Source organism: Serinus canaria, chromosome 4A, assembly GCF_022539315.1.
Source record: "Serinus canaria isolate serCan28SL12 chromosome 4A, serCan2020, whole genome shotgun sequence".
In the NCBI taxonomy this organism is placed as follows: Eukaryota; Metazoa; Chordata; class Aves; order Passeriformes; family Fringillidae; genus Serinus; species Serinus canaria.
This window is the reverse complement of record NC_066318.1, coordinates 7,452,118-7,523,423: the sequence shown is the minus strand read 5'-3', so window position 1 is coordinate 7,523,423 and position 71,306 is coordinate 7,452,118. Positions and strand designations below refer to the sequence as shown.

Genomic DNA, 71,306 nt, shown 5'->3' with positions numbered 1-71,306 from the left:
AAATGTCTGACTGTACACTTTTCAATGCTTATTGAAAGATCATTGCTTCCCACAGCTCAACATTTTTTCCATGCAGCTCATAAGCCCTCCGGTGCCATGCAGCTGCCCCGAGGTGCTCTGCCCCTCTGCAGCCTGGGGCAGGGCCCTGGGGCAGCTCCCGGGGATGGGGGAATGGGGGCATCTCTGCGAGATGCATCCTGTTCAGATCTGATCAGCTCAGAGGGAAAAAATCAGGTGCTAATGGCCCTGAACTCAGTGATAACTTTATCAGGACTGGGTGTGAGGGAGCTGCTTCCAGCTGGGAAATTGCCGTGGGGTCAATTGAAGGAAATAGCAGAGCAGAGGTGGTGTCTTGGAACGCGGTGTCCTTGCAGCAGAGCTGGCACAGAGTGGCTGAGACAGGCTTACCCTGTCACAGCTTGCCCTCACCGTGGGACATCAGCTCCACAGCCCTGGATGTGCTGCCCTGGCTCTCTGGTTCCTGGGGCAAAGCAAGGAGCACAGCAGCCTCACCCTCAGGCTTAGCTTGGGGAGTGGCTCAGGCCAGCAGCTTCTCCTGAAATGTGAATTTGGAGCAAGTTTTCACGCTCTCAGAGGTGTTTCCTTCCTTGGGCTCTCTCAAAGGCAAAGAGAGATAACTTGCAGGCATGGAGGCAATATGTGGCTGTCCTGCCACAGCTTTCTTCCTTAGCCTTAAATGCTGAATGCTCTCTTCTTTGCTGTCACCCTCAGAGGTCCTTTAATTTTAATGGCTACAGAGAAAGCAGAGGCCAAGCAGGGAGCATGCTGGGCACGTAAATCCTGACTGAGAACAAGTGCACACCATAATAAGGTTTGAAATCTTACTCTGGCAGATCACCTTGACCCCCATCTGTCTGCAAGGAGCTCCAGCAGTGCAGAGGGGCTGCTGGGGAAATGGGATGCCAGGGGTGGAGGGAGCTGAGCAGCCCAGTGCTGTGGGCTGGGTCCCATGTCCTGTACAGCAAGGTCAGGGGTGACCCACATGGGGCTGATGAGAAGCACAAGCCAGGAGCTGCTCCCCTGTCCTGGAGGCAGTTGAACTGACAGCCTCGTGTAGCACACAGGGTCGATGTCCCTTTCCTTGCCTCTGACTGCAATTCCGTTTCAAAAGTGGTTTTTTATTTCTGATTCTCACAGGAGCAACCTGTATTCAGTCATCAAGTGAGCTGGCCTCCTTTTGTTGCTCTTAAGTGCTTTCAATCTGTGTGCCTTGCTAGGAAAACCACTGTCTCCCGTAAGAAAGAAACACAGACGGTAAATTCAGAAGCATTTTAGGTGTCCCAGCAGTGCACTAAGACTTTTAAGATGCATTTGAGGAAAGCTGCCCTTTGCTGAACTGTTTCATCACGCTCTGTTTAATGCAATTGCTGTCTCCTTGCCTTGAATAATGTATGTAATAGCCAGGGTTAGCTGTGGTCTCTGGTGTGTGAATAACAAACAGCAGCCATGGTCAGACACTGGCTCTGGTGAGGAGGCACAGTGCTTCCACTCTCATCTCCTCCAAAGAGGAAGTCAGCAAACACTGGCAGCTCTTATAAAATAAAGAATTAATGCACCCTGATGTGCACAGAGTGAATATTGGGCAGACATATTGCATCCTTTGTCAGTAGTCACTATTAGCACCCAGCTGAAGTCACAGCAGGATATGCTGATGTGCACCAGGAGCTGCAGCCCTGGGGAGTGGGGCACTAAGAGCACAGCAAAGGATTGCTGCCCTGGGGAAGGCTCCTACCATTGCCAGGTATCAGGATGAGAACTGCAGGAGATGAGGTTTTTTCCCAAGCCATCTTTTGTTCTGGTGGCCCCAGGAGCAAGGATTATCCAGGAAAAATGATCCCTATGGTTAGGTGAGCCATGGATTGTGCAGGTAACAGTGAACTGTGGTGGTGGCTACAGAAGGAGACTGGAACAGGAGGGACAGAGTATTAAAGCAAGGACACAGGGCTGCAGCAGAGCAGCCAAGAGAAGAAAAAGTTATTAATAAACATTTATTTTCCCACTATGTTGGCAAAACAAGCACTGAAAACAGTCTGTGAAAACTGGAGGAATTTGAAATGTTTTAGTAACAACCTCTCGTCTTATCAGGGGGATTTCCCCAGTGCGTCTCAAACACTTTACCAATGAGTTTAATACCCCTTATGCTCAAAAAACAGATAAGAAGACTGAGGCTCAGCTGGGCAAAAACATCCAGCTATCAGCCACAGAGAGCTCCTGTCCCACACCAAGTTCTGCCCCCACAGTGCAGAGCTGTGTGTAGCAAAATTCTCCTTCTCAACACCCATAACCCAAAGAGTGATGGAAATGGCAACATTCCTCAGGTACATATTCCTAATGGTCCCAAAATCTGGCTGCCACCACCCCTGGCATCGTGAGCCATGTCACCAGGAAGGTGACGTGCAGCACATTGAATACACAGAGGGTATTCTTTGCAGCTTTTGAGACTGGGATGTACCATGCACCCAGAAATGTCTTTCATGACTTATCTGAAACACCCCCTGAGTCATGTGATCATCCTAAATACTACAGCTCAAGTGAAAGGTGAAGAGGGAAAAAAAAACCTGGAATCTTTTCTGTAAAACTGTTGGCTCTTCACACTGTTTCCTTCACAGGCCAGGCATGCTGTCCTGCAGGTGCTCAGCCAGTTTTGCTAACATTTCATTTCCAAATGGAAGCAACATCTTGACCAGCAGGGGGTCAAAAACCTGCAGCATCCCTGATGGCCAGTTCAGCTGGTGGGCAGCGTGCTGCATCCAGCTGATCATGTCACACAGAGCAGTCAGAAACCTATTGTGATAATTCCATCCTCTTAATCATCAGCTGCTCCTAAATTTCTCTGTGGCTTGAAGGTTTGAAATTAGCTACTGTTTGCACAGCCCTGCTGCTTGACAGCTGCAGAGAGGACAGATCTCACCAGCTGCTCCTGGGCACAGCTGTCGTGGTCACTGGTCACCCTCAGCCCCCTGGCCTTGGGGAGAAATGCTGCTCAGCCCCTCACGTGGCAGGAGCCAGCCCCACTGGAGCCTTTGGGCAGCATCTCAGTGGAAATGTGCAAACAGAAATGATGTGTTTGTGCACACTCCAGAAGCCCAAGGAAGGAACCCTGTGACACAGTGCCCTCTCTTTTATTTCTGGAGCTTCCTGCTGGAGTGCAAAGCTCTTAGGCTTTCAAAGGGTCTAAACTTCCTTGAGTACTAATGCAGGGGAGAGAGGGAAGGCAGCAAAGTGCCCTACTTCTTGCTTTCATTTTCATCCTGGCTCGACAACACATTGCTGCCCCTAGCACATCTCCTTTCCCCTTCTCTTTTATTAGCAAATGCACTTTGACTGGTTGAATGATTCATGCAAATAATTTACCAGGCCACATAAAGGAAGCTTTTCTCTTCCTGTGTTATCCTCAAATGAACAGGTACATTTTATGGATGTATTTGCTGCCTGTAGCTGCCCAGTGAAAAGGCTGTGAGTGCTTGAGATGGAGAGTTGTTTGTGAGCTGCTGTGTGGTTGGGCTGAGCTGTCTCTGGGTAAGAGAAGGGAGCAGACAGGCATGGAGCAGTCTGACCCCATTTACACTGGAAGCTGTGGAGTAACCATGGTCCCTTCTGTCTCACAAGTGCCCTGATTTGTCAGAGCAGCAGCCAGTGTGAATATGATCACAGGCAAAGCCCTGCACCCACCAATGTTTGCACAAATGGGACAAGAAAAGGTGACACATAGTTGAACATATCATCTCAAGTGAACATTTTGCAGCACTAGGTCAGGTCAATTGCTCATCCACCCTCCATTTATTCTGTAGGAGAGATTTCAGTCAAATGAAAATCCCAGATTCATTGTACAATATTCACAGTCTTTCTGTAAAGGCAGAACTAAGACCTTCCACGAGTTTGAACAGTCCTTACCAAATCATCTATATTTTCTCCAAGAGTCACATTTTTCTAGCAGTTTACCCATCTAGTGTGGCATTTTTTATTTTGAACATGAGTTTCAGGCTGGTTTGGCAAAATTTAACCACATCATTGGGTCTGGAGGCTCTTGGTATTATAGAAGTCCAAGCAATTCTGTATTTGTCCATTGTAAAAGAACTTTGCTTGAAGCAGTGAAGCAGCACCAGTTTACACCAGGGAAACATTTCCAGTATATATCACAACATCATCCATCTTCTTTTATGTTTCTTTTATGGACACATCATAAGTCTTGGTTGCTGGAATATGGTCTACTGTAAAGAGCATTTCCCATCAAGGAGGTTGTTGTGCTCCAGGAGATAAAGAAAATACAGCTTGTGGTGGCTGCCAGATCCACCTGTATCACTGGAAACAACCAGAAACCACCAAGGGTGCTTCTGTGACCTGTGTCATGCTGCTGAATAAAAAAAAAAAACAAAAGGTGCATTATAAGAAGTGCTATTTGCAATACAAACTTTCTGTCTTGGTTTAGCTTGCTGTCATGAATGTGTTCCAGTTCTTCCTATTCTTACCAGAGTTTTGGAATCACACAGTTTTTAACCTTGCAGAAGTCTTTGTACACTTTTGTCTTCACATAGAAAAAAATTTAAGGCAGAGAGAGAAGGAGGTACAAGGTTCCATTGCCTACACTTCAGACTTTGAAACCTTCCTAATTCTGCTCTGCTGCTGTAAATTCAGCCAGATATTAAGGTGGTTTTTTTTTTCCACAAATCCAGCTTGTATCCCGAAATTAATTCAATTTCTGCAAGTGGGGGGAAAAAAATCATTGTTGTGCAGCAAGATGAATGTGAGCTTTGAATTTACAGTCACTCACAGCTCTGCCCATCACTGCACACTCAGTTTCCTGCCCACACAAAGACTTTCTCTGAAGAAAAATCTCCTCATTTACTCCATGAACAGGTCTGACAAGGGTTGAAATTAGACTGCTGAATTCCTGAAGTTTCCTCTCTGTAGTGCAAAGGAAGAAATGCTATCATACTGGAATTCATCCTATAACCAAAATGAAGTATCCTCAAAAATGGAGATTACTGTGAAAAGACTATAGGAAAGTAATACCACTGCAAGTAATTTTCATGTATTTTTGATTAAAAGTAAAATGAAATGAGATTTAAAAGTAATGGAAGATCAGTATTAACTAATCCTGCAGATGCCAGTGCAGTCATCTTCTCACTAATAAGATGGAAAGCTTTAAAATATGTTATCAAGTAGCTACTTTTTTTTTTTTTAATTGTCTAACTGGAGCTCCTTTTCTGAAAACTGATCAACCTCTTGTCTAGTTTCACTCTCCCTCAAAAACACAGACTGTTGGAAACACCCAGAACTGTCTGTAGTTTACCCTCTACATCTGCCTGTCCTGGGCAGCAATGCAAAGAAGCAGTCCAAGGAGACTAACCAACTACTCCATCAGCATTTCTAGCTCCTGAAATTCGGGAATGTCATAACAAAGGGCATGGAGTCATCAGCCCCGTGCAGCTTGGGGCAATTTCCCTCTGTTCCTGGCCACCAGGAGGGCTGAGACTGGAGCAGCTGAGCTCCCCCCATCCCTGACCATCCATCACATACATGGCTGAGAACAGATTATTAGTACAGCAGGAAAATGACAGAGGAGCTGACAAATTATGCTCAAGGTGGGTGATTTGTTAGACCTGGGTAATTTTCACTGTTGCAAAACTTTTTCTTGGATAATGGGACCAAAAAAAAAAAAAAAAAACCCACCAAAAAAGAAGAAAAAACCAATCAAAACCCAGTCACATTGTTGGCTGCTGGTGAGTTGCTCTGGTTTGAGGGCACTGGTACTTCCCAGCCACCCTTGCAAGATGTGGTGGCCACTGTCTAGACTAATGCAAACTCAGACCTTGTGCTGGCACAGCTTGAAACCTCACTGTCAGCCTCAGGTCCTGCTTTACAATGCTCTTCCCCTTTTTCAGTGGAAACTCCCTAGAAAACAAAATGGTTCCCTGCTAGGCATACAAGTGACAGGCAGCTTTTCTCACACAAATAATTCATGGTAACTTGAACCTGAGATCCATGCAGGACTGGTACTTCTGCATATGAAGCAGAAGTTGGCTCTACTGGCCAAGGGAGTGGAAGAGGGAAAAACAGGCAAACAAAACTCAGCACCTTCCATTCTGATGTAAATATATTCCAGGATGCTCAATGCCTCAAAGAAACTCAAGAGAGAGCCACAAAAATTGTTTGCAATCCAGAAACATGCCTGCAGCATGAGAGCATGGAGCTGAGCAGTCTGTTCATCCAGGAGGAGAAAGGAGGGTGGCTCCATCACAGTCTGCCTACATGAGGATGCATTTTTAACAATAAGCACTTTTAAAATGGTAATATTGAAATTAAGGTGCAAATAGCTAGTAATGAAGCTAAGTAATTACTAAGAGAGAAAGAAGGTAAATTTTTCCATCACAGTAACAGCAACAGAAAGAGTGGCTCTTCACCTTGTACAAAATATGCTGCAGTACAATCAGCAGTGATAGGCTGAATGCAGGAGATGCTCAATGAGAATGTAAAGCCCACGTGTCTGTCTTCCAACAGATGTCATCCCATATCTTTTATTTTTGCCTGGAATATGGCCACATGTAGAATTCCCAGATGTGAGTGATGCCATCTATTTGGCTTTAAATAGCAGTAAGTCTTGAATAATTTATTACTATTAACATTAATGAGAATTTTGTTCATATGCCTCAAAGAGCAAGGAAGATCTCCTGTGCTTGTCTGAAATCTGCAGCACTGATGACAGATTTTTCTCTAAAGGACTTCTTAGGAGCCAGGTCATCACAGGGAGGTTGGTAGTGATAGTCTACTAGAGAGAGAGTATTTATTCCAGCAATCTTTCCAAGATGGTTGTCAGCTGAATTTTTCTTCGTGTTCAGAGTTCCAAGTGCCTGGTGACCAAAACCTGTGTGATAGTAACACAGCAATTCTGTGATGAAATTATACAAGCAGGAGAAAAAAAGCTCATGTCCCCTGGCAAAATGATGCAGCACCTCTGTCAATGTTGCCCTGTGCTCTTGCCATGCAGCCCTGAGCTGCTTCTCCACCCCACACTATCTGAAAAATCTCTCTATTAAAACATATTTGTTTGTGGTGACACTCTTGGCAGGATCTGCTCTGTCTTGGCAAAGATAGAGCACCTGTCAGGAATTGGTGACTATCTCAGATTTTGCTAATGTGATTCTTCTTTATTGAATCCAGCTTCTTCAAACAGGGTTTTCTGAAGCAGCACGTGGGATGGATGACGGTGCCCCAAAGAACACAAGGCAGCACTCTGCTGTCTGGCTGGCCTTGGAGCCAGCTCAGGCCTCACAGAGGCATTTGTGGGACCAGGAGAAGGTAGCCAGGGTTTAGGTCAATCTTTAGCCCAGCACCCAGAGGAGCCCGTGGAGCACCAGGGCTGGGCTGTGGCACAGGGAGCTCTTGGTGGGATTCCTTGTGGGCATTCCTCACCCTCACTGTGGATCTCCACAGCAACACTGCCAGGTCAGTGCCAGGCAGGCTCAGCCCTGATCCCCCGGGCTCCTCTAGCTGAAGTGCTCTGCACATGGCTCAAGGTGTGTCTCACAGCCATGGCCATCCCTGAGAGCCACCACCCTGAGCTTCAGGCTCAGCATCACCCTCCTGGCACTGCTCTTCCTCCACAGCACAGCTTTTCCTCTCAGACTTGCCACTGCTGATGTGGCAGTTCAGGCTCCAAACTCCAAGTGCCAGTCCAAAGGCACTGGCTTCTCTGCCAGCCAGCTTGTTTCCACTCACTGATCCCTGAGATACCTTCCCAGAAGGGAAAGGTTCCCAGAGGGACCAGTGCTGAAAAAATGCAGAAGTGTTTTAATATTTTCAGTCTTGGTATGTGCAATAGCCAGGGCACAAAGAGCATATTAATGTTATGCATTACAGAGACTTAAATTAACCAAATTATAGCAGTTAACACAAAACCAGTAGGACACAGTGTCTCCACCATAAAAAAGTTTAGATATAAAAATATTTTTTTAGTTTTAAAATAGGAAAAAAAGTTCTTAGTTTGCAGTTTGTTGCCACATGAAAAGGCTTTTTTCTGCTCTTTTTAAAAAGAAAAAAAGAGTCTAAGATGCAAATAACATTTCCTGATATGGAAAGCAGAAAACACTCCTCATGCATTTTCCAAGGTCAGCTCAGAAAAGGAAGCTGCTTCCAGACTCTAGCTACAAAAATTAGCAAGCCAAAAGTTAGAATTCTCTTCTATAGTTAGTCTGTTCATAATAAAAGACTGAGCACCTTGGTTCTCTCCTCACCCCAGAAACATCCTGCCTTGCATCATTGGGACATTCTGGGTATTGGGTACTCCCAGAACTTGAGGAAATATCCAAATACAGACTCAGGAGCCTACATTTGAATCTGCTTGAAAGGCAGGTCAATTTTAAAAGTGCTTGTTGTTAAAAATGCATCCTCACTCACATAAAAAAAAAACCCCAAAGTCTCTCATTTCAAGCAGAGAGACAGCAGAATAGTAATCTATAGTTTCCATGTCTTCACCACGTCTAAACCCATTCTCTCTCTTCTTTGTTTACTGTGCAAACTGCTTCCCCACAAAAGGAAATGATCTCCCCAATCCAAATCTCACTTTATGTAGAGCAGTGGGCAAGGAGTCTGCCCTGGGAGGTGGGAGCTCACAGCAGGGCTCACTGCCCTCCCCTGCTCAGGCTCCTGAACAAACAGAACCCAAAGTGCTGATGGTGGCAGTGCAGCCATGGAAGGGCTCAGTAGCACTCTGTGTATCTTCAAACCAGCAGCCAAGCAAAGCACCACCATGAGCTTTAACTTGCATTTGCTGAGGGCTGCACACAGTTACTTGCTGTAACTCCGCAGATGTGCAGAATCTCAAGAAGTTACAGATGTGTCCAAGCATTTTCATCTGGATAAATAAAGGGCACATGCCCATAAACATTTCAGCTCCCCTAACAGGAGCTCAGCTCAGTCAGGATGGTCAAACCCACTGGTTATTTTCCCTTGGTGCTTAGGGTAGCTCTAGGGACAGGCTCCAAACAAGATCAGCTGCTCTTTTACCATCCTTGTCAGCAGAGATGCACCCAGCAGCTGCTCTGGAGGAAGAAGGGACAGGTGTCTGTCTGTGGCTGGGCCAGGCAAAAGCAACAATCTTTCTCCAGGCAAAAGCTCTGGGAGTCTCTGTGGATCTTCCACTCAGAGCAAGGGAGGCACTAAGGGGCAGCACAACATATCAGGCAAGGATGCATTAAAAATAACAACCAAAAAAAAAAAAAAAATAGAAAAGTGTGACTTCTTTGTGTCTCTTTGTTCTGTGATCATCCTGAAATAGCATGTGTGATTCAGAAGCAAGCCTAAAGCCACAGCCACTGCCACCTCCCTCCAACCTGCTGACAGCAGCCACAAGACCCCACTGCCCAGAGGCTGCTGTGCTTCTGCCCTGGCTCCCAGTTTAAACAATCCTGGGCTGTGCTTGCTGTAATGAGTATGATCAAGACGAAGCACATGGGACATAAATAATCCAAATGCAAGATGTACTCACAGCCTAATCCAGTTACAGCTCTAATTTGCACATTTCCTCTTTGAAAGCAGTTCTTTCATCTTCTATATAGAGCTGAACCTCTCCCAGATGCCATTTGCAAGCCAGGAGAGGTGCTTTGCATCAGAGCCAAGGCAGCACAGAGACCTGCAGGACATTTCTGACCCACCCACAGTGTGAGGTGCAGGACAGAGTCCTTCAGCCACCTCTTCTCATCAGCCTCCCCAGCTTTGCAGGGAGCTCTGGGTCCAGATGGGAGAACTCCAGAGCTCAAGAGCAGCCCTTAGCTGAGCTCCCCACTCTGTCCCTCATTGCAGGCAGAGATGGCAAAAGCAGGAGGAGCCACAAAGAGCTGGCTGTCACTGAAGCAGTACCTGCAGCTCTCAGTTCTAGAACCTGCTCCTCGTTTGCATCCCCAGACACTTCATTATAAAGCAGAACAGGCTAGTATTGACTTTCTTTTTCTTGTTCCTCCCTCAATTCTCTGCTCCTTTCCAGGCTGTTGATGTTTGCGTTATTCTCCTGAATTTATTCATCCTTATTCATCCTATTCATCCTAGCAGGCACAGGCACCCAGCCCTGCTGCTGGGGCTGGGACAGCCCAGGCACTTGCTCCTCAGATTTTGCCTTTGCTTGCAGATCTTTGGCTGCACCTGTCAAACAACAAACACAGAGGCTGTTAAGAGACCTTGTAGGGGAGGGGTGTAGTCAATGACAGAGGGAGAGCACAACACACAGCCAGTTTTTATGAAAATAGTTATTGTTTACCATTCCAGCATTTCCTGCACTTTTGGGACATTATGGCTCAGAGGTTTCATTAACAACTCTTTGATGAGACTATTCTCTAAGAAAACTCATGTGTACAAAAACAAAAAATCATAAGGAATATCTGCTGGAGGCCTGGCTTGGCCTTGGAAACATCTAAACCCAGTTCCAGAGCAGAGCTGTGTTTGTAAATCTTAACCAGATAAACTGCTCTGGGAGCCCAGGTGCCAGCTGAGCTCTGTCCTTGCAGCTGCTGCCCAGGCAGCAGAGGAGCTGGGGCTGCCCCATCCCTGAAGGGCCCAAGGCCTCCCAGAACTTGGAGCAACCTGGGACAGTGGAAGTTCTCCCCACCCATGGAAGGGGCACTGCAACTAGAGGAGCTTTAAGGTCTCCTCCAACATAAACCATTTTATGATTCTATCTTTCCTGATGGCAGAATTGGAAAATACTGTTACACACAGAAAAGACATTTTTACCAGCTAAGGAAAATCTTGTATTTTCTGGTGCAGATAAGTGGAAGAATTTCATTTTCACTAGTGGAAAAAAAGCAAAACAAACACCTAGAAGTGACAATTTTGTTCAAGAATAGTAAGCCTGGCTTGGCTAGAAAGTTCAGCAACAATTTGAATATCAAACTCCTATACTGAGATTGTGTTTAAAAAGTATATTGTTTAGAACAGTCACTTTAGCTTCTTTTTGAAAACAAATGCCGGCCAAGTCTGGGCAAAAAGATTTTGTAAGAAGAGTAACAGGATAATTCAGTCATCGCCTCCCAAAAAACACTTCTTTTTTTGTTTGTTCAAATAATGTTCTGGATCAATATTTGGACTTTGTCCAATTATTCACTGTTTAGCCAAGAAAGTGACTAATCCACTAAGAATTATTATTTATTTGGAAATTGGTAGTGTATATTATAAACCAGCTTCAACTGTCCCTGATACAGCACAACATACAGCCTCTGTGATTTTTTATTTATTACCCTGAACTCCTTAAACTCATTCAGTTCCAGCAATTTGCTCCCAAGGCCTGACCCAGTGTACCTTTCTCCACCAGGTGAGTGTTGCTGGGTGGCAGATGCAGGTCTTGGAGGAGCAGGGGGTCAGTAAGCTTGGGGCACTAATGGTGGTAGATCTGTTGCTATGAGACACTTTGATTTCCCTGAGGAGAATATTCTGAGCAACTCAGTTCTGATCATTAAAGTCCCTCAAAATATTATTTTAGGTAATTCTCGAGGATGCTGGCATGACTCTCTGATTAGAAGTAATTGCCACAGGAAATTTACCCTTTCCTGTTTGGCTTCTGCAGCACATGGCAGCTAAAATTTATTCTGTAGTTTGCTGCAGCAGAAAAATGATAAGTGGATCTAAACACATACATTCAATAGAGACACACATGGCACAGCCCAAACCTTCAAGATGCTGACAGAGATGGAGCTGCTTCCCTAGGGGAGCTGCTGGTCTAGAGTTTAAGCAGTGGTCTTTGGTCTTGCCCAGAAGCCCCTGTCTGATCCCAAGTGATTGGATGCCTGGGTTTAATGGGAAGCCATCCTTAATAAGCTTGAGCCACGGACTTCAGCAAGAACACAGTGTCTGGAGCACTACACTGAGCCTGCTTTATTCTGTGTTGATCACAAGGCAGAGCAGAAAGCCCAAATTGCTCTGCCCCCTGCAACCTCCAACACTGATCCACGTGTTGGGCAAACAAAGCTTGGCGTGCTCACACAGAGATAACAGCAGAGTCAGAAAGGTTACAGTTTCTCTCCCACAGGAATTGGCTCTTCAGCCTTCCCAGTCTTCCTGTTTAGAGGAAGACTTGCTGGCTTTAAGCAGTTTCCACACTAATGATGCAGTTAATACTGTGCATCTCCACTCAGGCAGAGCTTCCTTGCTGTTCATGCCACCCCAGGTCCTTCCAAGGCTCTCTGAGCTCCGGCTGCAGCCCGTGGGCTCTGAGGGTGACTCTGCAGCTCCACCTGAACATCACCTTCCTGTGGCAAGGCACCCAGCCCTGCCTGGCACATCCCATGCCATGAGCTGTAGCTCCATGGATCCCAAATGCCTTTGGCAAGCCAGAAGAAATGCTCTGTACACAGGGACCTGCAGCTTGGGCATTATTTTCTGTCCCGGCTGCTACAGGGGCAGTGAAACACCTCGGGGCAGACCTGGCTGCTGCCCAACTGCTTCCCATGGATTTGATGAAACAAATAAACCCAAGCAACTGCTGTAAAGAGGTATCTGAAGGCAAACAGGGCTGCCAAGCAATTAGTGTCCAAACAATGCCTAATTAGTCCCTTGGGTGCCTCATGTAACAGAGCAGAGCAGAAGATGTCTGTCTGGGTGCTACATTGTGGGATTCTGATCTGACTGGGGCTGGTGCAGGGCAGCAGGAGCAGGGCTGCTGGGTGGTCATTCCCAGGACACACCTGGGAGAGACCTTTTCTAGCTCTCACAGCTCTGGACACAGCTCTGTCAGGGAGGTTTGTGCTGGCAGGGGAGGGCAGGAGAAGAGCTCTCAGTCTGCAATCAGTGCAATACTGAGAGCTGCAGGTTTTATTCTGAATTAGCTGTAGTAGATCAAATGTAGATATAAAGGCAGTTTTGTGTAGCCTTTAGAGATACATTGTAGAACTTAAGGCTTTGATACACAGTAAATTATACAATGTGAGTATTGTACAACTTGTTGGTTTGGGGGGGTACCCACGAGAAATGTAACTTCTAACTGACAACATAAGAAATTTCTTAGCTAAAATCAGGCATTCAAAGCTGACCAAATGTTACCGTGAAATTCTAGTGCCAAAAATAGAATTTAAATGGGGACTGAGATCCTGCTCAGTAACTGTTTGTAAATCCCAGCAAATCACACTTCTGTGTCAAAAGGAAAACACAGGCACGAATTGGTTGGCTTTGGCAGAGAAAAAACAAATTTGCCTTCCCAAATCTGCTGACATGTTTATCAGGATATCATGAATGAATGCATTGCATTTGCCAATACAGCACACAGTGGCAGCTGAAGGTAGAAAATTATTTGAAAAGGAATTACAAATTATTTGGCTGCACACAGGGGGCTTTATTTGCCCTGCCTGGACAGTGAATTGCACTCCTGAGCAAGATGAGACTGAGCAGTAAATCTGACTGTGGCTCTGGGGAAAGAGTGGTAGGGGCAGTCTGGGGGGAAACAGGTCACTCAAGCACCCAGTGAACCCCTCCTGCTGTCTCCAATGTCCTGGACCTCTGCAGAAGCTAAGAGGTCTCTGCCCTTAATGGGTATTTCTGTTTTAAAAGCCTGAACAAATATTTTCAACCCATTTGCTTTAATTCTTCTGTGGAGTCTTCACTCTGAACTGCCTGGAACAGAGAACATGCAACACAAAGGACAGGAGCTAATGATGAAAAATACCCTTTGCTTTCAGCTTTTTGTGTTTGCTGGAAAATAACAGATTTTCTTGGCAAATATCAAGTGGATATTTGTGACTGAGCTTGCTCTAATGAACATGAGCTGCGCTGTGCACTTTCAGATGATTTCACCACTTTACAATCCAGCTCTTATGATAACATTTAGCACACACTTGTTGAACCATTCAGTGCTAAGGCAGCACAAAGCCCAGCAAAGGGCAGCACTGGGCACAATCAGTTTCGAGGTGGAGTCCATCTTGCAGAAAAAACTCAAGTGAACAACACAAAGGCTGAGGTGTTGTAACTTTTTAGGGCAGGGAGTAGAATTCATTGACAGTGCTAATGTGATTCGAGCAAATTGAGCAAAATAACACGTGGAACTGTCTTTTAGTGCTCTTGTATTGTGTGGGTTTTACTTTGTCAGTTGTTTTAAAAAGCAACCAGCAATTTCTGGGAATGCTGAGTTTAAAAAAAATGGAGGGGGAAAGGAGACAGAAAAAACTTATCAGGCATTTCTATAGCTTAGTAAAGATGATTAATCTGACTCAGCAAGATTGAACCAAAGAGCTTTCATTGACCAGTTGATATCCAGAAACGTCTTTGTTTAAAAATGGTTTAAAATGACACGAAAATTAGATCTATTCCTGAAACCCTGACACATGCAAAGTTCTTGTTGTCTGTACATCTGGGCTTATGGTCAGATCTATTTTAATGTCTTTAAAAAAAACACTGGTGCTAGTAGGCAACCAGAGAGTCATCACAGCTTTTGCAGAGCTTAAAGGAATGCAGAGCAAGAACCAGTCTGAAATTAAAGTCTCTGGCCCAAAATCTGTTCTGCAGGTGCCCTTTTGTCTGCTCATCTGTGTAATGGCACAGTCCTTGGCAGATCTGCTGCTGGTAGGATGAAGGATGGACTCCCCTCAGGTGTCACTTCGCCTGCCACGAGAGACAGGAGCTGAATGTGCTCCTCATCCATCAGCATCAGGTACAAGTGACCCTGAGGAGCAGCAGGCACAGGGACAGGGGGCTGTGCTGCAGTAAATGAGATGTGTCACTCACTTTCTACCTAAAGTGGTGCCCCCCAGTCCTTCCCCTGCTCCAGGGGAGCCCCTCACTGCAGTGTGGCAGTGCAGCAGCTCAGCCCTAGTGCAGTCACCACTCAGCAATGCAGGTTTGGGGCTGGAGTGTGGAAAGGGCAACGCTCACATGGCTGTGGGCAGAAACAGCAGGCATGTTTGGGCTTCTCAAATGTTCACCCAAGTCTGGGCAGGATGAAATTTGTTGCTGCTGCAAAATGATGCAGCACCTCTGAGCAGGGCCTCTCTCAGCCCATCTGACCCTGACAAACAGGTCACATTAACTGCTATAATTTGTTGACTATTATTTGAAAACCTTTTAAAGATTTTCTTTCACTGTGTCTAGAGTTACAGCTTACAGTTCTCAGTAGCTGTTGGGAAGGAGAGGACAGATGGATGCAGACAATAGCAGCTCTTGGGAGAGAGAACATGTTATAATGGCACCTGCAGAGACTGATAGGATGTGGAAAGGAACCCATAAATTGTGGAATGATTCTGGGACTTGATTTAATGTATACAAAAGAATCTGAAAAAACGCTAAATATCCTCTATCTTGCCAGAACACTTGTTTGCAATAAATAATCCCTATGGAAATTTTTATTTCCTTTATTCCCAGCAGTGAGAGCTTCTTGACAGAACACATCATTTTCATTAAAACATTTCTGGTTCTCCTCAAAAGCAAGGGGAAGGTTCACCTTAACAGCTGAAAATGTTTGTGATCAAAACGGAATGAAATTCAGAATTCCCATTCCTGGTTCAAGCTGTCTTCTGTAAGATTTTATTCACAGGTGATGGCTGCTATCCAGAGAACCAAATGAGGGCACTGAAGGAAAAGCAGTGTTTTGTTGGCAGTTTATTGTGAGCTATCAAGTGGTGTAGTCTGGAATGAAATAACCTCTCACAGCCCTTCCACCACCTGCCTCTGATGGAAACCTCTTTGGGAATCATGAATAACTGTGAATGGTTTTTAGCAGTTCCAGGCTCTTTCTTGGCTCCACCTCCCTCCAGATTTCCATGGCTGGAAATTGCCAGGGTGTGTGGCTGAGCAGAGCAGGACACCCACAGCTGAGACAACAGAGGATCTGCCCCTGGCCCTGAGCTAGCCAAAATCCTCAGTAGCCCAGATGAGCAGGAAATTATCCAGCTATAAATCAGCAACCAGGCAAATATACCAGACACCTGGTGAGATGGAGCAAATGCTGACCTGGAGACTTATGCAAGAGTTTTCTGCACATGGATCCAGGATGGAGCTGGGCTCTGCTGGCTCCAGCACAGCAAACCCCTCTGTGGCAGCAGTCACACTGGTGGGACATGGTCCTGACAAGCCCAGGTGGGCAGAAGCCATGAGCCATTGTTCTAGGAGCTGGATTCTGCCTTTGCCAGCAGATAAAGAGGGGAAGGTCCTCACAGCAGACACAAGGATGGATCAAGAGCAAAGGAGCAGGTGGGGAGCTCGCCAAAGGAGGTGAGTTGTGGCCAGCAGCTGTGGTCTGTGTGCACACCACAGCCTGTGCAGAGCTCACTTCTAACACAGACTAGCAGGACAGCTCAGAAAGAGGAAAAACTCTGTCTTGGCTCTTCCTGGGCTTTGTGCCTGGTGAAATCCTGCCCTATCCCACCAATATATCAGTCAGACTTCAATTCATTACGTTTTGAGTACTTTTTCCTGGCTGGTCCTAGTAAGGGAGCAGCTCAGCAAGGAATCAGCTTTTAATTACAAATATAAAAATGCAGTTTTCTAAATACCATACCACCTAGCCTATTTTCAAGCAAAGACAGCCATACATAGGAATATGTGACTGGGGCCTCTAATTAGAAGATAGAACCTTGCATTAAAGCTAGGTGCTGGGTGGAAATTGCTACATTTTCATTCTGTTTGTGGCTGCATTCTGCTATCATCCTGTTTTCAACCTTCTGCAATAAGTGTCTATTTTAATGAAGACTGCTGGGGCTGATCTAAATACCAGAACACCTTGTATGCAGCACAGGAGTCCCTTTTCCCTTCAGAAGTGCTGTAGTGTTCATCTGCATCACAGATCCATGACCAGGCACACAAACAGGATGGATCAAAGAGTTTCTAAATGCAGTGTTAGATTCATTACAAAATCCAGGACATCTCCAGAAGCAGCCCAGGTGTAGCTGTACCTGGGCCTGTTGGTTTCTGGATTGCTGTAGAAACACAACCCAAAATGCTCCTTTTTTCCCCCACTGGGGTTGCCTAGCAGGGCTTGCAGGCACAAGCTGCAGCAAGCAGGGTCATCCAAGCACCTGGGCAGGGCTGGGGATCCCCTGCCTGAGGAGACCCTGGGAACAAGGGTGCCTTTGGTGCTTGCTAACACTCAGATGCACCCTCCAGCATTTCATGGCCATGGAAGGGTGCCAAGTGCCTCTGTCTCACCAGCTTCCTTTCTGCTGCCAGGGTTTCCTAGCCTGGGAGGAGGTGATCAGGGAGCACAGATACAAAACACAGGCAAGCTTTGTGCCTTGAGCAAAAAAAAAAAAAACAAACAAAAAAACCCCTCTGCAGCTCCAACGGGGCTTTGTCTCTTTTTCCCTTCCTCTTGCAGTCTCTCCACCTTCCCCAGCCCTTGCCAGCTGTTTGATGCCAATATCCAAGCAGGGCACATTCCCAATGATCCTTCCCCTTTTCATCACTATCAGCAAAATAAAAAAAATGCGTGTTTTTTCCTGTGGTGTAGAGCTGGTGAACTCTTAAAAGCCTGTTTTCTTCTCTAAGAACTGAGATCCCTGAGGAATCTGCCTCCCTTGCGTCTTTCTTGTGTTGAGGTGGAATTAGTCACATTTTTTGCAAATGGCAGCAGTTTCTCAGAAAAAAAAAGAGCAAGTTCTGGACAATTTATAGGCTTGTGCAAAAAAAAAAAAAAAAAAAAAAAAAAGTAAATCAGTAATCAGTCTCTAGCTGTTTGGACTGTGCTCTCTTTTCATTGCACACAAGCAACTTCTATCACCACTAATGTGCAAATAAAGATATTTGGCCTCAATCTTTCCTACAGGGAGAAAACCCTCAGCAATGCCACATGTCCTACAGCCAAGGCTCATCTCATGTCAGACCATATTTTCTTCCCTAGCCTCAGTCCATGCAGGCTAAGAAACCCACAGGATCCCACATATCCATAGACCAGACCTCTAAAGATGTTTCAGCTCAGTCCTGCCTCAGGTGAGGTTTTTCACAAGTTATTTTTCATATCACAGAAGTGTTGTAACTACACAACTGTAGCGATGGAAACTGAGCCTCAGCTGGTGAGAGCTGTTTAGTCTGTTGGTAATATACAGCAGGCAGCCCACAGACACCGAAAATGCAGCTTAGATCCCTGTCCTTACCCAGGCATTTTCTGCATACCAAAATTAACTGTGGTCAACAAAGAAACCTTGGATTGGTCGGCACTGAAATACTTTCAGCAAATGCACAGATGAATCATTGTGCCAGGTCTAGGGAAGGGGGGAAATCTGTATTTAGGATGCATGCTCTCTGCAGGCCCAGAGGACTTGTGAAATCCATGAGCTCCTGCAGATTCCCCTTTGGCAAGGCTGACTTGGGGAGGTGCAGAAGGGGCTGGTATTAAATATTGCTGCCTTGACTGGTGGCACTATGTGCTCGTGATCCCAGCAGAGCACTCTCCTTGTAGCTCAGCCTATCCCTGCTCCAGAGGGAAGGAGCTGCAGTGCCTGAGATGCTGTTTGGGTCTCAGATTTCTGTTTAATACATGCCTGTGGTTTGTGGCTGTCTGAATGCCTCCAAGGACCCCTAAAAACTAACAACTCCTGCTGCTGCCAGCAGGCTCCACTGTCACTTTGCACCTTCAAGCTGGGCCATGAGTTCCTGCCCTGCCTGACTCTGCTTTGCAGCCAACCTGACAGTCATCAGCACCAGGAGCCCCCTTCAATGTGGGACAGAATGCCAGCCCCTCGGAGGGATTCCCTGGCCCCTGCTTTGGTTCCAGGCTGGAGCTGACTGAAGGGTCTGCTCCAAAGCATACCTGTTATTCTTGAGGCCCCTCCTGCCACCCTGCTCCTCCAAGGGCACAATTTTGGGACCCTGCCCTGTGTTATTCTGGCAATGCAAGTGCCCCAGAATTCTGGGGAGTAACCTGATGCACTTCTTCTGCTGGTTATATGACACTAAAATCATCCAGAACCGACAAAGAGAGAAAATTGGAGGGAGCACTGGCATTCTCTCCCATCTGTGAAGCTCATTAAAGGTGGCTTTTAGCATCAAACAAGACATCCATGAAAAGCAAAGAAAATACCAAATGTCATCTTAGCTGGGGAAGCAGACCCTTGGGCACATCCTCTTGCAGCCAGACTTTCTAGGAGTCCTCTCTCCCACCAATACATTTTCCTGCAGAAAATGTTCCCTGGAAACTTGTTGCATGAAACCAGTAGAAATGTGCCTTTCCATTTCCTACTCCAGGCAGCTATTCTGGGTTAAAAAGCAACTGGAATTGGAATGTTAGGAATTGTTAGGAGAGGAACAGAAAACAAAGCAGAGCCTCCCTATAAATCTGTCTCAATTATCGTGTCTGCTCCAGCCCTGCTGTCTCAGGCAGAGCTACAGAGGTGACGAGAGGGCTGGATCAGCTTCCAGGCAGTGGACAGGGAGATAACAGAGGCTCTTCCAGAACAGAGGTGAGCAAGGGATAACACAGCACGTGTCTGTAAATTGTCAGGGGCTTAAAGGAAAGAACATTCACTGGTAGCACTGCGTTTTGGAGGCAGAGAGAGTCAGAAGCTGCCTCGGTCCGCAGCTGGTGGGTGACAGGGGTTCCCTGGGAGGCTGATGGCTGGGTCATCGGCGATTTGTGTTGGCTGAGCCCTGCCTGAGGGCACTGCCGGGCACAGCCTCTGTGACAGGGACAGACTGACACGGGCACCATTTCTAGTCAGGGCTGCCTTTTGCACCCGTCCCTCGCCTTGCCCTGGTGGAAGGGCCAGAAGAGGGAGCTGGGCTCAGCCTCTCGCTGCAGAGGAGCTGCCCTCCCCAGGGCCAGGAGAGCTGCGCTGCAGAGCTTGGTGACCTACCAGAGACTGCTCTGGCAAGCGAGCAAGAGACAGGAGCAGGCCCAGGGCGCTGGCTGAAGGGAACAAGTCAGGGGAAAAGCAACTGAAGGGGACAGAAGCAGGAATAAAAAACAAAGGGCCATTAAACACAGTGAGACCATAAAAAGAAACAGTTTGCCAAACTCAGTGTTTGTCAAGAGAGGAACGTCTGCACAACTGCACTTCTGCAGCGAAGGGACATGGTTTGCAAAGAAAATACCTGCTGGCCCCACAGAGCCTGTGAGCTGCATTGCATTTCTGGGCATTATCCCAGGCAGCACTTCCAGTTGTAAAGAGTGAAGCACCCCCAAGGTGCTGCTTGGGAGCTGCTTCCTGCATGCCCTGGTGCCCTCTTCAGTATAGGCAGTGAGTAAGGATATTGCAAACTAAAAATGAATAAATAAATAAATAAATAAATAAATAAATAAATAAATAAATAAATAAATATTATGGTCCAGTCTTTACTTGGCAAGTGCTAGAAAGTGGGCACTTAGAGTTGTTCCAGGTTGCTCTGGGGTTGGCTTACAGATGTTTGAGTCATTTGCGTGTCTGTATCAAAAGGCTTCTCCCATTTCACAGTTAATTCACAACAATGTAAACTCAGATTGACAGGCTTCCCTATTGGAGTATTCCTGCCTTTGTAAAGAATCAGATTGGTGGAAGGATTTTCCCTTCTATATTATATCAAATCAAATAATGTGTTTGTCAATCTTACACAGAATAAGAACGTTAGCAAGACATTGGAAAGATAAATCATTTAGTATTATGAAAAAACAATTTCCTTTTTGGGAAAAAACCAATGTGATTCTTGTATCACTATGTATATAAATATTCTTATATTAAGTTAATCTTGTAATTAATTTGCAACACTGTAATCATAAATCAAGTTTTGAAGAATGCTAAAATAGGGGTTTATTTTTGTAGGACATAACTGTTTTAATGAGGGTTTGGAAAACATCAATAAATTTGGAGACAATTCAGGAATACTGTTCCTGTAAGAGAAGAGGAAGAGCAGCTGCCACATTTGGTGGAGTAAGCCCTTTCAATCGCCAGGTATCAGTTCAAGAGGTGAAGGCATAAGGAAAGTACAGCTGTTCCCAAATGTCATAGAGAATTCTGCTGAATTTTATGATCTTGGATCACCTCAAAGAACCATCTACATAAAAAATTCACAGACACCATCCTTTATATGCCTGTACACAGGATTTGTATGCACAGGTGAGTACAGGCACACATACATATGGAATAGCATTTTCCCAGTTGCTTTTATACGCTTCAGATTTGGCATAATTTTACTGAATTGGGTCCTGTGGGGTTTCACAAAAAATAATCTTTACAAAATGTGTTCCTAAAAGATTTTAAACTATTTCCTTAAAAATAAATTCCATGTCATCTCACCTTACTATTACCATTTAGAGGAGGCATGTTAAAATTCACCACTATTTGTCCTTCACCCAGAGCATTTTCCAAGGTTCAGTGAAGTCAAAAAAGAGACTGTTGGTGACTTGTCAGGGGGCTGTGGTTCAGAGACACACTCTTCAGTAGCAAGTGGGTACCCCACACCAGAGACACCAATTCCCAGTACTGTGAGAGCCATGTGGCAGATTGTTCTTGCTCTTTAGTGTAAAATGCCTTTTTTTTTCCATTCATGGCTTTCCCTTTTTCAAGTTCAAATGCTTCGGTCTTGTCTCTGCTCAGTAACACGTTAAAAATAAAAGTTTGAAATATTTTCCTTTGAAAATAACTTTTTGAGTTATGTTTAAGACTTGAGAGATGGGAAGGGATGTATGTGTTCACCATTAAAGTAATTCTTAGGGCTTTGCTCCAAGTGTTGCTAATATTAGACTGGCTTGGTGTAGAAGGTGGAAATCCAGCGGGTAGAGGGGCCTCTGGGAGAGGTGGTTATTATTTTCTGCACTGATGAAAATCTATTCAATTAGCAGGTCATGTGTGCTCTGTAAGCTTTAAAAAACCCCATCAAAGTGGTGAGCATGATGGCACATTTAGTGGCTCTGTCCTGAAGGCATAAATAAGAGAGCCCTAAACTGACCACGCATGTGCATGGAGTGTGGTTATTCCTGAAAATAAAGACTGGCATGACTCAGGTGTTGAGTGTGGCTGGGTATTAAGAGAGTAATAAGCAGTTGCTGGGAGGCATAATTCTACAGTAGCTTCCACTTAATAAAGCAAGGGGTTGAACATGGGAGCACAGATCAGTTAGTGGGTAGGAAGTGATGGTGGCTGTCCCAGAGAAACAAACAGGCTGGAGCCTGCAGCACCTTGTGCAGGGAACTGCAGGAGGACAGACTGCTGAGGGCTGCTCTGATGTGCTTCCTGCTTCAGGGCTTGGACCAGCAAAAAGAAACCTGAGCAAATCTATAATATCAAGTTTTTTCCTTCCTGGAACTGACACTTTCATGCCCAGGGATCGAGGCACACACACGGATTGCTAACAGCAGTGTAAGCTAAGCCAAGTGCTGGGACTACAGCAGGATTGCTCGGTGGAAACATCCCAGCTGTAGATAAATAAGTCCATGGAAGGGAAATGGTAAAACTGAAGGTTTGTCACCACCAGCAGGTTGCAGAAAAAATGTCTCAGTAGTGACCCCTCTCAGAGCTCCTTTGGAGAACCACTGCAGCACCTGCTTTCCAGTGCCCAACTCAACCAGCTGGAAACCACGTCCTGACTGATGGGAAGCAACAGCAACAATAAAAAATCCACTATTTTTAAACAGTTTTCCTCATTTCTTACATTAAATAAATGAAGACTAATAACTTACCACCTGACAGCATATGGAGATTATTTCTTCTTATGCTTAATTCTCTAAATTACTGCAATTTTTCTATTTGCTGGGAAGAACATGAAGTTCACTGCAACTAATATCATAATAAATACATAATTAATAAAGGAACCAAACATCTTAAATTAAACAAAGGAAAACTGTTATCAAAACTACTATAAAGCATACAATTAAATAAAGAAATCCCATCCTTGTGGGGTGTTTCAAAAAAAAAAAAAGTTGTACCATGACAAATCTCACTAAACTCAGTTCAATAAGTTAAATCATGATGAAAGACTGGTTCAGAGACTAAAACTATACCTAGGAACCAGGAATTCCTGTTTTAGGTCCCACATCAGTTAAAATTTTTTTGTGCTACTGCTGGCAAATGACTTGCCAGCAATCAGCTTCTTTTCTAAAAATTATTCCTCCTTAAAAAAACACTGAACCAGTCCATACAGGTAAAAGTTTATTGGGAGTAGCAGCAGGCTCACCAACTTCTTGGGTTCGAGCACTAGAGGGTGACAAAGCCGCACCAAACAAACATAGACTACAGCAATTTCTGGCACTAACATAACATTTATTTAGATAGTCCAGACTGATTCAACATCCACGTGGATAAAGACCATTCCTAACCTTTTTTTATTCTAATTTGATAAGATTGACCTCAAAGGTTAGTGTATCTATTGCAGGTTCTTCTCTGTCCATATGACTGAAGTTAAGCTGGGATTCCCTTCCTGAAAACATCTTTCTAGCACATGGCTTCAATGTCAACTTCCTTTTTAAATGTATATATATAGTATTACTTATGCTCTAAACAGGCATATCACATAGGAATGAAACCCTCTCTAGAATGTCCTTAATCTGTGTCATCAGGCATGCATTCTAGGTTTGACAGCTCTGAAAAAGAAGCCAAAATTACTACAATTGCAATCCTCAAAGACGTTCACTTCCTGTAAACAAGTTGCAGTGATCCCACCTTGAAATGTCATGACACTCAAGTGAGCATAGAGAATTTCTCACTAAATAGTAAAGACATTAGAAAACACTCACAGACATTCAGAATATTTCACACTACTTGTAAATTAAAAGAGAATGTTGATTTATAGTTCAGAAATTAGGTAACGTGGAAAGAATTTTCAGGGCATACACAACTACTGTGGAAATGGGATAATGATGCCTTGCATTGACCACAGAAATCATGAATGCTGTAAAAAAACCAAAAATCCCTGGTCCAAGTGCCAGGTCAGTGAATAACTGTACATAGCGATTTGTATTTACCCCCCATTTTTGAAACTCTACAATACATGACTCCTGTAATTTCAGCTGAAACACTAAGAAGAAAAAACTCGTGTTTGCAATCCCCCTGCCGTGGGCAGCGACACCTTCCACTAGACCAGACTGCTCAAAGGCACATCCAACCTGCCCTTGAACCATTCCAGGGATGGAGCTTGCCCCGCTTCTCCGGGGTTCCTGGGGCAGTGCCCATCGCCCTGAGCCCGTGCCCGGAGCTTGCCCCGCTTCTCCGGGGTTCCTGTGGCGGTGCCCCAACGCCCTGAGCCCGTGCCCGGAGCTTGCCCCGCTTCTCCGGGGTTCCTGGGGCAGTGCCCATCGCCCTGAGCCCGTGCCCGGAGCTTGCCCCGCTTCTCCGGAGTTCCTGTGGCGGTGCCCCAACGCCCTGAGCCCGTGCCCGGAGCTTGCCCCGCTTCTCCGGGGTTCCTGTGGCAGTGCCCATCGCCCTGAGCCCGTGCCCGGAGCTTGCCCCGCTTCTCCGGGGTTCCTGTGGCGGTGCCCCAACGCCCTGAGCCCGTGCCCGGAGCTTGCCCCGCTTCTCCGGGGTTCCTGTGGCGGTGCCCCAACGCCCTGAGCCCGTGCCCGGAGCTTGCCCCGCTTCTCCGGGGTTCCTGTGGCAGTGCCCCATCGCCCGGAGCCCCGTGCCCGGAGCGGAGCGGCCGCTGCTGCCCCAGGGCCGCGCGGGGGCGAACGAGCAAACGGACAGACAGAAAAAGGGATGTCAGCAAAATGAATCCACAAACGCCAAAGCTTTATGTCTGAAAAGGAGACAGAGGTGTCCTGCCATTTTATTCGAATAAAGGGAGCGAGTCTAGTGGGACACACGCCCACGAAGTTTTCTCTCTCGACTTCGGAGGGCGCAGCCTCCTTTTACCCCGAGCTCCGGCCGCTCGCTGCCCCGTTCCTTTCCCCATTGGCCGAGGTACCAGGAAGGCCCAGCCTTCCCGAACCGCCTACCGCGTACTCCCCTCTTGAACCTGCTCAGAAACTCGGGCTCGTACAGACCCGTGGCTGTCGCAGGAGCCAGACTGTCTGGGCTCTGCGACAAACCTGCTGCTCAAAGTCAGTAGAGACATTAAGAGCCATTTCAAAGCTGTTAATATCCATACCTTCACCCATCGAATTGTTTGTAAAGACATCAGCACGCATCCTCCCTTCCTCTCGGGGACAAAGGGACAAACGGCGGCAGCAGCAGCGACTTTACCGACCCGTTACCTCTTCTGCTCGTTCTCCTCCTCTCCCGTTCCCGGTCTCTCTCGCCCTCCTGTGCCCGCTCTGTCCCCACTCCTCCCGGAGCCGCTTCCCCCCCCGCTCAGGGCGGCCACCGCGGTCTCGCCCCCGCCCGGCTCTCGCCGTACCGGCTGTGGCTCCGCCTGGCGCGCCCCGGCCGCTGCCGCCACCTCCTCTGCGGGTTCCCCGATCCGAGCTCCAGATGGGGAAGCCGACTGGGGAAGGTACCGGGTGTGGCCGCTTCTGGGGACTTGACCAAGACAGCCGAAAGTGGCCGGAATGTCCAGAAGTTACTCTGGAGCGGAGGGGACGCGCTCGGCCCTCTGCGCCTCCATCAAACCAGCTTTGCACGAGGGGAAATGCCACACTGGAGTGCAGAATGACCGAAGACCTGAGTGCGACCGGACAGGCCAGGGGGTGACACTGTCATCAGCCCTGAGACAGCACGGCCAGCGTGGGGGGACAGAGCTGGTGTCATCCGCGGGGACCTTGGTCATGGTCCTGCACGCCTTCGGGACGCTTCTATGACCGTGGGTTTGTTCGGGTTTTGGAAGAAGAGTGTGTCTTGGGCACTTGTTTGATTTTCTGGCGTTTTTCTAAGGGGTGGGAGTGCTGATTTGGGTTTGCTTTTGTTGAACTGATGTTTCGAAAGCTGCCGAGCCCCCGCTAGCCCCGGGCGGAGGAGCCCCGGAGAGCGGTGCTGGCTGGAGCCGACACTGGGTGGCAGGAGGCTCCCGCTAACGGCTTCTGTCCGGCTCGTTCGTCCTTCCCAGCCCTCCAGCACAGGCTGCTCTGTGCACCCCTTGGGCTTTTCCAGAACCCCCTCGTGCCCTCCTGGCCACCCCTGCACAGTGTGCCCGGCCCCCCAAGTGCACACTTAGCCTCCCACCCCACTGACGCCCGGGCACCCAGCCAGGGCTGGGTGTGCGATGTGCTCACGGGCGTGCAAGACTGCTGGGGGGCTGCAGGTGTGCTCCGAGCAGTGCATGCACATCCCAAGGTCACTCGGACCAGTGCTCGGGCCTGGTTTAGCCGATGAGCAGAGGAAGCACATCCCTCCCGCTGTTTGTATAAACTGGGGGATGTCTGCCCATGGGGGGTTAACTGCTCAAAGAACTCTCAGAGTACAGGGACCTTCCATGTGAGAATGTCCCTGAAATGCAGCCTCCCACCAACCTCCTGCTGTTGTGTGAGAGTCCTCCTGCTCTTCCGAACTTCTCCACTGTGGATGCACAACCCTTGACCCAAACAGCGAGGAGCACCTGGAGGGACCAGAAGGGGCTTTGGTCGAGGTATCAAATGCAGCCCAAGGGCGGGAAGGGAGCAGTTTGGGCTCTAGTGATGTGAACCTACCAGGAGCTGCCTACACATCCACATCCTGAATTTTTTTTTTTTTAAAAAGCAAATTGAGTGGGTGAGGGCTGCCCATGGCTGTATTGCCTAATAGTTACCCAGTGTCAGCAGCAAATCTCATGTTCCCTTTTGCAGAGAGGGCACTTGCAGTCACCTTTGACCCCTACTCCCTGGGAACAGGCGCTCTCTGATACTTCCACAAAATCTGATTATTTTGCTTTAACTGACTCTGTGTTTTCTAGGAAGGAGGAGCAAGCAGCCTGTGACCTGTGACCAGCCACTCTGGGATGTTTGACAATGTGCCACACTCTGCTTTAGGGCTCCCAGTAGCAGCAGATGGGTGCTGTGGTCATGCAGCAGGTGGCTGCTACACATCTCTAGGGTCAGCAGGTTACCTCTGCACCACTGCCTTCCCATGGCATTGTGGACATCCAGTGCTGGTGCCTGGAGGACCATTTGTCAGCACAATACAAACATGCTTTATGCTCTTGCCAGATCAAGAGGAACAAATAAATGTTCAACGGGACAACTAAATAGGAAAGGACTCGGGGCTGCTCTACCAGGATAGCCTGAAGTAGCAAAGCACATGAGAAGAGTCCCCCAGGGCAGAGGCCAGAGTGGGGTGCCCAGGCCCTGCTTGAAAGCCTCAGATGACTGGGGAAGGGTGACATTCTATTAGTAAACCACTAATGACCACCTCTTTGGCATTTCCTGAAAACTACCATAGGTTGGCTGGTTCCTGGAGGAGCGCTGTGATGTCAGCAGCCAGAAATCTTGTGGAACCGGCCCGACTGGCAAATGCATGAAAGTCAGCTAATCTGCTGCTTTATCACTCCTCCTCTGCCCCAAATCCCCATCCACTTCAGGCATCAGAGGGAAGCTAATTGACTTGAGCTTCCTTTTTGTGCTCAAGCACCTTGGCTGCCTTGGTTATTTTCTCTCAGTTTTGTTTCATACAAACAGATCAGCTTCAAAGGCACTGCTGGCCCAGGTGTTATGTGATACATATCTACCAAATAACTGGGGAGAGGCCTTGCTTCACCAGGTGCTCTCTGCCTCTGAGTGATCTGGTCACAGTTTTGCTGCCTCTCCCCTATGACTGGGAGAGGCAACAAAACTGTGACCAGGGTGAGAGTTGCTGCGGGGAAAGGACATCAGTTGTTGCTCACTTTCCCTCTTTTTCTTTATCCCCCAAAGCAGAGGAAAGTGGAGACTTTTGGGCAGCAAGGGCCAATGTGGAGTGGCCTTCCAGGGAACGGGATCTTAGCAGGGACATGGCACCATTCCTCAGAGTGGCTTTTGTAGTGAGAAGGGCAGGTGTTGGTGGAGATGGCTTCCTGGATGGGGGCTGACCCAGAGGCTGAGGCTCCCATCTTCACCTTACCTGACCCAGTAAGTTTGACTCTGATCCTCACCCTCCTCCACCCTGCAGATTGCGGATGGGCATGCTGCCAGGCTGTATTTTCCCTTACCACCTTGGAGACACAGTATAAACTTGGAGGCAGGTGGGAGGTGCTGAGCTCTTGTCTTGGCAGCAACTGAGACAACCCACCTCCTCATCCCTGCCATCTTACTGGTGTGAGAAAATAGGAGCAGGTTGAATAGAGCTCCTCACAAGGGCCCCCACTCAGGGAGTTTCAGGGATCCATGCAGGGAAGAAGCTATAGCCCTCCCCACTGGATGTGCCAGGGGCATGCACTGAGCCGAGGACCAGCTGGGTGTCACCTCTGTCCCTGGCAGGGAGATGTGTGTCAAGGTCTGCACCAGACAGCCATGGAGGCAGCTCTCAAAAATTATTCCAGGGCAAAGGGTCACCTGTGTTGGACTCCAGAGAAACCACATGGGGTCTTTGCTGTGCTGTGGCCTGCTCTTCAGGTCCCTCCTGTGGAAAAATTCCAGGCTGGGGAAGTAACTGAGACAAAACCAAAAGGCTGAGGAAGCTGTGCTGTAGGACACAACAGGGTGTTTATCATGGTAGTGTAAAGAAGGGTCTGCAGGCATGCACACAAATATTTGTATATGTGTGTGAGAGCATCATTGTTTCATTTTGATGTAGAACCACAGCAATGATATCCAGCTGGAATAAATTGCTCCAAAATTCAGGTACTTGCATGCCACAGGAGTACCAGCATGGGCAGGTAGAGAGAGACAAGTTGCTAGACCAGAGAGCAAAAGCATGTGGGTTAAATGAGATCTATTTATACAGGCACCTCTGGAGCACAGCAAAGCACCGACAGAAACCACCTGCAGAAACCCCTGGGGTAATCCAGGGAAAGCAGTGTTGCTGCAGGTGAGACTCTGCACAGACCCTGCTGCCACGTGCCAGCACAGCATGGTCAGGGCTGTGGAGAGCCATGATGGGAACCGGGAGGTGGGTGGGAAGCAGGATGCACTGCCAGGGCCTTAGCTGCCCACCAAAACATGCTGTGCCAGATGGGGAGGCACCAGGAGAGGCTTCAATCTACCCCAGCTGTAATTAGCCAGGAGGTGAATGCAGCCATACAAACAAGGCTGCAGGAGCTCCATGTAACCTGGATGTGATGAGGTCCTGGTGACACTGCCTGTGCCAGGAACAGACGGGGTGGGAGGGATATGGGCACAGGGGCCACTGGGACTTGGCATGAGGGAGCCCAGTGCTCTGGCAAGTGCAAACCCTGCAGTTCCTGCAGGACAGTGTCATGGTGGGCATCTCTGCCAGGGGCCATCCACTGCTGCTGGCTGTGTCCCTGCTCCCTCCACAGCCATACATCACAGTAAAGCAGGTTCCCACTGCCTTTGCCCATCACATCAGGGAGAAGTGGAAGGAAAGCATTACAGCTGAAAACATAGCCATGGTGGTTGTCCATCCCTGTGGCAGTATGACTTGCCAGCAGCAGGAAGTTCAAAATCTGCTCATTGGGCTGGGACAAGCCAGCCAGCAGCCAGCAATACATCCCTCTGAGCAGCCATAAATCACCAAACTGCATCACTGGAAGACATGCCAGAGAAGGCATGTAGGATAATAAACTTAGGTGGGACCTACCTAATCCATAAGGGCATGAGGCCAAGTATCTGGTGGCTGGGCCTGTTTCTCAGGGCTTGGTGCTGCCTCTGAGCAGCTCATGGACTCTGGGAATCAGCTGAAGCACAAACCTCTGCAGACTGGCACTACCTTGGGCCAGTCTGGGTGTGTTAGTTGCCCTTCTGACCTTACATTTGCAGATTTGTGACCCATCTTGCCTCAGGAGCTTGCAGAGGAGGAAGAGCACTTTGCAGGGTTTTCTCTCCTTGGTGGCTGCATGCGGGGCAGAGGGGACATTTGAGGATGCTGCCTCACCCTGCCAGGCAGCACCCCCTTGTCAGATGCACAGGGGCAGGCAGCATGGGCACACAGCAGTGACACAGCTGAGACACCACTTGCACCTTGCTCCACTCTCAGGACCCTCTGGCCCAGGTTAGTACCTCCTGGCACTGCAATATTTCTCCTCTTATGTAGCCTGTTTGTGCAAAGTCACTTCACTTGTTTGTTAGCTTTTGCAAACACGTGCCTATGTGGCCCAGCCAAACAGTTCATCCTTTTGGCTTGTGCAAGCCCTTTCAGGAGGCTGGCTTATTCCTCTTATCTGTGAGTTGATGTTTAACCAAGTCAAGCATTATTTTGTTACAATCTTTCTGCATTGGCACTGTTGCCCTTGAGCCTTCTCCTCCTGATGTTTTTGAAAAGTCTGTCAGCATCCTCCTGAGCCTTCCCTGCCATGAGCACAGGCATTTTATGGTGATGCTATGCTTTGTGTCCATCCTGTTTGACTTGCACAAACTTCCAGATCACCTCTGGTCTTCTGTCCATGTTGCAGTATGGTTTGAAAGTGGAAAGTTCTGTTAGAGAACACTCCTGTGCATTCCCTACTTTTTACATATGATCCATAAGTTGTCACTGAAGCTGTAGAAACACAAAGTATTGCTTTTCTTTGAGTGCAAAGAGGAGAGGACAGGCACAGGAGAGAGGAAAGAGAGATGTCTCCTGCACTGGAGCAATCAGACCAGCATAGTGCAAAACTACAGCATGTCAAAATTTGCTCTCTCTGATTTGCAAAAAGAACAGCTCTTTTTGCAAGAATTCACAGCTTTGCTGCGGTTTTTTCCCTCCCTAGGGTTACAAAATCTGCTCCCGGGCCTCCAGGCAACAGTCTCTGCTGCAAAGGCAAAGCCTTGCTCTGGTGGGATGCTCTCACGGCAGGAGACCTTTCAGAATGCCGCAACCTTCCAAAGGAAGGGTGATCCCACCTTTTCCCAGCTTGGTTATGCATTTTATCCTGCCTCCTACAAATATAACTTTAGTCCATAAAATCGGTGTGTGAAATAAGGTTAGTCACAGGACTTCCTGGCAGCAGCTCATAAACAAGCTTTCCTCACTTCCCTCTTATGAAAGGTCATCTCTCCCCTGCTGCAGTGACTTCTTTGTTTCCCTCTTCTCCCATTTATCCCCTGACTCCCATTAGTATCTCAGTCACTCTAGTAAACGTTTTGCCCCGTGGCTGCCTCGTCAAACACAGCAGGAGGATCAGGCTCTGGAGCACACTCTTGACACATCTCCTAGGGATGGATCCTTTTGCACTTTCTGATAGGTTATTTCGCTATCGTTCCTCATTCACACATTGAGCAAGGTGGAACCAATGGCCCAAGTATTCAGCAGCTCGTTAGCAGTGAAAGGTAATAGGGTCTGTGAAACTTCCTCTTCCCTTCACCCCCTCCTCACTCATATCCTCCCCCTACTTTTACCTTTGTAGTGGCAGTTTCCTGGGCTGAGTCTGCTGTTCAACGTCTGGTAACAGAGGGTGGTATTTAACTAGGTCTCACGATTATTGATGTTTCTATGAAAAACAAACCCTTTTCCTGGGTGTAAAGGTGGCCAAGCACTAGCACACATGAAGGAGTCACCACCTATTGAGTGTTTTATAGATGCAGCCTTCTAGCACACAGGTCACACTGTCACCATCATGGCACTCACAGTCTCACCAGTAGCCTTGCTGGCCTTGATCCACATGTTTACATCTGACTTCCTCATCAGCACAAGGGATAAGTGTATGTAGCAGTTGGACCAGACAGAGGAGAGTTCCAAAAGCAGCCAGGGGAGATGTGTACTCATGAGTCATCAGCTCTTTGGTTGCTCTTACTCTTAGCTGGCAGAAAAGTGTTTCTGTTGTGGAAATTTCCCTTCCTTGCTGCAGCCTCTGTCATTGAACACAATGCACTTAGATCCACACACTCATCATGCTGGTGCCCTGATCTCACCCATTCAGGCAGAGAAACCCTGGCCCTTGCCTGGAGTTTTATTTTAGCTACCAGGCTCTGCCTGTACCAGTCTGACTGCAGGTCTGGGACTAAGAACTGTCACCCTATCGTCACCCCATTTGCCCCCTGGCTAGTCGCAGCTGTGATGGCAGCTGGGTTGGTTTGCAGCATTGCTTGAGGGTTCATTTCCTGGAAACAAGAATTGTGAAGCCAGAAAAATTTTCAGATCACCCTATTTACATATTCAAACAGAGATTAAAACCTAGCAGGATTTTCTGCTAGCCCTGTGTTTCCTTTTCCTCTCTGTCATCCTTATACCCTGTCTTGCTGTAAAACTGACAAAGCTCTCAAGCCCTCATCTCAGCCTCAGAATGCTCCCCTTCTCCTTACTGTCCTTGCTGAAATCTTGAGCATCTCCTGATTTTTTTCACCCAGAAGCCACCATCTGTGACATCTAGCAGTTCACACAAAGCTGCGTGCTTGCTGTTCATGAGTGACAGCCCAACTGGGACACAGATGTTGAGTCTCATTTCCCACAATCCAGTGGCTTTTGGACATTTTTCCAAGATATTTGCTCCATTCTCTCCTCGTGTTCAAGCTCCCTTTTAATAACCAACTCAACTGAGTATGTTTTTTATGCAAACAGCAATTTCCTTTTGAAGCTCTCAGTGAAGGCCATGCTTGTCACTTAGTGCTCTGAGGGGAATTTGGGTAAATTGGACTGGAGACAAAAATACCTCTGTTCCCTCTCCCAGGAACATATCAGATTCCTGCATTTCATGTGCATTTCTGCTCTAAGAAGCTCAGTGAACTGGTATTATCAGACTCTTCACATTGTGGTATTATCATGTCTCTTCACATTGATTCCTAGCTCAACCACACACAATTCACTCATTAAAAAGACCTCTTGCTATCACTACTAAGTTCCAACTTGAGGTTCAGGTGAGTCTCCATGACCCAAGCTGGGGTCTTTCCCCTGCTAAAACACCATCACTGAAAGCAAAAGAAATACATGACAAATGCAGCATGTGGATGCACTGGCTGTGACTGCCACTGCCTCATTTGGACTCAGCTCAATGTTGTGTCACAGTGCTCTCTCTGCAGGGGCACGGGAATGGAAAGCAAAAAAGAGAGGATTGCATTTAATGTCCCAGTTTGTCTGGGCAGAACTTGTGGGTAGAGGCAAAGGCAACAGCTCTCTGCCTATTCTGACCACTCCTCAGGGAACTGAATGTAAAGTGAGAACCATCAAACACACTTCTCCCTAAATGGTTTCCAGGGAAAAATGCTTTTCCACAGCCATATCCCACTGCTTTCTTCCTCTGCCTACACTGGGGCAACTGGGAAGAAACCGTGGGCTGGGGTGATAAGCACACATCTCAGCCACATGGAAGAGACTGTGGTGCCATCGTTTCTTCCTAGCTGCCAGCATCACTGCAGGGGCAGTGGATTTCTGAGCTGTATTCCTCCAAGGGAACCATGAAGTTATTTCTAGCTTTGACCAAAGTTTTCTCTTCTGAGTGTCCCCGTCTGTGCTCCCCACTGTGCTGTGACCGCTCCATCAGCCTGTTTTCAGCAGGTACTGATAGCTGTGATGTGCCAGGAGCCCTTGGAGGGCTGCCCGTGCATTTTGTGAGCCTTGTTGCCACGATACTGAACGCAGAGCAGATGTTTATTTCAATAGAGATGGCTTTGATTCCTTTTCAACTTTTCGCTGAGCTGCCATCATGTGTGAATACTTCTTCCCAGGAGCCAAGCATGCTGTCAGGGCCCAACAGGCAGGCCTTGTGGCTGCAGCCAGTGAGGAGGGAACAAGGCTGAGAGGCAAGTGCCAGAGCAGCACAAAGCAAGCTGATGGCCCTGGCCTCTCAGGAAGGATGGCTGAAGCTCTGGGGACAGGGACTGAGGATGTGTGTGTGTGTCGGCATTCATGTGTTTGCACACACGCGTGTGTGTGTGTGTGTTTGTGTTTATGCACACCTGATTGTGTGTGTCTGTGTGTATCTGTTTTGGTGCTGGCAGCCTGGCGAGGCTGGGAAAAAGCAGTCTCCTTCTCACAGCTAGTGCTCCCTAGCACTTCATTCTCATTTTTCCCCCTCCCAGTTGCCTCCATCAGATCATTGCTGCCTTGCTGCACACGTGGACCAGCTTAGCTGGAGGCTGAGGTGAAGAGAACATCTTCTTGAGAACAACAGAAACCAGGCACCAAAAAATATTGAAGATGTGGTAGGAAAGGTAAGGAGATCCCTTCCTTTAGTACAGTAATTCCATGTGAGAATTATCAAGACAAGATAATTACTTCTTTCTGATTTTTTTTTTCCTTCTCCTTTACCCTTTCCTTTCCTTCCTTTCCTTTTTTTTTCTGATTGGTATATTTTAAAAAATACATCTTTTTTTCCTCTTTCCTCTCTTTTCTTTAACCCATCTTGTTTGTCGTTCTCTCCACCCTTTTCTTGGTGCTGGCAGAGCAACATGCCCTCAATAAATACCCTGCCCAGAGTTCTGCCCCGGGCTATCAGCCTCTATGGAAGGGGTGCTTTACTAGTGGAGGAATTCCACTGGAACCAGCTTCTTGCTGTTCCCTTATATAGAAATGTTTTTAATTCTATAAATACTGTATGCATTTTACTAAAAAAAAAACATTAGGGGAAAAAAAAGGTTGGACTGGCTATGTAAAGACACTGTGCTGTTGGGGCTGGAGTTTTGTTTGCCCACTGGCAGGGCCTCTCACTTCCTTCACCCTTTCCACTGTTGTGAGCAAACTATTTTTGGTATTCCAAGAGCGCAAGCTTTGCTGAAATTCTGGTTTCCTGCTTTAGAGCAGGGAAGAGTTATTTAAAATTACAAAATATATTTGCAAACAGGAGGAAGAATAGATGAGAACAATAATTTGAGAACAATGTTCTGTGATATTAAACTACTGAATTGGATAGAATTACCTATAAATACATATATGTGTGTCTCTGTGTGTGTATTTAGAGATGTGTGGATTATTTTAGAGATGGAAGTGTAAATAGAGTATATTTGTAATAAAAAGGTCAGAAACAAAACAGTAGCTCCATCTCACTTATCTTGCAATCTTGGAAGCACAGAACTATCCTACAGAAAATAATTTTCTTTAAGCCAAGTATTGTAATGAAATAAAAAGTGAACTGGCTCAAGCATCTTTTGTGTTGAAGGTGGAAATGTTGCCCTTGAACTTGTGAACAGTCCATTCAATTTATCATAATCCTTAGGAACATAGTGACTCACCATTCACCAGACTGGTACAATACACGTGCACTATCAGCTTAGTACCCTCATAAAGACAACTCACTGATTTTTTTTTTTCCCTGCTGTGGAAAATTAAAGATTATGTCAGCACAAAATTCCTGTGCTACAGACTCATCTTAGTACCGTGAGCACCGTGTCCTGTTAACAAGGAGCTCTGCCTACCATTGCAGGGCAGTTCCTCCCATCTCAGCTGAGTACTTTGGCAAAATTTTAACCCTCCAGGCTAAAACTTCTGCATGGAACAGGCCAGTCATGCAAGGACAAAGCCCATCCACCACAGCAGCTCATCTCTGACTGGAGCCAGTGGAAGGGGCTGGGGAAGTGGGTGAGAATGGGGGGCAGTGCTTGCACTTGCCTGACAGGATTTGCAGCTCACCTGATTCCTCAATCAGAGGTATCAGTTTTATAAACAGTATTTCCGGGTTTCCGGGTGTTAAGGTTTTTTTTTTTCCTTCCATGAAACTGTCCAGTCACTTTAGGCCTGTAGCAAATATTTTACGAGCTTAACTATACCCTGTGTGAAGAAGTGCCTTCTTTTGTTTGTTTTGAACTTGGCATCTGCTTGTTTGATTTAATGCTCTTTAGCCTTTAAGTTGAAGGAGATGGTGAACCAGCATCCTTCCCCCACCTCTTCCATCCTAGGCATTTACCTCAGCCTGATTATTTCCTTAAAAGTACAGGAAGTGTCAATTAAAAAATAGTTCAGGCATTTCTAAGAGGAAAATTGCAAGAAGATGTATCATTTTGCCCTGCTAAGAAATATCATTTTGTTCCCTTTGCTTCTGAGGGAGGATGTGGAGCATCATCCTTGTGTCAAGCACGTGCCATTGTTGTCTCCTGGAGAAAATGCATGGTTTTGCTATATTACATGAAAATCTCGATTTTTTAACACTCAGTTGGCACTGGCAGATTTTGGCAGCTGAATTATCTAAATAATCCATTTGCTGGAGGAGCTCCACACACCTGGTGTCCTACAGAAAAACTGAGCTGCCTCCTCTGGGGGAACTGAGAGCTGCAGAGGCTACAAGGAAGGTGAGATACTGAGAACACTAGAGAATGAAACAAGATGTATCCTGGGCATGGGAATGAAGGTGGTGAGCAGAAGTGAATGTACCATGGTCTGGGTTCTAGTCCAGTTGCAAGGCTCTATAATTTTAAATTATTTATTGGATACAGAGATGTCAAAGTTGTACTATGTGATTGACAAGGACTACATTTGTTTCCCATGAGTTAGTGAGTATCAGCAGCTTCTAGTGCTGGAAATTCTGAATGTCCTAAATAAGTGGCCTTGAAGACAAAGTGATTTCCCTAATGCCCATGAATCAGAGACTGATTTATGTCGAAGAATTGAAAAATTATGTTCTTACAAAAACATTTTAATTCTTCCTTTGACATCCCTGATGTTCTCATTAATAAAATAAATACGTAGTTCTTTTTTCCCCCAATTCCAGTCAACTTTTAACCTCCACAACATCTTTGGCAAGGTGCTTCAGACTTAAAATCATGAAAGGCATTCAAAGCTACTGGTTTGAGATGCTGAATTCCACTTCTAAGGGACAACCCTTTAGCTGTGCTGCTTGTTTTGAGAGAAAGGTGCCAGGCAGGAGAATTGTGGGTGCCTCTAAATGCATCACATGGGATTGTCACCACAAGCCCAGGTCAGGCAGGGCAGCAGCAGCCAGCTGAACTTTGCAAAGGCACTGAAGGGTTTGCAACACCCAGATCCATCCTGATACATAGAAACTGGGCATCATATTTTTAGAGAGATGTGTGAGTTTACATCAGCTCTGCTAGAACCAGATCAGACACCTGTTCCCTCCCTCCCCCCAGCACACCACTGTGAGGAGTCTTTGGAGTCTGTAAAATACAGTATCTTTCTGTCTAGCACTCAAATTAATTTAATTTTATTCATTTACATTTGAAAGTTTAAGAGACATTTCTACCACTTTTTGTGGTAGGTCTAAAGCAACTAACATGGTGCAGGCACTCTCCAAAAGCTCTGTGGTTTTGATAGCTCCCTGCAGTCTTCTGATGTAAAAATAATTATATTTTCACACCAGCAACACAAAAATAGTAGTTAAAAAACATGAAACAGTTGAAGGTCTGACTTGGGTCACATTGCTACTGTGAGGCCCTGGGAGCTGTCCTAAGTGAATTATAGACACATTTTAAGTCTTGGAAAACAGCAGCACCAGGTATTTAAAGGGCAGGCTGGGAGGGAGCAGGGAAGGTCTTTCATAGAGCAATATCAGCAACTGACCACCTGTCTTAATGCACAAACTAGAATTTGCTAATTACAGAGGAGAATGCAATATTACAGCCCTTTTCTTAGATGTTATGGTGCCAGTCTACCTCACTTCACAGCCTGGCTCAATGATTCAGTCATTGCATGAGCAGCTGATTACTTAAGATTCCCTGACAGGTTTTCCTCCCTGGCTTTGCTCACCATGTCATTCCTGGGCTTTCTGACCTGCCTTTTCACAGGATGTTTTTCTTGGTGTTTTTGTCACTGCAGTTCCTTTGATCAACCTGCCATGCACAGGAGACAGCTACAGATATAACTGCTGGGGAGAATACCTCATCACATGCTTCACAGTTGTCCTGCAAGAGCAGAAGTAGAACTCCCTTGAATATATCTGCCACAGTCCCTTTCATGTTATATTAAGCTGCATGCAAGTCAGAAATATGTAAAAGGCCAAAAGTCTCAGTATATAGCCCCAAAATAGGAAGAATGGATTGGCAATTAGTGTTCTCTGGTATAAAGTAAACTGAGTGAAAATATGTATAACATCAAGACAAGGCTGAGATAAACAGTTAGCAGGAATCTGGAGAGAAAAGGTAATATATGGATAGAAAGAGAAAAGCAAAGCCTCAGAACCAGAAGAGGAGCAGCAGGTCTGCAATGCAGCAGCAGCATGAAATAAAAATCATCCTATTTCATTTGTCAGGATTTTTTCAGGGCTTATGTTCTAAAGATTATTAAAATGTAGCAGGAGAAGTGATTTAAGTATATTTGAGCAGAATGAATCAGGCAGGATTCAGAAGTACCATGAGTGAATATTCATTCATTTATTTGCTGCACCACTGTACATAATTAAGAAAGATTTTTGTCAGTAGAAATTCCCATTTCTTTCCAGAGGTTTATTAATGGAAAACATTTTTGAATTTAAGTATATGGTATCAGCTTTCAGCAAATACTTACCTTAAACATTCCACACATTAAAATGAACTCCAGGTAGGCTCATAAGTATCTTTGATGTATAACTATCACACAGAAGCCTTTTAAAGTCATGCTATTTTTTTAAAAAAGGTGCAGAAGAAAGTAAATATTTTAGTAACAGTAAAGGCTTAACAAACTGGCAAGTTGAAAAATAAAATATTCCGCCATGATCCACAAGCCCGTGTTTAACAAACATTACTGTTTGTTTTTTGGCTCAAACCACAGTGAGTTAAGGATGGAAAGACTGCCTAACTTTGAAATTCTTGTCTTCAGCCTGTTTTAACACAACCTTACCTTAAACAGAGGTGTTTTGTGTTCCTTGCCCAGTGCAACATTCCTCTGAGTCCTAAGGGAGGGAGACTGCCTGCTGTCACATCCTTTCTGAAGGGACCCACCCTCTCAGCAGGATAGCTCTGGTATAGCCAGCAATCCAACACCTCTGGCTTACTTTACTTTTTCTTGGCTTTTAGACCTAGAAACCTATGAATTTGAGGGAAGCCCTCACATACCCATGAGGATATTTGTGATGGATCCATGTGATTTCTATACTCTTGCTCAGAGGGCTGCTGGGGAAGACCAGTGCCATAAAAGATGTCAGATTGAGCTTTGCTTCGGTAACTGGCAAAACTTACATCTGTAGGAACGTGAATCACACACACTAATGTGTGACTCATGCATGAATGGGAAAAAAGTCACTTCAAAAACACTGTTATTTTCCCCTCTCCAGGCCCTGGTAGAATGTTGGGGTAGCCCACCTCACCAGGAAAGCAGGTGGTGGTGAAGGACAGAGGTATGTGCTGGGACAGCCCTGCAGCAGCCGGTGCAGGGTGGGGAGAGGTGGCCGAGGCGGGGGGAACCCCCCTGGTGAGCCAAGAAAGAGCCAACCACCCTGAACTGGGAGCTGAACCTCCAAAGACCAACTGGACCTGCCCTCACCATCTCCGCCACAGCTGTCAGGAGCACCCCTGAGACATCACTTTTGTCACAAAAGCAAGTAAACCCCATTAAATATTCCCTCGGTTATTTGTACCCTGTTAATACCCTGTCTTTTCGGGGCGCAGGAGCCAGGGGTACGGGGGTGGTGGGGACAGTGGGGCCAAGGAGCAGCGCTGTGACTGTGCAGGAGGGACCCCATGGCAGCACCCGAGGGCTCGGCACTGCCACTGGTAAGGCTGCACCTTCAGTGCTGTGTCCAGTTCTGGGCCTCTCAGCTCAGGAAGGACATGGAGGTGCTGGAACGGCACGGGTCCAGAGAAGGGCAACAGCAGTGGGTGAAGCCCCTGGAGCACAGATCTGATGGGAGCTCTGGAGGGAGCTGAGGGTGCTTGGCCGGAGAAAAGGATGCTTAGGGAGGACCTGACTGCTCTGTACAACGCCCCGCCAGGGGCTGTAGCCAGGCGGGGGTCGGGCTCTTCTCCCGGGGAACCAGCGACAGGACAAGGGGATAAGATCTTAGCTGTGCCTGGCGAGGTTTATGTTGGACATTAGAGAGAATTTCTTCACAGAAAGGGTGATTACACATTGGGGCAGGCAGCCCGGGGAGGTGGTGGAGTCACCGTTCCTGGAGGTGTTTAAGGAAAGACTGAACGTTGCACTCGGTGCCATGGCCTGGCTGACAAAGTTGCATTGGGCCATCGGTTGGACTCGATGACCTCAGAGGTCTTTTCCAACCTATATGTTGGTCACCCTGCAGCAACGCGAGCGGCCGCAGTTCCCAGCCCGGGGCGTGCTGACGCTGAGAGGTCCCCGAGGTCCCTCCCTCCCTCCGCCGTGCCCCGGTGCCGGCCCGCCCGGGGAGGCGGGCGCCGTGACGCCAGGGCCGTGCGGCGGCTCCGCCCCGCGAGGCCGGAGCCGAGACGGAAGCAGCCGCCGCACAGCAGCCGCCGCCTGCAGCCGTAGCCCGACATGGCGCTCTGAGCCAGCCCCGGCCGCGCCGAGAGCCGCCACCCCGGGGGGCCCCGAGCAGCCGCCCCGCGCCGGGACCGGGGAGCGGGGCATGGGCAGGGCCGCTGCGGGGAGCCCGGCGGGCAGGGGACAGCGGCGCTAGCGACCCCCGCCCGCCCTTCGCGCAGCGCAGCCCCGCGGCCGCGAGGTGAGGAGCCGGCGGCGGGCGGGGGCCGGCGGGCAGGGCGGGGAGGGAAGGAGGGAGCACGGCCCGCGCTGAAGCCGCCGCCTCCCCGCCGCTTTGTCCTTCCAGGCCCCGCCGCCGCCGCCCAGGAGAAAGAGGCCGAGATCGGGGAGCAGCGGGCGGCGCCCGCCCGGCCGCCGCAGCCCGCCATGGCCCACTCGCCCGTGGCGGTGCAAGTGCCCGGCATGCAGGTGAGCTCCGCACCGGGCCCAAAATGGAGGCGACGGGCCCGGCCCCGGCCCCGGCTCCGGCTCCGGAAGCGGCGCTTGCGGCCCGCACCGGGCGGAGCCGCCGCCGGGGCGCGGGGGGCCACGGGTGGGCGAAGAGGAGCGGGGCCGCGGGGAGGCCACTTCGGGCTGGGGGGAGGCCGGGCCGGCCGCCTCGCCGGGGGAGCGAGGGAGGCAGGGAGGGAGGCAGGGAGGGAAGCAGGGGCTGCTCCGAGGTAACGGGAGGCTTCGGGGGCCGCGTACCTGCACCCCGGCGGAGGAGAAGGGATTCCCCTCCCTCTCTGCCTCCCTTTGTTCAGGGTTGGTCGCGCCGCATCCAGGAGCACGTAAGAGCCTCTAAAACTGATTAAAGGCGAAGTGAAGTTAATCGCAGGGTGTGTGGGTGCGCTGTAAATGACATACCAGGCGCGCTGGCAGGCGGACCTGCTGCAGGACTTCCCCACCATCCTGGCGCTGGGCCTGTAGTGCAGCTTCCCGAAGGACCTTGGGATTCATGGAAAGGTGGTATCTGCCAGGTCTGGTGGGGACAGAGCACCGGGGACCATAGTCTGTCAGAACCCTGCACCTCTGCTCGCCTGGGAATAAGGCCTAGTGTCGTTTTTGTATGTTTGTGTTACCTACTTAGAAAACAAACAAGTTGGCATGTTACTGACTTTCGGAGCAAAGGTGCAATACTTCTGACTCTTTATTCTTACTCCACTGGACAAATTTAGTCAGAGATCTCTATCGATGTAAAGATAGCTCATTTCAGTGCTGATTTTTGCTTGTCAGACACTGGCAGCCCAGTCAGTGTTTTGAGCATTCTCTTAACTTCTGGGATAGTCATACCTGTATAACATCTGAGGTTTTTTCACTTCAAATAACACAGAAACATTTATGATACATCTCTGTGTATGGGAGAGATACAGTAGAGAGTTCAGGAGGCTTCAGAACAAAAAGTTAATATATCTCTTGGTCAGGTAACTTTATGACTTCTAAAAAGTGTAGAGTTAATGTATAAACAGTATTTGTATATTTATGCCAGTTACTATGGTTTAGTTTACCCTTTCTCTTTTCTAATAATTTCTAGGCTTTCTGAAATCTGTTAAATTATGGTCATTCACATTTTGTTTCTATAAGAGGACACAAGCCACATCATCTCAGCCTACTTGTTCCATTGTGTCAGAATAACTGTTGCATTAGAACATCCTGAAGAAATTTTGTGATAAGAGATTTAAAGGCTTTAGTCTGAGCTTCTTTAATTACAGCCTCTGGGCTTTCTAGTGTGTTTGTATTTGGGAAACTTCTGTTTCAACAGTCTAGTTTGTCAATTTCCTAATTTCCTATTTTTATATCTGCTTAATGTATTGCTGTCCTATTTTCCAACTGTAACTGCCAGCACAAAAGGACCTTGAAATTATATAAGGTTCTGTTTTTTCATTGTTATACCAATAAACTTTGTCCTAATAGCATCCTTATCCCCACAGAATTGTTAGTGTAACCCACAGTCCTTAACATATATCAGTATGTTAAAAACATTTTTAGACTATGAGATAAATCCAGATACATAGAATTAAACCACAGTTTTTTCCTTGGTGATTTTTTTTAATGATGATGATTACACAAGTCCTGAAACCCTCAGAATACAGAAAAATAGAATTTGATGTAATGTTCATCTGCTCATCCTTATTCTAGAAGAGTCATAATACAGAGTGTTTTAATGTAAAAAAGAAACTAAAACCAACACAAGAACTGCATGGCAGCCTGAGGTAGAAGAGTTGTTTCCTTTGGGGCTTTTTAACCTATCTGGACTATTCAGGCAGGATCATCTAAGTGATGGTAAAAGCGTGCCTGCTTCTGCTCAGTGTTAAAGTAAATGTGTGGTGATTGATTGAAGAGGAATAAACAGGTTCCTCTGTGATACAAGATTTAATAGTTATGTTAAAACTATCACTGTGGGAAAGTGTAATGTCAAACCTCTTGTTTTGTAATCTATTGTGGAAAGATTTTATTGAATGTAACAGTTGGAAGCTGAATTTGTCAGAGAATGTCACAAGCCTGAAGTTTTCAGCTTTATTGTCATCTTGTGCTTTCCCTTACATTTGATTAAACAAAAAGTATCAAGAAAAATCCAGAAATAAACATGTTATGTAATTCACATACTCCAAAAACAAGGCTTAAGACAGTTTATCACCAAAGTGTATCAGAGGCTTTTTTGACTCCTAAGATTTTTCATCTTATCAAGAGTCATGTCCCCTTTAAAAAAAACCTACACATGGAAAATTATAGAAAATCACACAGAGTTATTTTGGTGGACTTGGAGTCTGACTTTAGTCCCCTGGCAGCGATGGCAGACCCAGAGGTGGTATTATCTGTTGCCCTTATGAGTAGTTATAGAGCCATTTGTTTATGTAGTGGTTGCATTCTGTTTAACTTGTCTTGTGTCCCTGAAAAAAACAGATTTTATACCTAACAATTCTTACCTCTGCAAACAACTTCCTAAACACATTCAATTTCCTTGCTCCTTTGGAAAGGCTCCACTTGATGCAGTTGTATAGTGGTAACTCAGCCAGCCAGCTGCCAAACTCCTAAGCCCATTCAGTAAGATCCAAGTACTCAGTGTATGTATGATGTAAGTGGTCTGAAGCTGAATATGACACCCAAATTATGACATTCTACACAGAATCACAGATGAGATGGAAAATGGAAAGGATGGTGAGCACAGTTAAGGTGTCCTGGTTACAGGAAGCACAGTTTGCAGTAAGCTTGATTGTCAGGTTTGAGGTTTTATTCAGTAATGTCACAGTAATTTTGTTCCTTCGGATAAAAATATTCAAACTGGTTCTTAGTCTGGAATGCTTTCAGATCTCACAGTGAGAAACCTGTTCACCAGCACTGTCTTCAAGGAATGAACTCCTACAGAACATTTGTAGATACAGCTTGCAAGAGACATGTTGCCTGTGTCTTAACCAGCCCAGGTGCTGAAAACAGCTGGAGTGAAGAAGGTGTTGGACCCCTTATTTATTATTAGTCCTAAGTGCTCCTGTATTGCCCAGCAGACAGAGTACACAGTTCAGAGGGTTGTTTGTTTCAAGTGATCGGAACATTTCAAGGATGTCATTTGAGATTGATATGTTTCTGATGAACTTATGTTCTTGGCAGCATCTCACACAATGCTCCAAAACCCTGTACAAATAAAAGAGATTGGAAACTGTTCTCTTGCAAGTGAGTAACAATTAACCTTTCTAAGGTGGATAGGGAGGCTACTTTTCAATGTCAGCATTTAAATTTTCTAAACAAGTCTGTAAATTTGCTGGAGCATCACTCAAGTAATAAATGCCTTTTTTAGCTGGTGGAGTTTTAATGTATAAACTTAACCTTTTCCTGTTCTAATTTGTCATGCCAATTAGAATATTAATTTATTGATATTAATTAACTTATGTGAAATATTAATTTATTAACTGATGGAAATATTGATTATTCTCATTTATATATTTTGTTAGTATGTGTGTCTTTGGAACCTGGGCTTTATGTTTGGGGAACCTGTCTTTGGTTTGGGGCTTTATGTCCCATTATCTCTGCTATCCTACTCATCTAAACGCTTTCTGTTTCCTTTCTCATGGCTTTGTTGATATCTCCTGATGCTGTATGACAGTGGTTTTGAGCACAGCCAGAAAGGTTGTTTAGAGCTGCTCTCCATCTGTTTTTGTTGGCATTCAGGCTATCTTACAATAAAGGACCGAACTTCCTCTAAAAGTGTAGCAGCCAGGAGCATGTGACCTGTCAGGCAGTGTACTCTGATTCACAATTGAAGGAATGCTTGATTAAATGAAAACTTGGATGTCAAGGTGAGCTTTGCTCTCTGTGCTGCCAGTTAACAGAGTGGCCGTAGGGCACTGCTCACTGAACGGCCTGAGCCTGGCAGCTGGAGAGCCCCTCCCTGCAGGCTGCTCAGGGGCAGATCACTTAATGCTTAGTTGGGTGAATAGAGAAAGATGAGAGGTAGTGTTTAATTTTGTAAGTGGTCTTTTTCATAGCCCTAGAAAAAAACCCACATTTTCTCTTAAGTTAGTGCACATCTAGAAATGTGTGGTACCTAAAGCTGGTCTGGAAGCGTGTCAGATTTCTAGTAAACCTTTTGCACTGAAGTTAAAAGAATATGACTTCTGTTAAGAGTAAGCAGTCTGTTACTGTAAAATACTTAAATGTTCAGAAAGTGCATATTAGAGAAACTTTCAAACCTTCAAAGACAGATGCATTCAAGGTTCTTTTAATTTATTCCTCTCCTAGGAACTGAGCTGTATCCTGATGCTTCTACAGCAAATTTGAAAAGGCTTTAAACTTTTACTATTTAGAAATGTGTCTTACTTAAGGGAAACTGGAAAGTCTAGCACTTGTTGGACACTAGGAGACTTCCACAGTGCCTAGAAAACTGATGTCTTATGATTAAGTTGCTGTGGACTGTAGTGTTTTTTCCAGTTTCAGTTCTTTGATTGGTACTTTGAGCTGTGGTGCAGGTAGACTGCAGGAAGACAGTATTTTAAGGCTTATGGAGAACAAGCCTCTTTTCTGCTTGAAGCACAAAATATTTGTGGAATTCAACACTGCAGTTGTTCCTTTCCTGGTTGTGCAGGGCCTACGAGCTCTGTTGTATCCAATAGTAGATTCCTGAATCAGCTCAGGCTGTATTAGCTGAACTTGGTTCTTCCCTCTTATGCCTCGTGGTAAGTTACTCTGGTGGCAAGAAAAGTATGGCTCAGTCATCCTTGTACTGTATAACTGGTGTCTACTGTATAACTGGTGTCAAGGAGGAGAGTAGACAGAGCTCTGAAAAGTATTCAGTACATGGGAGCCGTGCAGCTATAGTCACCTGGAATTCAACAGATGCTTTTGTCAAGGTTAAAAGAAAAAGTCCAGTCGTGGAGTAGTATTTTCTGTGCATATTTTACAATTTCATAGAAACATTGAGTGCTTTGACTTGGAATTCAGAGGCAGACAAGCTGAAGCTGCAGAGAGCACATAAACCAGCTCACCTTAATCTCTGTGCTGTTCTGTACCGTCATACACTGTCAGGTTTGGGCAGAGAATAATATTTTCCCAAAGGTAAACACATTACATCTGAAAATAGAGTTCTAACTTTTAAAAGGATATCATTATTTTATTCTGATTTTAACATTGAATATATTTGCACTGGCTCTTTTTGAACTCCAGTTCTCAGCTTTACAAGTCTTTATGAAAGCTTTGTCTTGTTTTTCTCCTTTTTCTCCAAAAGGAGAATGTATAGCAAGCAATAATCCAGTAATGTATTGCGGTTTTTTATTTAGGTGTGTATTTTGAGGGGAGGAATGTTTCTTTCTATATAGAAACTTGGTGGTACACCAGGAGGTGTATGTGTGACTGAGTATGCCTCTACATCAGCATTTGTCCTGTGATACCTGTGAAATGTATTGGTGAAGATAGCCAAGAGTAGTAGCCTCAGCTTTCAGTCATCTATAAAAATGAAAGGCTGAATTTTAAAACCAGTAGTAAAAGTACCACTTGTTTTCTCTTTAGTAACTGTCTTCAGATTTAGAAGTCATGAAATTTGGAAAATTGTAAGACACTGTTGTTTTGCCTCTTATTTATTCTTAGGGACTTAATTTAGTAAGTGACAAAAGCATTCAGAAATGGGTTTTGGGAAGATGAGGTTGGAGATGAATGGTACAAAGGTGGTTTTGAAATCTTCTGTGGTTAATATTTTTTGTCATGCTGTAGTGTCTGCTTGTATGGTGTCTTCAAAGAAATAGTTGGTGAGGTATCTATTGCGTCAGGAGTTGCTGTTCCAAATCCTGCTATTTCTTTCTTACAATAACTTGAAAGAAAATTCCTTCCTAATACTGCCTCACCCGCATTTATTTAAAGAACTGTCATTTGTTCTTTAAACTTCTTGCAGTTCTTCTGGAACATGTCTGTTCTGCTGATTAGTTGAGGATCACTGAGCACACTCCTTAGCTCTGAAGGAGAAACTTAAATCTACTGGGAAGGGTGCCCACCTGGTGATACTCACTGAAATCTCTGCCACAGGATTGCTAGCTAAAGAGATTTGGCAAAAAGAACTGAATCAGAGACACTATTAATACAGGTACTGACAAGGTAGCAGTAGCTTGCTGGTCTCATTCTTCATCATAATTTGTGCATGTGTTTTTGCAGAGATGGGCTATATTGATTAGGTTCACAGTTCAGGAGAGAGCATGGCTTCAACTTAGTTCCATCTTCATAAGGAAAACTTCGAAGAATTGCAAAAAGCTGCAGTTTTTGGAAGTGTGCATCCAAGTTTGTGTTGCTGAAATCTGGATTTGAATGGTCTTGATTGAGGCAGCATATCTGAAAAAGCTTTCTGACAAGGTTTGTCATGGTTCTGCATAAATTCTCTGTGCATCAGTGAAGGAGAAAAAGGAATGAGAAATGTGCAGAAATCTGCAGGTTTCGCATTTGAGCCTTGGAAGGGAAAGTGTGAGAGCCCAGAGTGGCTTCACTGTTTATATGAACCAGAATTCAAGAACCATGTGTTCAGTCCTGGAGAATGGAGGGTTTTTTCCTGTTTCCTCCTGCTCCCCAATCTTTTGCAGGCTTTCCTCTCAACTGGGTACTGTTATATGTTGTGAATATCTGAATAATGTTGACTGGGGGAGGATCAGAGGGTTCTATGCTTTGCTAGATGTCAGTTTGTGTTTCAGTGGTGGCTTCTGTGTTGGGAGCTGAATGCAGAATAATAAAAACAGTGTACAGCTTGAAGCGACCATGAGTGTTGTAGCATGCCTAAGTGTAAAACACTGAGTAAAAGGATTGAATTTCTACTGATGTAGATCAGTTAAAAACATAGAGAATTATGAGGGGAGCAAAATGTTCTTGCTATTGATCTCTCACCTAGGAAGGTGTCATCTGGCAGCTGGTCATAGCAAGAACATTTTTACATTCCTGCACAGCTTTATTCTAGCCTAGTTGGCAAGAAGAATCTGATTCTTTTTTTTTTCTCCGGGGTGTTTCTTTTCCTCCCCTCCCCCTTCCTCTTGCCTTTTATGTAATGAGATGCTTTGCCATGCTATGAATGAGCTGCAAAGTAATTGAAAAAGGAGTTTCCTGAAACGGGCAGGTTGGTTCTGGCAGCAGAGGTTTCTTTCTTTGCAGCTCATTTTGCAGTTGTATTTCTGGTTTTTCTTTGTGTGCTTTTTGTAGCTTCAGGTCCATTATCATTGATATGATCAAGGGCCAGTGTTCAAGAAGAAGGTACAGCTTTCAAGCTTGTGGTCCTCTAGCCTTAGGGGAGAGGACAGAAGCTGTAGGATTCTAGTAGACTGCTGTTTGCCTTCCTTTCTCCAAATGGTCCCTCCCCAGATTAGAGGAATAGTGATACCCTCTAAGTATGGGGTCCCACTTAGGATGCATTGCAGGCAGTCACTGTGCCTGGAGCCTTATCTGTGGTAGCTAAACTTGTGGCCTGCTCTTTAACCCACCCACACTGTGGTTTGGAGCCATCCTTTTTCAACTAGCATGTTTGTGCCTCACTTTAATTTTGTTTGGCCTGAAAATAAGTAATGACTTCTTCATTGGAGAGATTTAGCAAAAGTGCTAATGTGTGTCATACTTGAGGTCTTTCTACTACTTTTTAGTTTATGAATTGGCAAGTTAAAAACCTGGATTTTGTTGTTATTTGTGTTCTAGCTGGCTTGTAGTATAATTCTAATCTTATTTACAGGACGAAGGTCTGTGTATCAAGTCCTAACTTACACAGGAAATGCTAAAATGGCTTCTAGAGTGACAAGGCCTGTCAAATTTATGTAACAGTTGCTACTTAGCTGTCTTTAAATATTAGGAAAATGGTTGAAATGCTGTAGTGATATAGGTTATTGCTGGCAGAGTTCTGACATGGTTATTCCTTTAAATGGGTGTGGCAAAAAAAAATTTGTTTGTGTACTGATAAGCAGGCGGGTGCTAAAAGGAAAGGCACACTGCTAAAAGTAGGCTGCAGCCCATAAATGGTTATTTTTCCATATTCCTAATAGATGTGGCCTTTGAAGTCTCTCTGCAGAGTACATTTTACAAAGCAGTTCTTAAAATGGAGAGGGATACAAGTGTTCTTAAGCAAAGAGAAGCTGCAGTAGTCCTTTATGTTCTGTCTTCTGATTCAGGTTAGTTCATTGAGGTGGATAAGTAACTCATTCAGCAGTCACTTGTCCTGCACTGTTCAACAGAGAAGATGAAACTTGTGAAAGATCAGTTTGTTGAACTCTTAATAAATGCAGAACAGAGTTAGTTGATACACTGGGACAACAGAACCTGTTGATACCTTGAACTGATTTCTGTCTCCATTTCAGGATGTCCATGCTTCTAGCTAGAAAACATTCAGCCACTCACATCTTTTTCAAATTGTACTAAAGACTCAATCATGTAATTTGTGTGTCCCCCCCACCGTAATTTCTCTGGTTTTTTTTAATAGGCTGTGCTCCTCAGAGATGTGAACAGACTGGAGATAATGCAGCGGTATGCAGTGGTTTGAGGACATTTTAAAAATATACTAGGTAGTTAAAAGGTATTGATGCATAGAATAGAAGCCAAGTGGGATTCCATTTGGACTGTAAGATGTGTAGGATATCAGTTATAGAGAAACTCACTGTCATGGGAAATTGTTTTTTGTTTCCTTTCCTCCTTGCAGAGTGCTCTTTATAAATAATTGGTGTAAATTTTTTAAATTGCCTGTGTCAAAGAGCTAATCTTTGCGACATATGGTATTAGTCTTTTTTTGTGCTTATTTGTGCTTTTTCCTAAGCTGCTTTATGGTGTGTGAAAGAAAAGCTAAGAATAGAGGAAGTGAGTTCAGTGGTTTCCATTTCCAGTGTAACATACAATTGACAGCTCGCGTCTGCCATGGGTCAGAGGTGGTTTGAATATGAAGGTAATTCTTTCCTTCAAAATCTGACAATAGGTGGATTTGAATGCTGATTTTAGAGTTTTGATAGTCATAGAAATTCTCAAGCAGCTCACCTTATGGCTAACTTGATGAAAACAAAGCTACAAACGTTTTTACTTGCTGTTTTTGCTTTTATTTGAAGTTCCCTAGGTTCTCACTAAAAATGGCAATGAATCTTGGCCTTGTCAGATAAGAGAGATGTTTCATAAAGGGTGTAACTCAGGTCAGGTCGCATTTAAGGACAGCAAAATCCAGATCTAGTTTTTATTACCCACTGAGTAGAAAAACTTGTAGATAATGTAAAAACTTGATAAAATCAAATTGTTTTGTTGTTAAAGTAATATTCTCTGCATTTGTATCATACAGTTCCAGTAAATATAATCAAATTCTGATATCTTAGTCTTGAACAAGACTGCAGGGAAACAACAGTTTATTTACATGCCAAAATAGCTGGGGAAAAAGTGTGTATATGTTCACAATGAAGAAGAAGAGATGTCTACAGGTTCTACCCTTGTCTTGAATGTCAGCAAGTTCATTTTTTTTTTATTCTTTTTAAGTAATGAATCTGCACCTGTGCCTTCATTAACTTCAAACTGTTTAAATTTTTATGTGCACACACACACACACACACGCTTATGGCACAGTTTCTGTGGGTAACTTCCTTATGCAAGTTAAATATGAAAATATATAATTTATGTGAATAAATATTGTTACATGTTTTAACATGCATGGGGTATAATTAGTGTGTGTATATATATAGATGTAAAATATCTGAAATTTTATGCAGATAATGTATGGCAAGAGATAAAGAAGACTATCTGTTGATTAACACATTACTCTTAAGAAGGTACTGTAGCCTATCAGGTTTGTCAATCTTACCCCCTCTTAATTTTATTTTTGGGGGGTCTGAACAGAATAAAAATTTAAGAGGTGCTTTATCTGAGAGCAGCTAAATGCCTGCAGATGGAATTGCTTGAAATTACAGTCTTTTAAACACAGGTAATTCTGATGGCTTCCAAAGATACCAGGGACTGTAGGCTGCCATAGTAGTGGGTGCTTGAAAAACATGAGTAAACACTCTATGGGCTTCTCTTACCAACCTTTTATAAAATCCTTTGAACTAATTATTATATCTTCTTTTAATGCATATTTGGGTAATGGAAGTGTAAGTGTAGGTGAGCTGCTCTGCAGCAGTGGTACAATTCTAAGGGAATTTCTGTTCCAGATAAACCCTGGGAGATGCCTCAGAGTCGTCATGGTGTAACAGCATTTCTCAGTCAGGTTTTAGAAATACTGTTAAGACAAGAGGATATGTGTTCTCACACTGACAGACTATTTAGAAGAAATCTCACAGAACTGTTAAAATTGTTGCTTTAGGAATCGTAGAGGATGTTGGGTTCTTGATTTTTTTGTTGGAATCAAAGCATTAATTCAGTCTTTGTCCAAGATTTTTTGAAGTTTTGTTTTTTATTCAATTGTGTTCAGTGCCTTTGAATGAAATTCATCAATGAGCATTTTCAGAAGACCTGTTTCTGTAAAAGAGTTGTCCTGTACTGGCAGATCCAGACACAGCCTGACATAGTGTTTCTTCTGATTTGGTCTGTGTCATTAGCTTTCTGTATAATCTTGGAAGTTACATATTCAGTATGTTTTAAGCTTGTTTTAAAGGAAAAATTCAGAATTTGAAGAACAGGTACATGACAGGGTCAGAGGTGAAAAGGTGAGTCAGCAAATCAATCTTGTAGCAGAACACAGCCAGGACATTGCTTCAGAAACATGTGTTTATTGGAATTAAAGGAAAGAGGTTATATAAGCCAGATTGACAGAATGCTTGACACAACAACTGGCAAAAATCATGTTAAAAAAAAAAGCATGCTGGGAAAAATGATGCTATAGTGCTTTTTATTTGGGGCTTCTCAGCAGGTGGTCAGGCTGGATGACCTCCTGTGGTCCTTTTGGAGCCAGATTGTGTGACTTTGTGTGCACATACAGATGTGTATAAACACATACAGTGGTGATGCAAGGTTGAATAAGAGAGGAGGAGAGATTTCCTGAAGGCCCCAGGCTGTGTGCTGTGCTGGGCTGGTGAAATGGTGCACTTGGAAACGGTGCAGAGGGTGCAGAGAGGGCTTGTGTTGTCACGCTCGTGCTGCTGCTCTTAGTCACACCAGCGGGACTGGAGCTGGCATGTGGATGTGCCTGTGCTTGTCAGACTTGCTGCTGCTTTTGTCTGGAACTGGGCTTGGGGAGGGAAAGAGCAAGACATTCTCTGCCTGATTTGTCCACTTATAGGTATTATCTTTGGAGAGGTGATGATGGAGTCCATATACTGTTTATTGTGTTGTTACCATCTGCTGCCCAACAGACATGGCTTCCCATGGAAACCAATATATATTAAAAAAAAAAATACTGGTTATTCATGCAGGCATCTTTCAAAGCTTTTTTCCATTTCAGTGAAAAATCTGTGAAGCAACAAGGAATAACAATGGGTGGTTTTGCTCAGGAGTGTAAATAGTATTAAAAATCTTAATTTCTACCATATTAGAAGTTTAGCTGGCAGCTGTGTTGCAGAAATTTACTGGTATGTATTGAGGATGTGTATACACAAATATATACTTCTATTTGTATAAAATATGTCTCCATCCTTTTCTATACATTTGTTTACGGAGCAGTCTTTTAAATTCTTGTTTTGTTTTTGTAAGTTACACAAAAACATTCCTGTAGAACAGTAGACTTAAAGACAAGGAAATTAAGAAAGGTAAAAGCAAATCTGTTTCAAAATGCAGTCTTTGTTCTCAAGCCATGTTTTAAGTTATGTAGTGTTACAAGTTTGAAGTCTTTCCAAAGGACATTATCTCAGTATTAGCTGTAGTTGGTCAGAAATATTTGTCCTTATCCTGGAGTGTCCTACAGTCTCTTGTCAGCCTCTGTGAGTAACAGAAACTGTAAAGCTGACTTAGCTTGCTGTGAGAGGATTTTCTGAGAATAGAAAGATGTGACTGTTTCCCCAAGTAGTCCTGCACAGTTTGTTCCCCTTTGATGGCCCTCTGTTCCACCTCCTCCTCCCAGGGATATGTACATGGAGTTCTGCAGCACTGGGAAGTCCAGCCATGACTGATCTCCCTGTACTCCAGCACTCAGACATAATGGCATCAGGAGTTGTTGGAAGATAAAATAGTCTTTAAAGCTCTGATTCACCTGAAGTACTTGGGGGAGGGAATTTGTAGGCCTAGTTTGTTCTGTTGATGGTGGTTAAGTAGGTGTATAGGATGGAGTGATGTGCTTTTGTACTGAGGAGCCCAGTGGAGTTTTCTGCTTAAGGTTTCTCCCCCAGCAAAATCCAAGTGTTGCCTTTTGAGGTGATCAGACATTTATGAAAGGCTGGATTAGCTGAGCATGTCTGTTACTAAATTGCTTTTCTTTTATCTGACTGGAAGTACCTGACAGGTTTAATCTCAAATTAGTATGAATGACTCCTGAAATCCCAGATTCCAAGTATGTCTTAAATTGAAGCTAGTTTCTGTGAAGATGAGTATTTAACCATTAATAAAAAGTTTTTCCAGTCATCTCTCTTGTTTCTTGGAAGTGTGTGTCTTTGTTTATTGTAAATTGAGAACTATCAGATAATTATTCCTTATTGTAACTAATGCAGTTGAGAAATGATTCCTGGCTAGAGGACAGTTTGGCATCTTATCTGGCATCAGGGAAAGGCTGAGTGGCAGAGTGGCAGTTACCGCTGCTTTTGCCATACCTGTCCATACAATAATTTTTTTAGAGCACGCCCAAAAATAGATTTTAAATTCTGATTTTTTTTTAAAATTGTTTTTACTCTTAGCGATGAAATGATGGCAGGAGATGGTGCAGCAGGGTACAGCAATGTGTCTGTCTTTGGACAGTCTCAAGATTTACTGCTCTTCTCTGACCATTTTAACTAAAAGCTTTATGAGCACCTGAAGGCTTCAGTCGTTTCCTTTCCCAGTAAAACAAAACTAGTTCCTCCAGGTTTCAGACCAAATAGGTTCTTCCTTTTTTTTTTTTTTTTTTCCATTTGCTTTGATTGTGTATTTGTTCATCTTTTAGGTCATTCACTGTCTCTATCAGAAGAATAGAAGAAACTACAATTTTTTGTTAACTATTTCTAGAAATTGTTTTTAATGGAGTAGAGTAGCAATGAGCTCATTATAGACAAAAGGGAAATTCCTCATTCCACAGCTGTAATGTGCTGCTCAGGAGAAGCAGTGTGTCTTGTCTGTTTGCAAAATCTTACCTCCACAGATCAGTATGAATCTGCTGTACTAATTCATGTTCCCTCCTCTTGTGATAACAGAAATAACAGCTTGGTATATGTGAGCAGTGAACTGATTCAGCTGAAAATAAACCTGGAAAATCATATGGTTAACTCTTAGCTAAATCTGTTTCCTGATTCATTTCACCATATTGTGGAATAAATTCTGGTTCTGGTCAAAGGGAAGAAGCAGCAGTAAGGGCCCAGATGTAAGAAAATGGGACTGTCCATTTTGGACTAGCTTAAAGTACTAATGCATATTTTTTTTTCCCAGTAAAGATTTTCTTAGGAATTTGCAAGAACACCAATGTAAAGTTATTTTCTGGAGTTTCATGTTGATACTTGAGTATTTGGTTGTGTAGGGTAATCTGTGCTTTAGGTTAAATGTCTGCTTTTGCCAAACCTGCCACTTCTTTTGCTGTTTCTGACTTTTGGAATGTGAGTGAAATGCAGAGCAAGGCATTTCTTCCATATTTTCAAAATTTCTTACTGAATTAGAGGGTTTTTTCCAGGCAGGGATGTTTCTTTATTCAACACTGATTCGTGCAGTCAGTTGCCCAATTCTGATAGCAGTAAGGTGTTTAATTCTGTTGCTCTCCAAAGCATGGGCTGTTCTGTTCTTTTGGTGTGTCTGTCTGAACTCTTCAAAACATTTCTCTGTAAACTTTTGTCCTCTGATCTCAAGTTCTCTGTTGTTAAACTGTGAAGTGTGTCATCCATGTCTTTCAAAAGCCAGTGCTCTGATGTTGGGATATGCAAGGTTCTCTAAGCTACATAGCATGCTTTGTCTTGAAGGGAAAATGAGAATTTCCTTCCTTTTTGTTGCCCTCCTAACTCCTTGTCTACTAAGAAATTTACTTACTTGTCTACTAAAAAATCTACTTGACTACTAAGAAATGTAAAATATTTTTATAATAGCCATTCTGGTGATTTTGAGAGTCGTTATTCAGCAGAGATTCCAAACCATCAGTGTCCTCAGCAGTGCTCTGCTCCCCTCTGTAAGCACGTGTGGTGATACCAGCTGGTTCCAAGCAGTGCCACGGGTCCAGCACTCCACAACAGCTTCTCATTCCTTGCTGAACGCCTCTGTTCCTTTGGCTCATCTTTCTGTCATCACTTTTAACTGCCCCAAAGACACCTGGTCTCACCTGATCTCAGGCCCTGGCAGTCGTTCCATCCTCTCCTGGCACCCCTCACTGTGTTACGTGACAGGGAGCTGTGCCTGCTCCAGCTCTTGGCCAGGTGGGAAGCCCAACCTTTTCTGCCTGGATGATGTTGTTGGTGGTCCTGTGCCAGTAATTGCATTCCCCAATCTTCTGAATTCCTGCACAGACAGGATTAATGTTAAGAACAGCTCTATTCTTTAAAGGGTGGTTATGAGAGGAAGTAAAATGAGGTTTGTACCTGACTCCCTCCCTGGTAAGGCTCACTTACCTCTGACAGAATTGCATAATGTATGTTCTGTAACTAATAGCTGAATTGGAAGTTAGTGTGTAGGGAATAAATTTACCTGATACAACCCTTCTGATGATGATAAATCAGGATGGTGTGCTTCTTGGGGAGTAATGAGGGCTAATAACTTGGAAGTAAATTAGGCAACTCATGTGTCTTTTTTCCCTTTTTTTTTTTATTTTTTCTAGAACCACAGAGCAGACCCAGAAGAACTATTCACAAAATTGGAACGCATTGGGAAGGGCTCCTTTGGTGAGGTTTTCAAAGGAATTGATAATCGGACACAGCAAGTGGTTGCCATAAAAATCATAGACCTTGAGGAAGCAGAAGATGAAATAGAAGATATACAGCAAGAGATAACTGTTTTAAGTCAGTGTGATAGTCCTTATGTAACAAAATACTATGGATCATATTTAAAGGTAATGTATAATATTGCACAAAGAATGCTGCTACAAAAATCATCTGAAATTAAGGAAGATTTATCATGCCAGCTTGGCATTTTTAGTAGGTTTTTATTTTTCTTTGAACAGAGTTTTTCACTTCATTTTTCTCTCTTTGCTGCTTGCTCTTTGGGCCTGGGATTTGCACAAAATGGCTAAAATATTAACAGAGTTGATAAAGGATTCTTTTTGCCATTGCTTTTGGGCCTTGGTTTTCTCTCCTCCCTCTACAATCCCTAGCACAATTTTGTGGCCTTTCTGAGAAAAAGAAATACACCTTCATAGTTACAGAAGCAAAAGCTGTTCTGGTGTGGAAAGAAACTCTGCATCATGTAAAATGTGTTGGCAGTTATGCAGCTTAGTAGGCCTGAGACAAAGTAACACTGACATCAGCAGAGTTATGTAACCACTGTGTGAAATGTTATCTAAGGCATAATTTAACAAACAAACAAAAATGAAAACTTACAGAAAACCAAAATGTTGAGTAAAACTTTTCACCTTAAGTACTGCTTAAATATTTTGTACTGCTGACATATTTTAGGTGACTTTTTAAAAAATCCCTAAAAACATTTAATATAAGCCAAAGTTTTAGTGATAGTTCAGAGTATATTAAGTATCTGGGAGGGGTTGTTTGCTTGTGTTTAAACATGGGTTTTTTTGTTGGTTTTGGTTTGTTTGCTTCAGTTTGGAAGGTTTTTCTGGTTGGTTCTGTTTCTTGGTGCTTGGTCTCCCTCTCAGCATTTCTGCTTTCTTAAGGTGTAGTGGGGTTTTGTACATTTTAGAGACAGATTTCTGATAAGTGCTCTCTGTCTCACGCTTGTGCTGTATCTTTCAGTGATACATAAAAATATTTGCAGAATTTTAGTAATATTCTTTGTATATTTTGCTTTTTTCCATTTAAATTGCAAAAATATTTAATCTTTTATATTTTAAAACTAAGTGGGCAAGTTTTTTTTTCAATATTTCCAGTATGTTTAGTGTACTCCAAATGCTAACTTCTCATTTTGGCTAATGTAAGACAGCTGTATTTGCTCTGCTGTTTACTGTGAGTTCTTCACACTTGAGTAAACATACAAATTGCCATTGATAACCTGTTTTTGCTTCTCTGTATTGGGCTCAATTGGTGGGATTTTTGTTGTGTCTGTGAATAAGTAATAAATGTCTGAGAAGTAGGATTTACTTTCTACCATCACAGCATATTAAAGCAAGCAGCTTCATCTCAAGATAACTTCAAGTTCAACTAGTAAGGTTCCCCTGGAGCAGTGCACAAATGCTGCTGCAGATCCAGACATGATCAGTCTTTTTTACAGTCCATTATTTTCTGTGATGAGCTAAGTCCTAAATTCTATTCTTCTGCATATCTATCATTTAAGCTTTGTGCTGTAAAAGCCCAGTTGTTTGCCCTGAAGTACAAACAGGTCAAAGTCTTGGAAAGTGTTTTTACTTGTCAGTGTTTTTGCTTGGAAAAGTGTTTTGTGAAATCTCCGAACTGAACAGTGATTTCAGCTATGAATGGAGGAATTAAACTTTGATTGGGTGGGGATTTATTTTGTTTGTTCTTTGTTTTCTCAGAGGTGGGTGGTGGAAAAAGCTTTATAAGTTATGGATTGGATAGGGAAAGAAAATAGTCCTATCATTATTTACAGCAATATAGGTGTGGAAAGTAAAGTCTAATTATTCTATCAGTGCTATACAGCTATTAAATTCTGCTTAGTTTTGGTTTTTTTTTTATTTAAAAAAAATTGCTTGGCAAATGTAGGATCATGTTAATGCAGCAGTACTCTCCTAACCACCCTGTGAGTTCTTTCCATTTCTGTTCTAAATGGATACATTCTGAAAGATTAATGCTGATCTCTTGTTTACTTTTCACACTTGGAAAGTTTTTGGGGAAGGAAAATTTTTGTGCATGGAGTTTGGGAAGGTGTTTGTGGAATTTTGTTTACTTTCTCATTCATTTAAGAAATTCCTCTTTAAAAAAAAAAAAGGTAAAAAAATGTTCATAGGAATGTTTTCCATCCCAGAGTAGCATGATAGGTAATTCTGCTGCTTGCTATTCCCGGAGTAAATGAATAAAAATGTTCACAAATAAATGAATACCTTTAATTCTGTAATTAAAAATAAATAAAGCAACTTTTAAAGTATTATCTTCTATCTAAATTGTTCTTAGATTAGATTAATCCCTGGTTGCTAGTTCAAGATCTTTCAGCTTGAGACTTCTCAGGGGAAAGAGGGTCTTGGCTTTGTTCAGTGTATAAAGAATCTTTTCATTTTAGTAATAGCAGGCATTTTGATAGTTGTGTCTGTCTACTTTTTGGTTGGTTGTTTTTTTTACTTGATTGATCTAGCTGGGAACTTTTTATTAGCTATTTCTTTGAGAGTGGCTGTCAGCCTAATTGTTAAAGTGTGTAGTACTTAATTCAGGATTCAATTTTTCTGTACAGTGTTAGTATCTCTTTAAAACAATGAGATGGGTACAGTTGTGTAGCAAATGACTGTGTAAGGTTAAAGAATACTGAGGTAAATTCTGAAAAATAAGATGTCATACTTCTTACAAAGCCACATCCTAGACTGCAGAGATCAGATGCAGTTTGCAGTGGATATAAGTACTGTGAAGTTCACATTCATAATGGTCCCATATGTTTATTCCTGGATACTTCAATTTATTTATAAAGATCACTGAAAAATTCCTAGAAATACTTTTTTAAGATAAAGGTTAAAAAGAGCATAGGGTAAATAAAAGGTATTTCAAATTCAAAGAGTTTTTTTTTTTCTTTTGCATCTTTATTTCCAGGCAAACAAAACAGTTGAGCCAGTGTGCTGTGTTTCAGATCATGATTTATGAACTAGAAATAGTTTACTAAAGTGTATTAATCATGCATGTAGCTCTGTCTGAAGGTGTAGAAATGCCATAAGAAATGTTTGTAGTTTTTACAGTGTTCAGAGTCTTAGTATTTTCCTGACTAAATACCAAAGCAAACCCTCAGTGCAAAAGCATTCAGGTTGCCTACAGCACTTAACTGATATTTCTCTAGTTCAGTAATCTAGATCTGTCTTAAATCTTTAAATTTTATAGTTTCTACTTTGAAGAAATCACTGCTGAGACCACGTGTTGGCTTCAGTTTTATCATGTAAGCCATAGTTCATCCACTTGAACTGTAATGGAACATCTTCTGTTGTAACTTACTCTTTTTTAACCAATTACTCTAACTCTTTTTACTGCTTACTCTAACTAAGCTTAGAGTAAGCAGATTGTTCTTGTCATAATTTTGTAGGTTTTGAGTTTTCCCTCTGGCAAGATAGTTGATAGCTAAAAGTTGTTACAACTAAAACATGGAAGAAGAAATGTAGTTGTGAGGGGGTTCTAATTGCAAACATTTCAGATGGGAGATTTTTTTTTGTACCAATGATAAGGTTTGTTCTACGTATTCTGTATCTTGACAGTTTCTTTGCACTTCAGCATGCACTTCAGCCCCAGTCCTAGGGAGCCTGGGGCTTGCCAGCTGCCTGCAGGCTCTCCCAGATGCCCCTGCTGCTGAAAGGCAGAAAGGAAGAGTGTCTTTATTTCAGTTACTTGACTTACTAACTTGTGGCATTCTGCAGCCTAGCTGTTCATTAGCTACAGCTTGTATATCCAACCTGTAAATGGGATTTTAAAAGTATGGACAGTCCTTTAATAGTTTTCCTAGCAATGCAATGTTACTTGTCTGTTTTAGTATTTTAGGTATTTTAGTCTTGAAAAACCTTATCATTGATACAAGATGGCAAGGTCATCTTCCTTGAGGTTGAATTTAATGCCAGTTATTGTGACACAAAAGGGTACAAAAGCCCTATATCAATCATGGTAATGTGAGATGTCTTAAAGTTCAAATGGGAGTTTCCCATTGAATTAACCTTAAAGCTTAGATATTAGCAATTTTTTTCTAAATTTTCCTTGGGTGTCTGGCAAGATCAATAGTGTTTTCTGAACAAACTGGTAGGTGATGTGCAAGCATATATACAGTCAGAGAATGCACCTTGATAAACATATTCATGTACAATAATAAAATGTTTTAGTTTTGTATCGTGGCTTTCACTGATGTGGGTAGAATCATATGAGCTTCAGCTGTATTGCAGATTTTTTGGTTGTAAGATAAATTAAGTCCTGTTGGAGGTATTTGTAGCTATTTCATATGTGTAGGAGGTCAGGATCTAAATTTGTCTCCTCATCCCCTGTTGTACTTGGATTGCAATTAACATCTCAATTAATAAACCATTGGGCGTGGAGGGTCCCCTAGATAAGTTAGGTTAGATAGCTGAAATGAGTGTTTTCCTCCAGCTTAATGGCTTGTCAAAATGCATTACTCCCCTACCAGTTCAGGCAAGAAAAAGATTAAAAGTATTAAAAGTTACTGTAGTTCTGTCATGTTCTGGTTACACAAATTTGGAAAGTGCTCTTGATGAAGTGCTTCAGCTGGAATTTCCAGCAGTACCATAGAGATAAATCTCTTGATGACTGGAATTCAATTACTGTTCTCCTTATTTGTGCCATTTAGACCAAGGTTTTCAGTATCTAGCCTTTTAACTGTTACAGCCATCTGACCTTGCTCTTTTCTTTTGCAATTAAAACAAACCTGAAGTTATTCTCAGCTTTTCAGATTTAAATATGAAGAAATCCTACAGTGACATCCAGAGACTTCCATCAGAATTGTGCAGCACTTTGTGTGGCAAAGCTTTGAGACAATCTAAAGATCCTGGTTGTTCTGCCCTGTCTATTTATACTTGGCTGACAGAAAATAGCTAGGAAAAAGGTTCTTCATGCCTGGCTAGAAAATACCCACACCCAATTGCAGTGGATAGAAGCAATTTCTTTGAGACATTGTTTGAGAAACAGTACTTACTCATTTTCACCCTGTTCTGTTTTCAAGTAATAGTCAAATTCTCCAAACATGTCTGGTAACCACAATGTTTGCCTTGAACAGGAGTTCCTTGCAGGTCTTCTGAGCTGACAAAGTTGGGCTTTATAAAAACTTCTAAAATTAGCCAGCCCTTCCCTGCTGAGATCATAATATTGGAATAGACTCTCATAAATGGTGTGGTTTTTAAATTTAGTATGAATCTAATAGAGCAGACTTTGTTAGGATGATTGGATGTGGTGCTTTCAGAAACTGCACCTTTATTTGCTTGCTGGGTTTTCTTTAGATTTCCATCACTGGGCAAGCCATAGGGTGGGAAAGTATACAATGGAGAATGCAAGAGGCTTTAAAAAGTACTCCTGCCCTAAGCTTGTGCTCTGTAATGAGAAACTAGCACTGATAAATATTTGCTGAAAACTTATACAGTGTGTGTGGTACTTCACCAGCTGTGGTTCAGTTGAGTGTTTTTAATAACTGGGTTTTATTTTAAATAAATATATTTATTCACAAAATTTTCTCAACTAGTATCACACAGATTCATATTTGAGTTTTGTCTTTTGAGGGGACTCTAGCAAGAAGTAGTCTGTAGATTTGCTAAGTGCTTCCAGCTTTGTTTCTATGAACCAGCCACCTTTTGTAGTGACAAGCCAACAACAAAGTCAGTACCTAGAAATCAGTGTTAGAATAATTTTTCAGTTCTAGAGGTTGAGACATCACCACAAAGGAAGTGCAGAAACTCACATATTCTCAAGGTCCCTTGTAAACAATTATTTGTATTTAATTAAAACTTAAACCACTGCTTAATCACTTTTTCCCCCTCTTAAGTTATATTTCTTTAAGTGAAAGTGTTTTAGACACTATTTAGCAGAAATTGGTCGTGATGGTGTTTTTTCATTGCTTTTTTTAAATACCGAAGTCAAACTTATTAATTAATATATTAGACTTCACAGGACCTGTGTGATCATTCTACAAAAAGTAATTGCATACAATTAGGTGATTAACAACTCTCTATTTGCCTTTTCCTAAGAGTATGCTGGTAGTCTGTTGAAATATATATAAATTTTTTATGGCAGCCTTGGACTTTGACAACTCATGCCTTCCTTTACAGGGCACAAAATTATGGATAATAATGGAATACTTGGGTGGAGGGTCAGCTTTGGATCTTGTAAGTATATGATTTTTTCTTTTTTTTTTGCGTTACAAGTATCAGTGAACTTTATTTCATTGTGGTTTTATATCACTTTATAAAAATAAGTACCTGGAGGCAGCTGATACTACATCACTGCTATGTGGTAATGGTCTAAAACGTGTGAATTTGAGTGGTAGTCCTATCACATTGAATTCCTGTTAATTTTTCTATTTTGCTCTTTGTGTGTAAGCATTAGGAAGCATCCATTTGTTTTCGTTCTCGGGGGTTTTTTAGTTTGAGAAGTCCTTTTCTTGCTGTATGTTTGCTGGAGGTTTGGGGTCCTCTGTCCATCACTTCCCACCTCCTCCAAGTAGAATTCATTACAGTTCAGTAAAAACCATTAGGGTTTTTTTAGGTTTTCCTTTAGGTTTGATTCTCAGGAATGAATGAGGAGTGTTCCACAGACAGTTAATTTGAACTGGTTAAAAGATGTTGGGTTTTCCATGGTCAGGTATTTTCAGTTAAGCATGAAAGTGCCTTTTACTTCAGATAGTGTGGCATTCATGGAGGGCGTAGCCTGGAGAGTGCACAAGCACAGCCCACTGAGTGTGAATGTGGTTTCCCCATGGTTTCAGTGCAGCTCTGCCTCAGCTGCAATGCTACAGACCCACCCTTTCCTGTAAGATAATATAGCTCAGTCTTTGTGTGATTCTGAAGGGAAAATACCATGTCTTCACTATTACAGAATGGTAATAATTATATTTTTGCTAACAGGGGTCCTGTCTGTGAGAGTTGAAGTATGGGCTTGACTTCACAAATCTATTTAAATTTTATCAAATTGCATCACATTAACTCATCAAAAGCATGTAATTAGCTGTAGCTTGTGGTAGTTTGTAGCTCTAGAACTTGGCCCTTTTGAGGCAGGGGCTGTGAGATACTCTAAAACTTTTGAGTAATTGATTGTATTCTGTGGAGTGTCAGAAACAGGGAAATAGCTATTACTATTGCCATTTTAAATCACTGAACCTGTAGAGGAATCAAATTTTAGAATAAAATTTCAGTTTTGCCTCACTTTACCTTACCATAATTTCATGGTTCTCACTGTTTTGGTGCTGTGGTGTTGGTATTTTTTTGATTGCTCACTTTAATTTCTTTTGTTTTATTTGCATAGCTTTCTAATATGCTAAGTTTGCACTTATTCCATTAGCAGCTGTATAGTAGCATGTTATGTTCTTGATACAAAAGCAAGCATGGAATCAAAAATACTGGGACAAGAGAAAACTGCATCATTAAATTTACAACGCACAGTAAACAGATTAATCTATTTTGAAATGAACTGTTTTTCTTAATTTACTTAATCTAAATTGCAAAATTCAGTTTGCTGTGTTTTCTGCTTGTAGGGAAATGTACAACTTTGTGGCAAGTTAGTTGTTGCTTTTCTTGTGCTTTGCATGCTGAGGGGAGCACAGACAGTGTCTGTTTGAGGAGTAAGAGCTTTGGCAGAAGAGGGGATGTGAAAGTGATCAATTCAGTGGCACCTATTTCAATTAGACTACTGACATATTGCATTGAATATTGCATTAATTTTGTTAGTTCTTTAATTTTGAGAACTGTTTCAGGTTTAAGATTTAATTTAATCAAAGCAAGGCAAAAATTAGACACAAGACTAAAATTATTTTAATGTGTCTTTTTTCCGAAGCTGCGTGCTGGCCCATTTGATGAGTTCCAGATTGCTACTATGCTAAAGGAAATCTTGAAAGGTCTTGACTACCTACACTCAGAGAAGAAAATTCACAGGGATATAAAAGGTGTGCAGCATTTCAAATGTTACTTTCTTAATGCCTTTAAAAACCATAAAACAGTATTCTAATTAGTTAATATTTCCCCTTGGCAGCTGCCAATGTCTTGTTATCAGAGCAAGGTGATGTTAAGCTTGCTGATTTTGGAGTTGCTGGGCAGCTAACAGACACACAAATTAAGAGAAATACCTTTGTTGGAACCCCGTTTTGGATGGCCCCTGAAGTTATTCAGCAGTCAGCATATGATTCAAAAGTAAGTAGAATTTTTTTTTTTTTTAATCTGGTTATCCAACAGCATTTGTTTTGATTTTTTGCTTTCAGGTCTATCAATATGGGGAGAAAAAACAAAGTAGCTTTGGAATTACAGGGTTTCAAATAATAAAATTAAAAGTAGAATTTAATTGGTTTTATACAGTAGTTACCTGTCACTGTACTCAGGTACAAAGTCACCATGTAAAATGGTGATGTCATGTCTCCTTCAGAGCAACTCCCTGAATGTGGGGTGGTTGGTTGATTTGGTTTCAATTCAATGTTTTGCATTTAACTCAAACAGTAATAAAGTACTCACAAAGTAAAATGCCACCAGAACATGGCAGTTCATTTAAAGCCAAGATGGTGGCCAAAGTGTTAATTTCCTCTCACATTTCTATACATATAGCACTGGGTATAATTTCTTACATAGTGTTTCTGAGGATCCATGTAATACTGAAAATTTTAGCACAGGTCTCGAGAAGGTGAAAAGTAACTTGGTGGTGTGGCTTAGTAGCATTGTGGTACCTTGTGCCATTCTTTGACCTGAGAGCTCTTGATGGATGACTGATTGCACAGGAGAGTTTCCCTATGTGAGCTAGCAGTAGAAAAGCAGAGTTCTTCTATGCTTTTCTGAGAGCTGAAGCTGGTGCTAGAAATGACAATAAGGAGGCAACAGTCCCCTCTTCTCTGTGTAAAACCACAGGATGTCCTAGAGCATGTGGTTGGTGAAACAGCAGCATGTTTCAGTCTGGCATTGGACTTTCCACACTCTGTAGACAAAACCTTAAAATAGCATCAGGAGAATAAAAACCTTTGTATGTGTAAAGTAATACTTTCTTACTGCTTTTTCTCAAATAATAGACATGAAACTATACTTACATGATGTGCATGTATTTTAAAAAAATCTGGTGGATATCTAGAGTGTCCTGAAAGCATTCACACTCCAGGAGACTTTCCCAGGATCAGTCAGACTCGAAGGAATTTGTGTACTTGTCAAAAGGCTTCTTGCTGATAAAAGAGTTGGAATTCTCCTGTTTAGGGTTTCAGTGGTCCCACTGTGATGTGTTCCCTAGGGCATTTTGGAAAAGCTCTCTACCCTGCCTTAAAAATATGTGTTGGCCAGTCAGATTGGGAATAATTGTTCTTCTGCTTGCCCTGTGTATGGATCAGCTTTAGCACCCCTTCATTTACATTTCCCCAGCAAACTAATCTTTTGGCTTCCATATCTCCTCAGTTTTGGAAGAGCAATGTCTTCCCCCTTTTTTTCCTTGCCAGTAGGCTGATGGGAGAGCAAAGATATAAGCCTTTGGTAGGAGAGATGAAGGATTTGGATAGGATACACTTCAGTTTCTAGACTAATACTGATGACTGTTTTGGTATCTGGGCTGAATTTTATTCTTTCTTCTTCCCTCTCTACTCCAAAAGGCTGGAAAGTAAACTAGAAATTACACATTTTAGTAGTGCCAGAAATTTGTAAGCCCCCATCTCTTCTTTAAAATGATTATGCTCCAATACACAGTTGTTGATTATGGTATTTCAGTAGTAAACACCGAGTTAGTTTAATTCTTTGCTATAAAGTACAGCTATTTTAGGTCTTGTGAACAAAAAGGAATATTGGAGAGATGCAAATTGTAATCCTTGTTTACTCTATGGGTAGTTTTGGTTTATGATTCTGGGCCAATGTAGTCGACTACTGCCAAACACTTTTTTAATGAGAAACACCTTTAGTGATCTAAATAGCTATTGTAGCTCATCTGAAAAGATGCAAGTAATAATATATTTCACTTGGGAAAAGAAATCAAAATTAGGAAAAAATTTTAGAATACTAGTATTATATATATGGTATCAAAATATCATACTGTGTTTTGATACAAAGGCAGAATTCGTTTATAATGATACTTTTAGCTAAAATAAATAGTACTTCATTATTCTGCTGTGACTTTCACTGTGAACTTGGTGTTTCAAGTCTAACTAGTTGTCAATAATTCTCCAGCTAAATTCATCAAGCAGTCTGTTAGGAAAGAAATTAAGTGATCCCCTGCTGGATTTGGTTCAGCTTTCTGCCTTGTTCATTTAGAGTGAGCTGTCAAACAAGGTTGGATACCTAAACAAACTCTGAATTAGACATAGGAAATTTGTGGCAATTTGTCATTAACATATGTAAAATATCAAAGGAGGATCAATATCTCGGAAGGTTTTCCAAAAGTGTGTAAATTTAGGTGTCCATTTAACTTGCTGTCAGTGTTAGAACACCAGCTGCAACAAAATGCTATCTGTGATGTTGTTCATTGAAGACTGATTAAGTCAGCCAGGTCTTTGTGTGTCAGGTGTTCCTGAAGTGTTAGAAGGGAATGTTTGCATTATCTACTTAGGCCAACATTAATTTTATTATATAGATGCATTATCTGTGAAGATGTCAGTTATTGAATACTTAGTCATGACAGCCCATAATTTTGTACTAACAGTCCCTTTTCCCTCTCTCAGGCTGACATTTGGTCACTGGGCATCACTGCAATTGAACTGGCCAAGGGAGAGCCTCCCAACTCGGATATGCATCCAATGAGAGTTCTGTTCCTCATTCCAAAAAACAATCCTCCCACTTTATTAGGAGACTTCAGTAAACCTTTTAAAGAATTCATTGATGCATGTCTGAATAAGGACCCAACATTTGTGAGTAGATAAATGTGTGTGCATGTGTGTGAAGATGTTTCAGTTTTGTTTTCTTTTCTCCTGTGCTTGTGAAGTATTTTGCTGGCATTGTGCATCTTCAGTGATTTAAATCATTTTAGGGACTATACTTTGCACTGTGAATTTTAGTAGTGCTTTTTAATATCTCTGTCTCTATCCTAGTTTGTTTTGTTTGAAATACTCAAAAGGAGGAGGGAGAGTGCTGAAAGAAATTACAGTGGCAGAGGCAGATTCCTAACATACACTCTAAACTAGGATAATGTCAGAAGAGAAGCCTTAACAGAGGAGAGAATCATCTGAAATCATTTTCTTCAGCACAACTTTTTATGTCTCAATTCAGCTTACAAGGAAATGTTGCACTGGAGAGTTTTCATTAGTCATTTTCCTGGGTGTGACCTTCTAATGTAGAAGGATAAGCTCTATAGTCTATGGGTGACTTGATCATATTTTTAGCATGCTCATAAATGTGAATTACTGACTTTTCTGACTTCCTGTTTCACTAATTTCCTGATATTATACAAGTTAGCTCTAGAAGTCTGTTGTCTTACTCAGTCTCCCCTATTAGCATTTAAAATCATGAAATGTTAGCATGACATTAAATATTTAATGTGTTTCCTACAGCGCCCCACTGCAAAAGAACTTCTGAAGCACAAATTCATTATGAAAAATGCCAAGAAGACTTCCTACCTGACAGAACTGATTGATAGGTTTAAGAGGTGGAAAGCAGAGGGACACAGTAGTGATGAAAGTGATTCCGATGGTTCAGATTCGTAAGTTTATTTTATAGTCTTTTTTGGGTGTGGTTTTTTTGTTTCGATAATGTTCTTAAAGTGGGTTTGCTGCAGCTTTTCTGTGTAATAACACCATTTCTGTACACCTGTCTCTGGTTCTTTTTTTTTATTGTCTTCTTCCAAGAAAACCCCTTGTATGGCCCTAAAGATTAACACATAAGTCAATCTGTGTGCTTGTTACCTCTTTAAATTTTCTTTCTTTAAACTCGATTTCAGTTCTGTTTAAGTGCTATCTAATTTCCTAGTCTGAGGTCAGTGGTTGTACCAAACCCACTGAGTCACAATTAGAGATAGTGCAGAGCAAAGTTGAGGTGCATGAAGAAGTTTGCATAGTGGCTTTGGAATAACATGCTTTCTGTAAGTGTCTTGTTTTTCTGGCTATCAGATAACTCTTAAATGGGATGCCATGGAAGAAGGTAAGCCTTGTAGGTAGATACCATCTTCTGTTTGCTTTTGATCACATTTCAATTTATTCAGCCTCTTTTCAAGTTCAGTTAATGTTTCAGTACACATTTTTCTTCTTCTTTTAAGGAATATGGAACTAATCCTGATAGACTTGTTATGTATTTGGGTTACCTGTGCTTGCTTGGTGTTCTGTTGTGGCTAGTATTATGTACATCGTGTCCTTTTTGTTTCAGGGAGTCCAGCAACAAAGAGAATAACTCTCACCCTGAGTGGAGCTTCACTACAGTTCGGAAGAAGCCGGATGCAAAGAAGCTCCAGAACGGGACGGTGCGTACAGACAGAGGAGTTCTTCTTTCTAACTGCTGCTTCTGAAGCCAGCTTAAGGAACATTATGATAAAACTTAGTAACTTCACTTTTCATAAGAACTGATTGGTTTTTTTGCAGTTCAAGAGATAATGCATGTTAGTGATATTTCCTATGCCATGTCAGCCTCAAATGCAAAATATACTGCAGGTGTACTGTAGTATCCATTCATAGAGATGGGAGTCTCTTACTCGTGAGGGAAAACTGAACTGTTTTTCTGATGCTGAATGACATTGTTTGAGATGTGTCATCAGGCATCTGTTTCAACATCCCATAACATTTGTTGATGTACTTACTGTGTCTTTGTGGGTTTTGTAGTGTATGTTAAATACTTTGTTAAATTTAATGCAACTTGAAAATCACTTGTGCTCTGTTAAGAGGCAGTGTGTATTTTGTATATATGCTGATGTATGTTGTAATATGCTCATGTAATCCATATTTGTTAACTTCTAGGATCAGGATCTTGTTAAAACCCTGAGTTGTTTAACTATGATAATCACCCCTGTGTTTGCTGAGGTAAGTGTTGGCTTAAAAATCTTCTCTGAAGGTATTAGCCAAGTTTCTAATAACTTTTCTGGGTTTTAACTTCTTTGGTTTGCTCCTCAGCTCAAGCAGCAGGACACAAATAATGCTAACAGAAAGAAAGCAATTGAGGAACTTGAGAAAAGCATCAACGTGGCAGAAGCAACATGTCCAGGGATCACAGATAAGATGGTGAAGAAACTTATGGAGAAATTTCAGAAGTAAGTAGTTTAGTGATAAGAGAGAGATCTGCTATGTCCAGCGCTTTAGCTTTGTAGTTACAGGTAACACTTGTTTGAGACCAAAACTAATGCTAACAATTACTGTATCTGGTCTTGAAGTGCTGCAGCTTTACTGTAGTTGCTACATCTTGCTTCTTCAATTTAGCCTTCAGGTTTGTCTTAAGCATACCTACAGGCAATAGGGGAGACAGAGAATCTTTTTGTTAGCTCTTTTAGGAATGTTTTCTTAAAAATGTCACTTCTGGTGGGTTTTGTACTATAAACTATTGAGATGAAGGCATGTACTACTTTGGTGGTGCAGAAACATTTATGTGCTGTTTGCCTAGCTGAAACAATATAATTAACAAATTTTTTACCTTGCTTTTTTTATCTGTAGATTTTCTGTTAATGACTCATCCTAAGAAACTTCACACAATTGACTGCTGTTTCGTATGGACCCAGTGAAACCCACCAAAACTACTTCAAGCTTGGCAGTGCTTAGCTCATGAGCTCCTTGTGCCTTTTGGATCTTTGCAACATATTGATGGTGATTGAGGATTTGAAGAACCTACTCAACTATTTTGTGGCAGTGCACATGGTTTTATATTTTCAGGAAATTATTTTGTAAAGAACAACTTTTAATATTGTAGTTTCACCCGTTTAATCTGATAAATGTTGAGGTGCAGTTTTGCTTTTAGAAATAACCATTACTTTAGTTAATAGAATGTGCAAGTACAGTATGTTTTGATGCTGTTTTGTTCCTGTACATGGAGTTGTACAGGTCTTTTATATTCATGAGTTAAACTTTTGTAAATCACTAACAAGCTTCAGAGAAAAATAGCTTTTTCACAAGCATATTCAAGACATGTAATGTAGTGGCAAGGGTATTGCTGTAGCACCTGCTTCAACCAGCATATAGTTATTGTGCCCTGAAAAACAAACCTGCAACAGTATCTATTTTAATTCTAAATTGGTACAGTATTTTAGGCAGCTCTATGATTAAATATATTTGAGAGCAATATGGCAATAGTTTGCAGGTGATATGTAGCAACAGGTCTATCCTGATGTACAGTCTGTGTATTACCTTTTAGAACAGGTTTTGAAGTAGTAACTCAATCTTATATCATCATGGTAGGAAAATTTAGAGCAATACAGTTGAGGGGGTGGGGCTTTCGGCAATAATGGACAAAACCTGAAGTCCAATTTAACTTAATTTAATTTTTTTTCCTCTGAGTCTACATGCCTGGGTGGAAGGGAGCCAGAGAAGCCGAGCGTCGCATGTTACATACCTCACCCGCAGGTATCGGTGTAACACCAGCGTTCTGTGTGGTGGTGTTGTTTCTCCTGTAAGATATTTATACACCTTTTTTGTTCTGAAATACATTAAATACAGTACATCAACATAATTTGTTTATAATTTTCTGAAAGTGTATTTTAAATATGTATTTACCAGTTAATATGCAAATAACTGAGTTATAGATATTCTTTCACAAAAAGGTAGTACTGTGCAGTACGGAGTGATTTTTTTCATAAAAAGTAGGTAAGACTATAAAGTTGCTTTCAGTTATATATTTATGGTACTGCTAGATGGGTAATCTCTTCTGTTGTTTTGTTTTGATTTGGTTTTTTCCCTTTTTCAACCCAGTATGTATATTATGCTGAAGTTTTGAACTGGGATTGTTTTTCAGTACTTAGCTGTGGAACTGTTGGTGTAAATTTATTTTTGATAAAGGCTGGGTGTGTTTATTTTATGGTTCAGACCTGCACATTTTGTTTTTGCACAAAAGTCATTTTAAAGAATCTGAAATATATCTGCCAAATATTGAAAAAGTAATGGTGTGCAAGTAAATACTGCATTTTTCGTCAAATGTTGCCATTACATCGTTTTTATATAAAGGACACTTGTGAGAGATGGTGGTTAGATATGCCAAGGACAATTATTTTCAATGGTGCCTACACTGTAAAAAAAATTACTTTTAACTCCTTGTTTTAATTTTAAAAAAAATGTTTTCTGTTTAAAACTTTCATCTGCTATATAACTGAAATTCAATTAGAATTTATATCTGAGAAAAAAGTCTGGAAATAGTTTTTGAAAACAATGTTATGGATTAAATAAATATTTTTATAAATGTAAAAGCAGCAAAAGTTGTAAATACAGTTGATCTGAAGCTTTACAAAATAACTGCATCACAGAAACAAATTGTAGTGCTCCTCTAGCTTCTGTAGTTGTTAGTCTTGTAAATCTGTTTATAGATGAAGCTTATTTCAATGTTTTGGGGGGTTTAAAATGGTTTAAAAATAAATATTTAAGTTCTGTAAACTTTCATGAGCTTGTTCTGTTGTGCATCATTTTATTCTGGATTTCAGCAGCTGTGCAGAGGTGTGGACATATCTGGCACAGGCTCGTGTTGGGAGAAAGGTGTTCCCTGTGTGGGTGCTTTGCAGAGCTATGGGTGCCCCACACTGTCTTTGGCCAGGGGACATCTCCCAGCTGCTGTGCCCCAGGGAATGGATGGAGCAGTCCAAGGTTCAGTTTGGTTCCTTTCCTGGGGAGGAGACTGAGATGTGT

The 71,306-nt window shown here is 43.2% G+C and overlaps 1 protein-coding gene and 1 long non-coding RNA gene across 2 annotated transcripts; one reads left to right on the top strand and one right to left on the bottom strand.

Moving 5' to 3' along the window:
- Window positions 1–6,396: 6,396 nt before the first annotated feature.
- LOC127059614 (uncharacterized) lies at window positions 6,397–25,186 on the bottom strand. The gene is made up of 3 exons (XR_007777605.1): window positions 24,979–25,186; window positions 9,880–10,158; window positions 6,397–6,886 (listed from the first exon to the last, which is right to left on the bottom strand). It is a non-coding gene; the product is annotated as an uncharacterized LOC127059614 (long non-coding RNA).
- Window positions 25,187–39,891: 14,705 nt separating this feature from the next.
- STK26 (serine/threonine kinase 26) lies at window positions 39,892–71,063 on the top strand. Its single transcript, XM_050974578.1, has 13 exons — window positions 39,892–40,060; window positions 40,135–40,308; window positions 40,414–40,535; window positions 55,423–55,653; window positions 61,675–61,731; window positions 63,395–63,503; window positions 63,590–63,747; window positions 66,231–66,416; window positions 67,056–67,204; window positions 67,864–67,957; window positions 68,448–68,510; window positions 68,601–68,737; window positions 69,135–71,063. Exons 1-13 carry the CDS (start codon window positions 39,892–39,894, stop codon window positions 69,157–69,159), a joined length of 1,674 nt encoding a protein of 557 aa, XP_050830535.1. The 3' UTR covers window positions 69,160–71,063.
- The last annotated feature ends 243 nt before the right edge of the window (window positions 71,064–71,306 follow it).

Excerpts from the sequence above, each read along its gene's own strand:
- STK26 (XM_050974578.1), top strand. The coding sequence starts at position 39,892 with ATGTTGGTCACCCTGCAGCAACGCGAGCGGCCGCAGTTCCCAGCCCGG. Across the intron at positions 68,511-68,600 it reads TCACCCCTGTGTTTGCTGAG|CTCAAGCAGCAGGACACAAA; the intron begins GTAAGTGTTGGC and ends TTTGCTCCTCAG. Across the intron at positions 68,738-69,134 it reads CTTATGGAGAAATTTCAGAA|ATTTTCTGTTAATGACTCAT; the intron begins GTAAGTAGTTTA and ends TTTTATCTGTAG.